The sequence below is a fragment of the Odontesthes bonariensis genome, chromosome 24 (genome assembly GCF_027942865.1).
Source record: "Odontesthes bonariensis isolate fOdoBon6 chromosome 24, fOdoBon6.hap1, whole genome shotgun sequence".
In the NCBI taxonomy this organism is placed as follows: Eukaryota; Metazoa; Chordata; class Actinopteri; order Atheriniformes; family Atherinopsidae; genus Odontesthes; species Odontesthes bonariensis.
In genome coordinates, this window is record NC_134529.1 from 14580206 (window position 1) to 14646966 (window position 66761).

The 66761-nt window shown below is 41.2% G+C and overlaps 5 protein-coding genes across 7 annotated transcripts in view; all 5 read right to left on the reverse strand.

Moving 5' to 3' along the window:
• Positions 1-7383: 7383 nt before the first annotated feature.
• On the reverse strand, positions 7384-20049 carry prkg3 (protein kinase cGMP-dependent 3). The gene is made up of 22 exons (XM_075458825.1): positions 19687-20049; positions 17663-17752; positions 16922-16984; positions 16665-16791; positions 16303-16469; positions 16076-16189; positions 14454-14559; positions 14193-14256; positions 13896-13973; positions 13711-13799; positions 13295-13360; positions 13096-13143; positions 12936-12977; positions 12725-12836; positions 12273-12409; positions 12080-12169; positions 11822-11963; positions 11520-11683; positions 11101-11217; positions 10744-10806; positions 10154-10229; positions 7384-8080 (listed from the first exon to the last, which is right to left on the reverse strand). The coding sequence occupies exons 2-22, from the start codon at positions 17748-17750 to the stop codon at positions 7994-7996; spliced, it is 2040 nt and encodes a 679-aa protein (XP_075314940.1). The 5' UTR covers positions 17751-17752; positions 19687-20049; the 3' UTR covers positions 7384-7993.
• A 1847-nt stretch (positions 20050-21896) lies between these two features.
• LOC142374944 (phospholipase ABHD3-like) lies at positions 21897-27502 on the reverse strand. Of its 2 annotated transcripts, none has more exons than XM_075458827.1 (9): positions 27288-27502; positions 26045-26205; positions 25752-25934; positions 25545-25590; positions 24813-24925; positions 24513-24686; positions 24378-24426; positions 24122-24287; positions 21897-23455 (listed from the first exon to the last, which is right to left on the reverse strand). In XM_075458827.1, the coding sequence occupies exons 1-9, from the start codon at positions 27300-27302 to the stop codon at positions 23259-23261; spliced, it is 1104 nt and encodes a 367-aa protein (XP_075314942.1). In that variant the 5' UTR covers positions 27303-27502; the 3' UTR covers positions 21897-23258. The 2 variants fall into 2 exon arrangements, with proteins under 2 accessions (XP_075314942.1, XP_075314941.1); XM_075458826.1 differs by having other exon boundaries at positions 27005-27502.
• A 3060-nt stretch (positions 27503-30562) lies between these two features.
• On the reverse strand, positions 30563-33347 carry ctsbb (cathepsin Bb). Its single transcript, XM_075458828.1, has 9 exons — positions 33225-33347; positions 33008-33093; positions 32778-32892; positions 32507-32622; positions 32003-32088; positions 31775-31918; positions 31577-31693; positions 30755-30883; positions 30563-30639 (listed from the first exon to the last, which is right to left on the reverse strand). Exons 1-9 carry the CDS (start codon positions 33345-33347, stop codon positions 30563-30565), a joined length of 993 nt encoding a protein of 330 aa, XP_075314943.1.
• Positions 33348-34246: 899 nt separating this feature from the next.
• fdft1 (farnesyl-diphosphate farnesyltransferase 1) lies at positions 34247-40057 on the reverse strand. Of its 2 annotated transcripts, XM_075459410.1 has the most exons (8): positions 39848-40057; positions 38096-38193; positions 37272-37455; positions 37012-37140; positions 36408-36599; positions 36054-36230; positions 35291-35443; positions 34247-35210 (listed from the first exon to the last, which is right to left on the reverse strand). In XM_075459410.1, the coding sequence occupies exons 1-8, from the start codon at positions 39944-39946 to the stop codon at positions 34983-34985; spliced, it is 1260 nt and encodes a 419-aa protein (XP_075315525.1). In that variant the 5' UTR covers positions 39947-40057; the 3' UTR covers positions 34247-34982. The 2 variants fall into 2 exon arrangements, with proteins under 2 accessions (XP_075315525.1, XP_075315524.1); XM_075459409.1 differs by lacking the exon at positions 39848-40057 and having other exon boundaries at positions 38096-39834.
• Positions 40058-59904: 19847 nt separating this feature from the next.
• The window catches only part of gata4 (GATA binding protein 4), a 9661-nt gene continuing 2804 nt past the window's right edge, over positions 59905-66761 (reverse strand). The window contains exons 2-6 of the mRNA XM_075459486.1: positions 64088-64254; positions 63821-63946; positions 62386-62467; positions 62052-62200; positions 59905-61688 (exon numbers count right to left, since the gene is read on the reverse strand). Coding sequence (XP_075315601.1) covers positions 61563-61688; positions 62052-62200; positions 62386-62467; positions 63821-63946; positions 64088-64254 — 650 coding nt within the window. The 3' untranslated portion in view covers positions 59905-61562. The remainder of the gene's footprint in view (positions 61689-62051; positions 62201-62385; positions 62468-63820; positions 63947-64087; positions 64255-66761) is intronic.

Sequence of the window (66761 nt, forward strand, 5' to 3'; positions counted from 1 at the left end):
AACAAATTGATTTAAACTTTAAGTTAGTTTTGGAAAAAGATCCACTTTGTGCATGTAGCTATTATCTAAGATAGATACGTTTAGAGTTGTAGCTTTTAGCTCAGTCTGTCACAGAAGAAGAGAGCTGTCAAAGCTGATGAGGAGGTTGGTGTGGACTCAAAACACTTAAATGATTTTCTTCCTTCTGACATAACTACCTTTGCAAGTCAAATGGATTTTTTTTGTCTGAACCTTGTTACACTAACAACTGCATGCTGCTTTGGATGCTGTCTGAGAAAAGACCTTTGCATCTGTACTAGTCCTTAGGGTTGACAACGAGGAGAAATAAGATAAATGGCATTTCCCCCGAAAGAATAGAATACACTGAAGAGTAAGCTTTACACACAACCATTTTGAGCAGTATTGTTTCATTTTCCACCTTCACCCCAAGGACGTGCAAACTCAAAATTATCAGCAGTCCAACATATGCTGGGATAGGCTCCAACTCCCCTTGAGTCTTAACTCGATAAACAAGAGGAGAAAATAGATGGAAATTGGTTCCTCTGCTTTTGATTAAATTTAAGTTTGCGCTTGATTGGTTGCTTAGCAACCTCACCATGATGAGAGGACACCAAGACACCACTTTACCTGGCTGCTATTTGCCACAGACCAGTTCCTACACGCAATTCAATAAATAAGACACAATGTGCTTCCAGTCTTGTTTTTTAGCGAAGCAAGACAATGCACTTACACACAAATACACACAGAGTTGTTGTTACTGTGAGATATATTCTAAAAATAAACATGTAAGAGTGTTCATGGCTTACAAACAACAACAGCAAAAACAATGCTGAGAAATTGTTGTTCTGCTGGCAAACTTCCTCCCTGAGTGGTCATTGTCTCTCTGTAACATCCCCTGATTTCTATTTGCATCCACAATAATTACACTGGCAAACGTGAGGGATTCTTTTTACATGAATTTATCTCCATTGGAGCATTTGCTTTAACAACTGATTTGCTTTATGGAATGGCAGTCTCTTTTTCACACTGTCCATCTTTCGGTTACTTACAAAGAGTGTGGTTTATTTAGTGTCAGAAAGTTCACCCACTCTGGACCCGCATGGCAGAGCTTAAAAAATGCACTTCAGCCATATCAGCTGCAACAACACACAATGCATAAGCATGGATTATGACACACACACACACACACACACACACACAGAAAGAGACCCTAATCTGGTTCAAAATATCAAATATTGAACATTTAAAGCAATACTATGTAACATTTCTACCTTAAAATAACAGCTTGAAAAAATTGTGCGGCTAGAATGAGTTTTAAAGGGGAACTCCGGGGCATTTGAAGCGCATTTCCATTGCTAGAGGTTGTCAAATACTGATAGTAGGACACAGACAGGTGCAAATCTGCGCTCCCTGTGTGGAGATCGCGCTGTTCGCTCAGCCTGTCATGCGAGCCTAATACGTGGTGGCTAGGGGCAAGCGCTAACCCTTCCACGTAAAACAACAACTTGCACACTGCAGAAACGTCACACCACTTTATAAACCATCCGACAATAAAGTCACAAGCCTTACCATCAAAACCATATGCATGGTTCTCACATTACTGGCATGGGGACGTTACAAAACAACTTTATAAACAGCATGTCACTCACCGGTTGGTTGTACGCTCGCGCATGTGAAAGCCCAAAAGGGTCGATGGACGATAATCCCATATACAAAGCAATTATCTTCTCTAGAAAAACTGCGTTCAAGTATTTAAAACATTACAACAATATTACTGGGCATGTAGTCGACATAGCTTGCACCTTCTGACTCCTCGCCTGTTCGTCAACAAACGTGAAACGTGAAAGCGAAAGGGTGTTGTATTTACGACAGTGTAACCGTACACTACCTCCAAGCCTGTAGGGGGAGCTCCATAATGGGCTTTTTGAGAAGTTACATTGTATTGCTTTAAGTGGTTAGTCTAAATGAGTCTTAGTCCTATACTTACGTGAGACTGGCATTGTCTCTTTTTTTCCATATAACTCATGGAAAAAGCTAATCTGGTCACTAACTGTGTAATGTATGGATTGTTTTTTTTTTGTACATTCAAACTCCAGTACATACAATACAGATGATACGATGTAACCAACAGTTATGTGCTTTAAGCATGCTGCATTTTCAACCATATTTCTGTGTAACTGGAGATGGGAGGTGAAGGATGGAAGGACATGTAAAAAGCCTTGATATAATCTGTTCCACAACTCAAACCGTGAAGGTGTTTTTTTTTTCTTAACACGTGGACAATCGTAGTGCTTATTGCAGGCTCTCAGACTAAAGGACAAAGACGATGATGGAGAAGGGCAAGAAAATCATAAAAGGAAACTCAATTATCATGATTGATGTCTGGGGTGCTTTGATAAGCCATTTGGTCAAAGGACCGGTGTAAAATCAATTATAGACATTTAAGATTGCATATGATTAAAGGTTGATTTCCTCATTTAAATATGTTATATAACTAAGGTTACACAATTGTTGCTGGCAGGAAATCAACGCGTGTTGAGGTGCAACGCCCTGCTCTTAACGCATGTATGCACTCTCATGTGTTATACTCACGTGACACAAGCAGCTACATAACTTGAAGACAGTCGGCATTGTTCCATATTTCTGATGAAAATCTCTCAGTTTCATAACTCAGACAAGTGGTAACACGGTAAAGATACACAGCATACCACACCCACAGGTGTCAGTTCTTTCAGCTGCGTCACTTTAAGCATCCAGCGGAGAGGCCACTGACATGTAAGGAAAAATAAACAGAAGGAAGGAAATCTCACGTGAGCTAACATAAAATGAGTCTAAGTAGAAAGGAATATAAAAATATCGGAAAATTTTGTGTCCGGGCACAGTGAAACAAAGGAAAGAAGTAAACACTGAGGAAGAGCTTCTGTAGATGGCATCCCATTGAACATTAGCTTTCAAGTTCTATTTCAGTTTTATTACTTTCCTTCACGTGTCCACATGCTGAGAACAAAAACACTAGTAAGGGAAGTGGGGTTTGCTGTGCTCTCAATTATTTCCATATATTTCCATGCAGGGATTTAAAAGAAACTGTGCAACTTTTGTCAGTTTGCAGGAGTATTGTGATTGGGAAACCAACCAGTCAATTATGCAAAACACTTGAGGGACCCTTTTGCTAACATACTGTATTTAAAGCTGCTTGTTAATATGAACTGAATACTGTGCAGCTATACAGACTGAAAAACAAAACAAAATGTTACAAACAAGCAAAGGTTCAGACAGTTTTTATTCAACTAGCTTTTACAATAATCCGAGATTTAAAACGGAAAACATTTGTTAGGGAGATGTGATGAAAGCTTGTGTATGCAAAGTCAAAGATGGGCGTAGCCATTGTGACATCACACGTACATTTTTGGATTCGTGTTTTAAAACTGAGCCTTTACTGTCAGCGTCTTGTGATTTAAAAAAATGGAAATTATGAGGAACAGTGATTCCCTATGCTATAGACTTACACTGCCATCCCTTTTTGAGAAATTATTGTGTAAGTTGTGCAACACCAGCATCCTGAGTTCAGACTGCTGATTTAAGTGGTTACATAAGAACTCTTATGAGAAATGCAGTATATAACAAACTCAACCTCCCTTCAGCCCTTCAGGTTATAAAATGCCAGTCAATAAGCTATGTGATCCAAACCTGAATAAAAACTAAATTGTACCTTCGAGTAAAATGACAACTTTCAGAAAAATGGAAAAAAAAAAATTTGAATAAAGAATAAATGGAAGTTGGTGCAAAAGACTGTGGCACAGAAACACTGAATGATTGGTAAGCATTACAGCCTTTCTGACAAAAACTGAGGCGATGGATGAAAACAGTAGCAGTGAAAAATTAATTCAGTCAATCATTTGTCAGGGCAATAAAATGAAAAGGGAGAGAAAAAAATGAAAAAAAAATGGAAAAAAAAAACCACTCAGACCCCTCAACAAAAGTGACCAGACAAAGCAAACAAAGTGCCGAGCAAGCAGAGGAGCTTAAGTAGCTCAAACACAGGTGCAAACAATAATTAATCAGTCAAGGTGCTAACACTGAGTCTAATCAATTCAACACTGCTCAGCAGAGAAAACAGACATGAAGAACATCTAGCGTTAAAAATCCCTTCTGTCACACGAGTGATTACATTTCCTTGATGTTTCATGCTAAACCCTAAGCTAAATCGATGTTTCCAACTGAGAGAACAACTCAAATTAGAGTTAATCAAAGACCAAAGCCAGGATAGAACAGCACCAAGCTCTTGATTGAACTGTCTCTCTCCGCAAACATTTGCTTCAGTCTCTCTGTTAGCTCTGTCTAAATAATTGGCCCATTGTAACATTTGGTTGGTTTAATGACCAAGATAATTTAGACAAAAGGTATACATGACAAAAGCTAACATGATACATATGATGAAAAACAACTTGATAATAAATGTGGTATAGAGTGCAACACATTGTACGGTATATGTGTAATGTGTTGCACTCTCATTCACATATATTCACAACAAGGACTGGGTTAAACAAAACCTACACAGCTTTCAATTTTCCTATGAAGTTTATTGCAATGAGTGAAATTATTGTAACAGATACAGTAAATTCTATAAACTACTATTTGAATGATAATAAAAAAGAAAAATATCGGATATTTTCTAATTCTTTTCCTATGAAAAGATCAAAACCAGTGACAATTGAGTTTGGTTTGTTTGTCCTGAAATGTACGTATCTGCTACCCTTTATTGTTGTCCAAAAAGAAAAGCAACCTGACACATGTTATCACAAGCTTTCCTGCTGTGAAGAACAATTACAGGAGCATCAAATGCGTCGTAACGTGTGGGTGAAAACAATTCCTGGAAACTCTCCCTGAAACTCTAATAAGATCTTTATGTTTTAATGAAACCTTTTCCTTTGAGCTGAAGTGCAGGACTGTCACATTAGAGCTCTTTTCGTCAAGTGTGTATACACGATACAGGTTAATACAGAAATATCTTTCAGTGTTCTGAAATTTGCATCTGTGGCGCACTCCTGTGCTTGTGCACTGGCAGCAACAGAAATATTTCTGTTTCAACAGAGCTGAAGAGAGGAGCATCAGTAGCCACAGAGACGGAGTAATCTACCTGCTCGTTCCATCCCACGCTCACTCGTCTGCTTGACTTTGTCCTCTCATCATGCTGCTTTCCTGATTTCTTCAAATATCAAAAGAAAAAAGTCCGTCAGCCCATATCCAGACTGCTTTTAACATCTTAGGGAGTTCCTTTTTCTATCTATGTGCAAGTAACTGTTTCCAATATATATAAACATACCAATTAAGGCTTTCACCAAAAACACAACACTAGACAGCTCTCATTCTCATTCACCTAGATCATGGCGAAATTTCTTCTTTTTTTTTTGTTCTTCTGTGTGGGACCTCTGTTTTGGTTTGATTCCATCCAATAATTTCTGTACCTCCTTAATCCAATTCAGGGTCACAGGGAGGCTGGAGCCTATCCCAGCTGCCACTGAGCAAAAGATGGAGTACACCCTGGTTAGGCTACCCTATATGAGTTGTTAACCCAAGTATGTCCAATGCAGTAGCGCTGTGGACTGTGTGAGAAAATGTTCACCACATTCAGCTGCTACTTATTTTCTCTGTGGGAGATCATTATATCCATAAGTGCAGCTGAATTCACAGCACAGACGTTGTCTTTCTATTACTTTTATAGTGATTTTGGCGGATGACGCCGTGATTATAAGATCAGCAATTTATTAGAGCAGAACAAAAGTTGAGAATCCGGCTGTCTCAATATTCACTTACAATTTACTGTTTTAACAAAAAGATTTTTAAAAAATGAAGATGGAACTTTGGCCCGTTTGAGTCTGGCTGAGAGAATGCCGCTCCCAACCACATTATCTGGTTGTGTTAGCGCACTCTTGAGAAGCTTGATGTTGTGCCATTTTGATTGAACAAACATATTTCGATGCCTTTTAAAAGTCCCTCATTATGGGTTAGGTTAATAATTTGTTTTCTTTCCTGTGTCTTAAATCCCCACAAGACCCCTCAGGTCTAATTTAAAAGCCATCTCTTTTCAAAGGGTGTTTGTGCTAGACCTACCAGGTTAAGTGTTCTCTTATAAGTTGTTTTATCTTTCTTGTCATGTTTTTCCTTGTTTCCTTTTACCCCATATAATCTGGATTTTAAAAAGATGATTTATAAAATTAAATTTCATTGACTTAACTGCTTAATTACAGCGACTGGGAGGATGGTGGGACTGCGGCAGTAAGTTGTATAGGAAAAGCCTCCAATGCTTCAGATAAAAAAAAAAAATCAACACAGCATTCAGAAGAAGGATTAAAGAGGGAGAAGGCAAACATTCATCCCTGCAGGGTTTAAGATTTAAACCTTCAGTAGAAAAAAGCAGCTTGGGCCTGAATACCAACAATACATAATGCAAGTCAATGGGAAGTCTGGTATGAAGCCATGGATAAATGCAGTGTTGGTTTTTGGTTTGTTCGTGGGATTTGTTTACAGCAAGAAAGATAAACACATATACAAGTTTATCTGAAATTATCCCATAATCCAGTTTCCTGTTACTTTCCTGTCATACGGTTCCCAGGTAAAACAAGGCTGTCAACAAACAAACCTCAATTCTGCTTACAGTAGGGAAGAACGGGAAACCGAAGTTCACGGCACAGACAACATCTGTACCATACCGTGCATCCTCTGGGCCTCTTCTGTTGTCGCTCTTGATGTATTAAACTGTAGTCTTCAGTGTGTGTTTTCTGTTTTGTCTCTGTAGGAAGGAAACATCTGGTAGCGTGTCTTTTCCCACTGGAAGATATGTTTACTTTAATGTGATGCTGTGCTCTCTAATGTGGAAAACTGCTCTCAACAAGCACAGAACATGCATTAACAGGAGGGAACAGGATGACTCTTTCCTACTACCTTAAAACCTACTGCCATGCCAGCCAGCTGTACACCTCCAGAGCCAAACAATCAGCTACAACCATTGTCGAGTACATCAGGTAAAGCCCTTGTTTGGTCACAGGATATTTTCCTCCCTGATAACATCTGATAACATCAGGCTTTTTTGCCCCCTGATAACAACCCCATTATTCCCCCTAATGTGCTGATCACTATCACACGTCTAATCTCCAAATACTTTCACTGCTTCCAGCGGGTAATGTGAGGGATTTGGCCACAACAGCAAACAAAAAAAATGTGCTCAGTTTCACACTTTGGATTTGATGGTGGGTGAATAGAGGAAATAAGTACAGTCGATTCAAGTGTAAACAGAAAAAAATCACTTTTGTCTGTTACATCACAAAGAATGTATGAAGTGTTTATCAAAAAATGAAAGAATATCTCCACAAAAAAAAGAAAGTGGCGGTTCATAGTAAACAACTTCATGAATATCAAAGCATCAGAAATAGTAATAAGATAATAGTAAGCAGAAAAGCATGTTTCATCTAAAACTACATGGATCCAAAGAACAGCAAACATTAAAGTACTCTACAGGTATGAAATCAGTAGGGATTTTATTGTATTGGATAATGATTTGTAAAAAGCTGGCTTTTTGTACTAATTGTGCTGCAGTCTGCTCTCAGCCAGACACTTGGATGAGTGTTCTTGTCATAATAAATGAAGGGTGTTATATGGATGACGTTATTAACACTTGTTCATCGGGCAATAAATCTCCTTGCACTAAATATGGAAACAGAATCTCTGAACATCTTGTGTTCACACTTTCAGATGACTTTGTCTCTTGTCCACCTCGACGGATGTTTCAGTATACTGTAGCAACAGAGGAACTTCAGAACATATTCTTGTTGTGATGCCCTGCAGTTTCACAATGATTTGTGCGTAATATTGGTATGAAATGGGTGTTGTTGTTTTTATTTTTTCAGTAAGAAATCTATGGTTGCATTGGAGGGTGGACAAAGTAAGGCCAGCTACTCTGGACTAATTGGTTGGCTGTTGATCCTATACATGAGAATCAGAAGTCGCGGTCCCAACCAGAGAACTCCTCCTCTGCCTTCGTCTCATCCAGAGGGAATCGATCAAAGTTGATGTAGCAGGGACCCTGAAGTAGCAAAAAGTTTGGTTGAATTAAGAATTGCAGATTCATTTTAAGTATAAGATTAAACACTCTATGTCTAACATGAATACGTCTGTATTATGCCCATATTATCCCAGTAAAGCACAGAAACAAAGGCTTTATATTTTCAACATACTTATTATCAGGTATCAAACCTTGACTTTTTGAAAATTTGTGGTAGATAGAAATTTGGAACAAAACATTTTAAAATTGGCAAAGGCTTTGCATAAATAAATAAATAAATAAATAAATAAACAGCTAAAGTTAAAAAGAATTTGAAAAAGTATCTTAACATTAAAAAGTTGGTTCCAAACCGTAACCAGTAGGGGAAAACCTTGTATATGACTGGACTGCATATAATCATTATAACCTACTGTCTTGCCATGGAATAGTTCTTGAAATAGTTTTAGAAGGTCCCATGTCATCGTGACAGCAAGTTGGAACAGCTCTGATCATATTTTGTATATATACACATATGATTGTGGACTTCGGGAGGACCAGGAATAAGTCAAACACTATTTTTATCCTGGGAGAGGAGGTGGCTGACAGATACTTGAGTGTTCACCTAGATAGAAGACTGAACTGGAAATGTAACACTGAGGCTGTCTACAAGTAGGGACAGAGCAGACTCTACTGGTAGAGAAAGCTTGTGTTCTTTAACGTTTGCACCAAGATGTTGCATGTCTTCTTTAAGTCTCAGATGTCAAAGGCAATCTTTTTTGCAGCCATCTGGTGAGGCAGCAGCTTCAGAGACCAGAGACTCAACGACAACTGAACAAACTGATAAAGAAAGCTGGCACTGTGCCAGAGGCTGCTCTGAAGTCATTTGGAGCTGCTCATGCAAATAGGAATATTGCAGAAGCTTTACACCAGAATGGATTTCCGCACACCTTCTACAAACAATGAAGGGTGTTAAGTCAGTTTTTCTGCTCGTCTGCAGCTAAGAACGTTACAGGAGGTCATTTCTGTCAGAAGCAATAACTTCTTTTTTTTTTAAATCGCGAACGGCCAATGACTAACAAGTCTTTATGTTTCAAAAACGATTTCCTATTTTGGAATTGATAAAGTATCAGTAATACAATTCAATTAACTTCAGGTCATTTATGCTAATATTTTGGCTCTTTTCTCACACTGAAATCCTGACATTTCATGGCCTGGTTTTCCCACAAAGTTCTGCTGACTTGCAATCTAAAATTACAAATTTATTGCAGGATTTTTTTTCTGCTCCAACCAGTACTGTTTACATTGTGATCCAGTGTTTCAATGTCACTCTTATGAGTTTTATTTTCTAAAGAGATAAAACTTGCAAATTAAAACTATAATTGGCATTTTATCTTTACCCAAAATGCACAATAACAATAAAATGCGCTCATAATGAAGTATAAATGAACATTTAACTGCAACTTTAACTAAATTTAGAGTATTCAATTGTACAAAAAGATAATTTCACTAAGGAGAATTTATCTAAATCTTCCTGCTTTGAGATGATGCTCTGGTCATTTCAGAAGAAATTCATAAACACACCTATTTGTGCACTTTGAGTTCACGTGTGGGCTTCATGTTGCTTGCATCAATATCATTAACAGGGAAATACTGTGGTCAGTCCAGTAAGGAGCTGTACATTGCTCTGTCTATCCAGCTGTGGATCTTCACTTTATCACTCAGTATTTATAGAGCTGGTCCCGGTTTTGACGTCCAGCCCAAAAAACAACGGGTTTTCAAGAATAACAGCAGTTTCAGAAGGTACGTCGTTTTCTACAGATTGGAAATAGAGGAACTGCAGAGTCATCCATTGATGACTCATTCTTGATATCAGTGGTTCTGCTCAAAACAGGGGACAGTGTAGACTGGTTTACAAGAAAGCACCAAGGTTCCAAGAATCCTGAACAGAACTGGTTCAGGAGATCAAATTTGATCAAAAAGCAGTCTAAGCCTCAGCATTTACCCAAAACAATCCTCTCTACCGGTAAACCTACTGTCTTCTTTTTGCATTCTGAAAAAGGGCTGCACTTCTCACGTGAACATGGAAACAATGGAAAACCTGTGGGGTGGACTTGCCTTGCGAACGAGTCGTATTGTCGGAGCATCGAGCTGACACATACGTAGCTTGTGCCAGTTCATACTGCTGAACCACCTGAAGAGGGAATAAGAGAGAAAAATAAGTTAAAAAAGAGAATATGGCAGTAAAAAAATACTTATACTTTCAAGAACAGAATAAAACATCAGCTAGGTACTGGCTCATTTGCCTTCTCATTCAAAAAGACTGACTAATATTTGTAAATCCTTAAAATTCTGATGCTGTATAAGATATATCTAATACATGTAATAAGATATATCTGTAATAAGCTGTAATAAGATATATCTAATACATATTATATACATTTACTGTACAAATTCCAAGTGGGTAAATGTAACTATTGTACATGTATAGTGGTGAGAACACTATGCATAGACATTATGGCATGTACAGTGCACTCACAGTCAACATGCAAAACCGCACTTACTCAATTCAACATCTGTCAGCGATGAAGTGACACGTTTGAAATCTCAGCTTACTGTCCATTAACAGTGTAGGCTGTGCTGAATGATTTAACAACAGAGTAATTTTTGGACTCGACCTCATATGGATGGCATGTTGCCATGGTTACCTGTGGTGCCGGACATCTTTTATTCCATTCTTAGTGTTTCCTAACCTCTGACCCGGCCGAGGTCTGCAAACAAAGATAATTGTGAGAAACGAAATTCACCTAAATTCTTCCTGAGCTTCATTTTTCAAGATTTTCGTTAAAAATGATCATGTGGGTGTATCTTCCAGTGCAGCGTTTTGATTTGAAGATGTTCCATAATTCATGCTCTACCCTCAGACAACTGAAAGAACGTCTAAAACTCAACTTTACACACAATCCACTTCCAGTCCTGAGAAAATATGTCTGCCAAGACACTGAGTTCATTTTGAAAGCAAGTTGCAATATTGTTCTTATCCCTTTATTGGGTTATGTTCTTACCTGCACAGTTTACTGATGATAGACTTGGCCGCTTCACTCAGGTAAGGTGGGTACTTCAGCACCCCGTCCAAAATTTTGGAATAAATCTTCTGGGGTTCTGAGCTTGAAAAGGGAGGGCTGTCAATTTGAAAAAGGAGAAGAGCGTTATTAAATCTTCTGTTCAGTGACATCAAGAAAGATTCACAAATCAACAGCCATGCTCCTGGATAGCCCAGTTGTGTGACTGCAGGCTCTGAGCTCTGCAGACATCAGCGATGCTTCCCTGCTGCCATCTGCTGGCAACCATTAAATCTGTTTGTATGTTACAAAATCCTATTTGGTACATGAAATCATTTCTAAGCCTTTGTCATATATAAGGGGTTGATAAGTGGTGATTTGTAATGAGTTTGTTAGACATGAATCTTTCAAGACATTGCTACCTTCCCACCAGCAGTTCAAAGATCAAGATGCCGAGGGACCAAAAATCCACTGCAAAGTCATGTCCCTGGTTCTTGATGATCTCTGGGGCCATATACTCAGGAGTGCCCACAAAAGAGTAGGTTTTCTCACCACGCACCAGCTCCTTTGCAAAACCAAAGTCAACCTGTACAAAGACATATAAATACATATAATACAGTGAGAAATAACTGCTAACACCGTAATAAATACATTAAACACGCTATTTGATTTTTCTATTTCAAGAGCAGAAAAAAATGACAGTTTTTCACATATAAGGGCCCACCAGTTTGATGTAGCCCTTTATGTCCAGCATCAGGTTCTCGGGCTTCAGGTCTCTGTACATGATGCTCTTCTTGTGGAGGTAGGCATAGGCCTCCACCACGCAGGCAGTGCAGAACATGGCAATGGGCTCATCAAAACGCCCCCTGGAAGACACAGAGATTAGGATGTTGTTCTTCAAAAACTTCCAACTCTGCAACTTTGATATTTTCTTATACAGAAGTATCATGTTGCATGCGTTTATTGCTGTGTTTCTCCTCACACTTCTTTGAGTTTGGTCCAGATCTCTCCACCACCACAGAACTCCATCACCATGTAGATATATCGTGTGTCTTTGAAGGCAGCATAAAGTCTAGAAAGAGTGAAAAAAGAAAAGATTTTCAGGTCTTGTGTGCATTAAACTCCCGTATGCAGTTATTAAGAGATTGGAGGCCAGTGTCTTTGATGGCGGATACCTGACAATGAAGTCACACTGGATCGCTTTTAGGATCTTTTTCTCAAACATCATATGCTCCTCTTGTCTCTTGGCAACAATTTGTTTCTTGCTGACTCGTTTCATGGCATAATATATCCCATGATTCACTGTGGTCATCTGAGAATAACAGAAACAATTGTCACTGTTTGAGCTCATTTAGTTGTTTTCTTTTTTAAATGTATTTATTTATTGTTGTTTTTCTAAAAATGTGTTTGGCATTGTCGTTTGGTCAGAAATCCTAGAAAAAAAATGTGTTTATGTTGCAATAACAAATAGAGCCGCTCCAAGAAGGGTGAAGATATTTTGTATTTTAACCAGGAAAAATCAGATTTCGCTTTAGACTTCAATTCTAAATGTTTATATGTAAATAACAAAAATTTTGAATCCACCCAAATACCAAAGCAGTAAAGACAAACAAAGCACACAACTCACAAGCTCTACACGACCAAATCCTCCAACTCCAAGTGTGACAGGATCTCCTTGATGACGGCCCTCCTGATATAGCACATTAACCAGATCTTTGAACCTCAGAGTGGAGGTGGGGCTGAGAAAGGCATACATATTTAAGTGGTTTGTTTATGATATGTGCAATCGATTGTGTTACATTTTCAGCAGACTTTGATTATCCTCAACAGCCGCTCACCTTGACTTTTCTGGAGCTTTAGCCTCCTGCATCACTTTGGAGCTGAAAGTTAAAAACAAACAAAACGGGATGTGCGCAAGAAGCTAACTGAGACAGTGGAATGGAAATATGAAGAACAATATTCATGGTTTTGGGATGAGCTATGTTTAGTAATACATACTCATCAAACAGCTCCAGGTGCTCTACAGGAATAGTCTCCTCAAAGACCCTTAAAAAAACAGCATTGTTATTCAACCTGTGCATCAGTGCAGCAAAGAGCAAACACAGAGACAAGCAACAGCGACTGGGAGCAAAACCTTGACCGAAGCAGAGGATCATCTTCATTTTCAGTAAAAACTTTAGTGTTTGCTGAAACTCACTCCTTGTCAATGGAGAAGCAAGTAACAGGCCCGTCAGCAGTGCAGGTGGCTGTTCTCAAGATCTCGCTGAAAGAGGAAAAAAATGTGGAAATTCTGCACGTTTTGTTGGACAAATTTTAAGCAGAACTTTTTGTAGGCTCTCAAAGTAAATGACGTATGGCAATGGAAGTGCAGTCTTTTAAGGTATATACAACATAAGCATACATATGTTGAAGGGCGGCATTAATTTGTTGATTGTGAGGCTTCACAAAGCAAAGGAAGTCCCTTGCTAACACCAATACAAAGCTGCCTCGCCTCCAATTATTTAGAAGCAGAACACACAAGTTAGAGATGATGGCAGCTAATAAAGTGTACAGAGCTGTGGATGTTACACTCTCAGAAATATCCGCAAGCGTTAGTTGTGTTTCCATGGTTACCGTATGAGGGCCTGCTCCCCGAAGTGCTCCCCTTTTGCCATCCTGCGAATCTGCTTCTGTTGTCCATTCACGTTCTTGGTCACCAAGACCTAAGAGGGACACGTATGAGGAAGAGGAGAATAAATAGATAAATAAACAGTCACATTCAAATGTAGGTTTGCAGGCACATTTTGACCCAAAATTACCTCTCCTTTGAGGATGATGTAGAATGTGTCTCCTTCCGTTCCCTCACGCACTATAACATCTTTGTCTAAGTACTTCACCTGGAAGAGACAAAATAAAAAAGACAAAAAACAGAGTATTAGGTCAGTTCCAAAATTTCTTTCTTTTAACTATATCTATTTTTTTTAAAATATACTGTATATAGATAATGAAAAAATAAAGAAAGAAATAACAGAGATATCTTTGAAAGTGCCTTTTATCCTTGCTTATTTGACAAAATGCAAGTTTGAGTTCACAGGAAGAAGTTACGAGGTACTCACCTCCTCCATGGAGTCGATGATTTTGGACAACTGCACATCACTGAGGTCCTTCAGAGTACGAGACCTTGAAGAGTAAATTGAAGGAGCAGAGAAAGTTTGGGGAAAAAATGGGCCATGTGGTTTGTTGAAGCAGGAAAAAACACAGTTATGTGGTTTTACATGAAATGAATGATGATACAATCATGATGGCCAAGATCCAGGAACACATCAACAGTTCAAGATAACAACTTTCATAATGAGCTGGAGAATGTATAAACTCACGTCTTCAGGAAGCCCATGAGCTGCTCCCGTTTCTTCTTGGACTTGTTGGTTATGATGGTTCTGTAGGTCTGTCGCTCCATGCACCACAGATGCACAGGTGTCTTTGCTGCAATGTGAGTGTAACATGCAGCGTTATTAGCAATGAATATACTGAATATTTTAACGTTCTTGATCATTAGGATGCATTGCTGCTCACAACTATTGAACTTCTTTACCTTCTCAATGAAAACTTATTTACTTAAACAGCAGCAGGCCTTCAGAACGGGAACGTTTGAATTAATTTCATTCAATTCATTCATCTCAACATTTTCTTTGTTCTTCCTCCCATGGAGCATTTATAAGCCCATAGATATACACTGTTAGTGTGAGTTGTGAAATTCAGTAAATTGGGTGGAGCCTACTTATCCCAGCTACCATGGAGCAAAGGGCATCGTGCATCCTGGACAGGTTGCCTGTCCGTAACAGGGCCAAAACAGAGACAAATAACCATACACACTCACACTCACTACAAAGGTCAATTTCAAATCACCTATTAATCTAACAGGCATGTTTTTAGAGTTTGGGAGGATATCGGAGTACCCAGAGTAGTCTAGCCCACACATGCAGGAGAGGTACATGCAAACCACACTAATAGGTCGAGCTTTGATTTGTACCATGAACCTCCGAGCTGTAAAACAACAGTTCCAACCACCACACAAGTATGGACGGATGGATGGATGGATGAAAAAAACTGGCACAGATAATCCGAGGCCGGACAAAAGCAGTTTTAGATTGCCAAAACTGTCTGTCTCAGCCAAGAGAAATCAACAACAAAGCTGGCAAAAAGCGAAGTGAGGTCAATGCTATGATATAACAAAAGCAAAATTTGCCACATAGATTAAGAAGAAACAAAAAAGAAAAAACAACAACTACAATAAACTATGATTAATTGGATATCAAAAATAAATTAATGAAAAAAAATACATTTATGCTCGATAAGGGGATAGTAAAAAAAAAAAGCTTTTTCTGTTTTTGACTTAAACAGAACTGATGCAGTCACCACATTTGATTCTATAGCCAGGTTTGACAATGCTATATAGGCCACAAAATATATATATACGTATATGTAATTTTTTAAAATCTTTTTATCTTAATCCACAGCAAAGCTGATAAACAGAAAGTGAACTTAAATCTCAACAACTGTTTAATGTACTGCCACATAAGTTTGTGCTTGAAGCTGGATGTCCCACTTAAGGTTTAAAAAATTACCTACCCAATAGGCAGTAACTACAACAGGCAAAAATAGATTTTTCCAGTTTAGTGCTTACAGCAAGCTTTTAGTGGGATCGGATCAAGTTGCCATGGAAACTGTGTCCTGGTGAACTTTTTGGCCCCCTGATTGCTGCTTGCAACTGCATTTACTTTTGTTTTTATTGAATATTTTTAGTTTCTTGGACAGAAAGAAACAAGAGAGACCAATATGATGTCTATGTATGCAAATACATGTTTGGTGGAGACAGAAGCCCTGAAGTTACCATATGAATGTCACATTTAAGAGCTATTCATATCCATAGTGTGGGAAAATGAATAACTTTCTATTCATGTACCTCAAAAAAGGCATTTTATAGATTATAAAGTCTGACCTTTGACTGTTGCTGTCCTTTTGCAGTTATACAGGATGGCCAACTCTCCGAAAACATCACCAGTATTTAGAGATCGGAGTTCACGGCCTGCCTGGGTGACAATGAGCTCACCAGCTAAAAGAGGAAGCAAATAGCTTTTAAAAAAGAACAACTTTCCAAATGTAAATATTGTTGGCATATATGTTTTACATCAATGTTCATTACCAATCCACATACTCTGTCCCCACCTGCCACTATGTACATGCTGTCTCCTTCACTGCCCTCTTTAATGACGTCTTCCCCAGGTTTGAAATTAGAAGCCATTAAAAGGTCGACCATCATGGCTATTTGTTCATCATCGAGGCGACTCAGGAAGTCATTCTTCTGGATGGCTTTGACGATGAGATTCGTCTCGCTGGTGAAGAGAGATCACAAAAGAAAAAATGATAACTTTGATTAGAGGTCACTGAAATTCTAAGGAGCCACCATCATCCAGCATACAAACTCACCATGCCTATTTTTGAGATTAGATCAGGCAATTAGTTCATATTTGCCACACTGGTAAATGGAAAATGCAGAGATTCTCTTGTCAGCAGTATTATTTACAAACCTGACAGTTTTTTTGACCCTGGCACTTGTAATCTCCAGGGTCTCAGGAATTGGTTCGGGGGCTATAACTGCCGCACGACTCTTCCTGAACTCGGGTTCAGTGTCATTACCACTTTGGGAAGGAAACTCTGCAAAGGTCAAAACAGAGAAAAACAATCTTAGTGTTAAAGATCCATTTGAAATACCACTTTAACCATGTGTTTACATGCAGCAGATGTGTGTGAATCCCTGTCCATGGCGCCCATGTTGGCCTCATACCAAGATCGTGATATTGACTGTGCAGGTCTTGCAAAAGTTTTTCTTTCTCCTGCAGTCGTTTCTCTGTGAAGGTAAACACATAAAAAAACATATTCAGTGCATAAAACATTACAAACAAATTGTGATAATGTGTGTCTGTATGATTTAGTATGTCCTACCAGTGGTGTGAACCTAATAAAGCCCTCAAAAGGTTAGTTCTATGAGGTGCTCCCCAGTCCCCAAAAACACCTAATGTTACAAAAAAAACCAAATTTTTTTCTTTCTCTTTATTGCTCATGTCTGAAATGCTTCATATTAGATCTCGTCTCTTTCAGGACCTCCTTCTCAAAGGAAGTATTGAGTAGTCTCCACACATTTAGTCAAACAGAGCCACTCTCACTGACACATTAATCTGTTTTATATTCAGCATATTATTTTAAATGTTTGTCCATTGAGTTTAACTCTCTACTACTTACTATTTTCAATGAAGTATAATGGGTATACTTTTTAGTGTCACCTGTTGCTTCTTTGACTATTTGCTAATAAAATATTATTTTAGTAGTATACATTGGCCTAGGATAATATGTTACTGATTATTTCACTTCAAGTTGTAATTTCTATTTTATCAAATTAGCTGAGATACCACATTCACTTGTGCTGGCAAGGATCCTCATGGATGTGAGGATTCAACAGACTCTTTTACTGGATTGAGCCCATGATATATGCCACCTGGACTTTTGGTATGATCATTTTTGTACTCACCTAAGTCCTTATTGTGCCTCTGCAGCTCTTGGTTGATCAGACATTGCTTTTCCAGCTGCTGCTTCAGCTTCTCTAGCTGCTTCTCCATAGCTGCAAGGAAAATAAAATTCATTAAAAAAAACACAGGGATCTGGTAGAATAAGAGAATACATTGAAGCCCTTAATATGATATTTGAATATCATGTGTTTATGCCTTTTTCACAAAGCACTGAACTCGACGCCACTGCCTGTGCACAGCACGATTGCCGCTGAATAATGCAGATGATCCTGTTGATGGACAGTCAACAGGGTGCTCTCTGAATGCTGGCACACCCTCCTGGCTTTTGCTAAAGATCTATTACAGTTTCTATTACTGATAATGGGAAAAAACCCTATCAGAGTTGTATAAAAACGCCTTCACTAGGAGCGTCCTGTTTGCTGTGTACTTGTGTCTATTTCTTTTATTCCCACTACTTGTGTGCTGCTGCAGTGATGTAAGAGCTTGTCAACCTCTGCGATATAAGCTCAGAACTAACTGAACAACGTGTGTGCATCCTAACAAACTGGCTGGCACATTCATCAGCTCTGCTGGATGTATTTGCGTGGTTTATGTGATTGACCATAGTAACCACAGTAGATCCAATATCTCTCTCAATTGAGGTCATCTGTTTACACAGCCTCTGTAAACAAGGCTTCTTCGGGTTTTCAATATGCTGTTATTGGGAAAATTTTGACAGGCTCAACATGAGGATTACTACAAGACTCTGCCATTGGCTACCTGATCACCATAGTAAACACATATCTGCCTCAGTAAAACCCAAGCAGACGAGCTGTTTGCTCATGATCATTGTGCACTTCACGTGACCCCAAATTACTGCTGCTGCACCCTGAACATTGGACGGTTCTGAGATTAGAACGGATGTTAAAGCAAATCATAAAGTCACAGAGCAATAGAGTGGCAAACTCTGACAGAGACATAGAAAGTGTCAATTTGATGAAGGTCTGGACTGAAAGCAACAAAGAGGTGGATACGAAGCTTTACAGCATTCAAAGCCACCGAAATTACAAATTTTGCACTGATTCACCACCTAAAGAGGCTCTGCTGGGAAAACAAAGCACAGAATGCCATGCAACTGCCAAGCCAAGCGTTAACAGACCTGTGTGAAACAAATATGGCCCTTCATGTTCCAGCTTACTTGGATTTGCCTGGGGTCTGTTATTAACTTTTTATAGCACAGACAACAAGAGCTTTGCATAATTTGTGCGCTTTCTAGGAACTTGCTGCCATAAAAAAAAAATAAGGGCCTGGGAAGATCGGGGTGGTAACCTTTAGTTCACGCAGGTCAAGTTTAACGGGAAAACCTATCAGCCTGGGGCAACAGCATCTGAAACAGAGATCCCATGAACAGGTGCAGTGTGCTGCTTGTGCATTCAAAGATTTAGTCATTCAGTGTATGACGCAATGTCGACACTGACTGAGCTCATCTGTTTTAGATGAATTTAAGAAAATGCTAAAAGTCAGCGCGACACAGCAACATTCATATAAGCAATGATCCATGTAGCAAATGATTCTGGGAGAGGCAGAAATGGGAAATTAGCAGAGAAACCTGTCTGCTTTTCACCTGCACAGCAGGAACATGATGCTATCTACCATTATACTGATACAGCCAGCATACTGTACGCTTCCTGCTGATTTATTAATAATTCATGGCAATGTGTAACTACAGCCGAATTCTCATAAGACATACAATAATAGAACTCATTCAGACTGGTCTGTTTAAGAGGCTCTGCCTCCATGGATAATGTCGCTTTCTTGGCATAAGCAAATCCTCATCTTTACACTTACTGTGATGGCGTTTTAATGTGATAGTTTTGGTGTAATCTTATTAATTAAAGAAAATCAAAAATGACTAAGGTAAAAGAACTCAAGTTGTACATTAAACACAGTAGACCATGTCATGAAATATACATACTGAGCACAGATATTTTACAATCAAAACCTTTTTTTAAAAACGCTGTAAATATATAGAAACAGACAATCTCACCTGCAGGCAATGTGCGATCAGAAGAGAAGATGAGCAAATGTCCAGCCTATACAGGCCACATGGAGCAAAGAAGCTAAACAATCACCCAGAACTGCTGACGATGTCCACGTTCATTCCCTGAGACGTGTTCGCCTCTCTGACCTGCTTGACCCCCGGACAGTTTACAGACTGGACACACCTGAGCAAAACGTTCAATCCGCAGACCCTCTAGCAATGAACAACTCCCTCTTCTTCTTTTTGTACCGCTGCTCACTTTCTCAGCTTACACTGAGGGGCTCTGGTTTTAGCTTTCCTATGTTTTATTTCTCTCCAGCTCTCTGAGTTTTTCCTTTTCCCTTCTCGTTCTCTAACAGTCAATCTCAGCAGCTCTCTGGTTGAATCATTAACCGTGACATGATGCTCCACCCATCATACCAGGTAGGCACAGCAAGGAGGAGAAGGAGGAGGATGGAGTCAAGAGAAACTCAAGTAGGGGTTTAAAAGTCATGCCGGCAGCCTATAAAATGCACATTTTTATTGTGATGAAATGCCATGAGAGTTATTCAGCCATACTTTTTTTTTTGTTGTTATTCTTAAAGACACAACAGTGATTTATGATTTCTGGGACATTTAGTCATGATATATAATTTCATAATGATGTAGATAGCAAATCCATTACATTGATAAATTACAAAAGTGGCCAACAAGCAGTGCGAAAATGACTATAAAAGTTGACATAAAGGGGAAGTGAAGTGAGGACAATATGAGTTGCATGCAACACGTAAAATTGTCAACTTCGACTTTCAAACTTTCCGACAACTACAGTCTTTTCGCAGTGTGTTCACATACATCCTGAGAGAAACATTCACATACAGTAACAACGGGAGCTGTGGGAAATAATTCAATGCGAGGTTCAGCTCCCTGATTACATCAACCGGTGATGGAAAGTGCCCCTCTGTTTCTATTTTTACACCATTTTAAATGTTACCGTTTTCCAGACCACAAATTAAGCTAAAGGAGGTTGGAGGGTTTGAATTCTGACCGAGGGTGGGGGCCTTTATTGTTCTTTGTTAATTATTTATATTGTTCAGGTTAATCAGCAACATTAATGACTCCACGCTCAAGAGATAAAAGGCCTCGGATTTAAAAGGTGGAACCAGAGGGGACTCGCTGGCAGGTGGTGCGTGTGTTATCAAGTTTTTCCATTAGAACCAACCTGGTGATATGCATTAATCAAAACAAGCCTAAAACTAAATTATGCATTGCCTCTAATCACAGTCAGTGAGGAGAATATGAAGATCTTATAAATGAATTAAGCTTTCAGCAACTTTATCTTATCCAAGACGTACAATTACAAGCTGGAATTAAAATCAGGTTGATGTCATTCTTTAATTCTAGAGTTGGCGGTGGGTGTCTATGGAAGCAGACACTGAGTCCCGACTGACAACAGTCCAAGGAACGGACACAGAGACAGTGAACTCTCAAATGTACTCGGGTGTTTGTCTGAAAATCAAACTGCACTGAACACCCAACACTGATGCATTTGACAGGAAAGGCCAGAGCAAACTCCACCTGCTGAGACTCAGGTCTTTAATTCAGTTCAATTCAATTTCCTCTATATAGTACCAAATCACGACAAATATTGTGTACTTCTCAAGGTACTTTAAAGATACAGTCCAATTCCAACCAGTTATAATCCTTTAGAAGTTCACTATTGAACACCCTTTGTTGTTACATGAGCCATGTCCCATGCAGTGGTCCGCTTCTCGACTGCGAGACCCGGTAAGATGTTTGGGAAGATCGGCTCTGTCCTGGGATGCTCCCCGAGATAGGAGGATAGAAGTCAAACTGTCATCACTTTTTGACAGTGTTTCTCAACCCATGAAAATCACAGTGAGGGCATTAGAAAGCACCTTCCGTGAGAGTTTGCTGCAGCCTGAATGTGCGATATCGCGAGTCATTCATTTTTGCAGCTGTCAGATTTTACAACCAACCATAAAAACAGTGGAAGAGGACTGCTCCAAAATGCAAAAAATATATATTATTTTGCTAAATTACACTTTTCATTTTGTCACACTGTTCTTGTATGTTGCTATATTCATTATTCTTGATCTTGTTTCATATCTAAATGTAACTTTTATGTTGCTGTTTAGTTTTTACTGCTGTAAAAAGGGTCATTTCCACAATATTATTTTCATGAAACACACAAACAAGAACATAATGCATAGTGTCATAATATCGCAACTTTAATAGATACAGCTATAAGACTGTGATTGCGTTTACAGCTCATACACAAGTAAAATTGAAGGCATGAATGTCAATTAAAAATATATTTTACAATGCGTAATGCCACAAATTAAATTTGTGAAAAGACACATTTCCTCTGGAAAAATCATCCTCATTCTGCAAGCTAAAGGTCAACAATGAGCAACATCTGCTGCTCCGATACCTTCAGGATCACGAGTCACAGCTGAAATCCAACTGTGGCTTCTGGTTAAAGTGGCATGAATCATAAATCAATACATCTGGTATTAACACGATAAAGTGTGGTGCAAATTTAGTAAGTGCTCTTTCAATACAAACATTAAATTCACCTGTATTGCCACTGTAATTACATTCAAGACACATTCAAGAATCATCAAGTAGACTCGAAGTTGCTACAACCTAGGCATGTTAAACATTCCTTCATCTGTGACAATCTGAAACAATGTGCGCAAAATGACAAACAAAAGGCAGATTGCACCACGAAATTTTAGACAAATCTGACAGCAGACACAAATATCTTCAGGGTATTTTCTTGTTTTTTTTCTCCATTTTTTTCTTTGCTAACTCATCATTCTCCGAGGTGCTGCATCTTTTTTCATTTGCAAACAAGCACACCGCAAACACATGCAGGGCCAATCCTTAAAGGCATGTCACACACCTCAGAAAACGAAGAAGTGGAATCAGAGGAAAAGAAAGAAATAGAATAGAACTTCACACACTCGTTTACCTGAACTCTTTTTTTTCTACACACAATACTAGGGTCTGGAGCTGGGATTGGCGCTTTGTGTCAAAAACAATACGAAGCAAACGAATAATTTAAAAAAGAAAAATACTGTTTACCTCCTACTATGCAAAGCAGAAACTTTTTCATGCTCAGAGTTTCTTTAATACCTGAAAAATGAGTTCAGCTACTTAATCCTTCTGTGTTTTGATCCTATGACTGATTATTGTGATATAACCTGAGATGGTGAGGAGGTAGATTAACAGAGCTGCAAGTGAGGTCAAATAATCGCACAATACAGTCACCTTTCAGCCAATATAACACAGAGCATTTGTGTAGTTGGGAATGGCATGCAGCCTTAGGAAATACTTTCCTAAGATATCAGCGGCTTCATCACATATGCCAAGGACGTTATGTTCTGGGTTTGTTTGCCCAGTGGATTATTTCTATAAAGTTATGGTTGGATGTGCAGGGTAATTTGAGCAGAGATGGGACATAGCCCATCTTAGAATTCATTATCTTTTATCATTGATCTAGAGCTGGATCCAGGACTTTTCTTTTTTTCGTCAGAGCTGGCAGAGGTACACAGCCTTGGACTCTCTCTCATCTAGTCCTCTTTGATACCACAGGCTTTCTTGACGTCCCTCGGGTGTTCAAAGACTGCTTGGACGAACTGGCCAAACAGGCGCTCCATGTAGCTCTCACCTCGTGGAAACAAACCCTGCAAGAAGGCGATGTGTCCGCCATGAGCTGTCAGCAGCAGAGCAACGTTGGGCAGGGACTGGACCACCGACACTGGGAAGGCTACAAGGAAAAACAGTCAAATTTAGGATATCGCATCAGACAAAAACTCCACTCGACAACCAAGATAAGCAAAACATAGATGATAAATCTGCATACACGTGTAAAGGATACCCCAAGACTGTTGCTACACGTCCTTCTTTTCAAGATCAGGTGTCACTGACCTCTAATAGGACTTTAGATCCAAATCTATGTCAATTCAACTTAATTTAGCCCTCAGCAAACCTAACTGGGGCCGAGTAAAGGTTGTTGCCTGTCGTATATCACACCCCGTTAGATAAAACATGGTATGAAATCAAATCAAATTTATTTGTATAGCACATTTCATGTACAAAACAATTCAAAGTGCTTTACATACAATAAAAGCATTGCAGCAGGGAGTGGAAGAAGCATTACAAATACATAAAAGAATATAAAGAGAAACAAATTTGAAAACAAGCAACAGTCCAGATAAATGAAAAGATACCGTGCAGATTTCATGCATAGACACATGAGAAAAGAAATGTTTTTAACCAGGATTTAAAAATGTTATAAAGTGCAAAAGAATAAAGTGAATGGGCTATCTGATGCTCAGTCTATTATGACATCAGTTCTCGTCATTTAGTGCGAATGAATGCGTCTCGTTGATTTCGTGCATACTGTTCCACGACCATCCTGTCATCTACTCACCGGTCTCGGGAGAAAAGGGGTCGTCTGCTGCATTGAGACACATGATAGGTACTGCGGTGTCAGGGAGTTTTTTGTCTGGGCTGGCATCACGGTAATATTCCGTGCAGGACTTATAGCCAAACACCAGCGACGTGAAGCGTTCGTCAAACTCACGGATTGTTCGCGCCTAGAGGCGAGGGTAACACGAAGTCTCAGTGGAGGAAACACAATGATACACGTAAGGAAATGTTGAGCTGTGGGTCACATTGTGCCAAACCTTCAGGACGTTGTCCACATCCACCACTTTCTCCAGAATATTCCTGTGCCTGTGAGAGACACATATTCAAAAATAAAACAAAGTCTACGAACCTAATTTGGTCAACTAACTTCAAAGCACAACAATCTGTCCGACCTGGTGACAGCCCGACATAGACCGCGCGTCAGGTATTTGTTGAAGAGCAGGCAGTTGAGAGGTTCCTCCATTGAGTTAGAGGACTTCAGTGCATCCCAGGCGACGGAGATGGTGATCCCTGCAACCATCCCAGACTCTGTGCGCTTACGGGCCAGATAGTTTAACAATATCATGCTGCAGAGGAGGAGAGATGCCAAAACAACAAAGATGTCAAAGAGGGGGGATAGTTAAAGGAAAGAGAAGTAGAGGTCAAATTGACATGTGGATCACAGGCAAGTGATCACATCTTTAAAACCTCACCCTCCTAAAGACACACCAGCACCAAGCACCGGGGCATGAGGGTAGAGTCCTTTGACATGTTGCATCACGCGCTCCAGATCTGAGGTATTGGCAGCACAGTAAGTAACCGGTGTCTGAAAGAAGCAGAGACAGAGGGGAAGCATTACAATCCCTTCTAGAAGGCAAGGGACAAAGGTGACGCCCAGCATGCCACGACTGTGATCTTCAGGCCTTCAGGTGTAACAGAACTGAAAACAGACATAATTCCGTTCAGTCTACAGGTAAATACTGAGTTTAAATGATTTGACTTTAACTGGGTTCTCTATTGATTTGCATTCTGCACAAAATCCCAACTTTTTGGGTGTATACTTCCCAAGCAGGACCCGTTTTTCATTGTTTTGGCGTTTTAACAGGATTTGTTGACGATAAGAAAAATATAGCAAACTTTTTTTTTCCCGAAACAATGCAACCAGTCTAAAAAAAGTAGTTTTCACCACATTTCTTTCATAAGAATTTTCTTTTCTCCGTCCCTGTCTGTTTGAATAGGCATCAGAAACGAGTGAAAACCATGCCAGTAACAACCAGGAGAGCCTTTATTTCTAATAAAAGTTACAATCCAATACCACCTTTTCCTTTATATCAGGAGACATATCAGGAAAGAAAAATGTCTAATCTGCAGCAACAAGCTAAAGTGTGAGCTTACAACACTGAGTCTGTTGCAATAAGCGATGCAAAGAAAGCTGTTGTACTTACCAACAATTCTTCCCCTCCAAACCCTCTGTTGTTGAACACCACACATCTGGAAAACAAAGCATCAGAGAAATCACAAGTTAAAACGCTCCTGCGAGTGCCTAAAGACACGTTCAGATTGGATTGCTCAAGAGGAAACTGTGTTTGTGCTTTCTGACTTTGGCGTCTATTTTGTTTTTTTTCCTTCTGAAGGCGAGGAGCACCGCTGACCTGTAACCGTGGCGTGAGGCCTGTCTCACGGCATGAAGCACATAGGACTGCTGGCTGTTCCCTGTCAGGCCTGGGAGGATCAGCACCGTAGGGCGGGTGGAGGATTCTGGGTAGGTCCCACTGGCCTGATTGTCCACCCAGTCCAGAGAGATCTGACCTCCATCAACCGTACGGATCAGCTCACTGAGACATGACACAACATTAGTAAATCAACAAAGCTAAAACTGTCATTTTATTACAGGTTTAAAGTCACAGCTGTACACATCAAATCAAGAGCAAGGGTTTCCTCCTACTTGCGATATGTGACATGCGGTCTGGATTTTAAGAGGGCACAGACTAGGGTTTGAAGCCGGCCACCCCAGCACCAGGGAGTGGGACTGAAGCGCTCTGCTACCACTGGACAGTGTTTGCGGAGGAATACGCTGAAAGCCTCGCCACATACCAGGGCAGGTGGCTGAGGAAAAAAAAAAGAAAAAAAGAGCCCAAATAAAAACTTTGGAAAGCACAGGAACTTTCAGATTAACAGTACCCCAGAGACAAGACTGTGTGCGATATAGGCTGGGTGACAGTATGAATGAATCAATTGAAAAGCTGTTTGTGCCGCAGTTGCACGAGTGAGCAAAGTCTCTGGAAAGTGAGATATTTCTCGATTTAGACCATTTTTGCACTTTGTTCGACACACTTTGAAAATAAAAGCCATGAGTAACTTTACAGTAAACCGAAAGTTTCAGCTTAAAAACGAGTGAGCAATTATTCATTAGTTAAATTAGTTGCAGTCAAGTTTTGGGTATTAGAGAGGCTTTAAATTGCATAAACGCATAAAGCACTGCAACACCTCATATGCAGCCCAAACATTATTTGTACCAACTTAATGTAAGGATTGTTCTTCTATTTAGGATAAAGAAGGTAGAAATTAATCAAAATCAGTAATCTTACGGTTAGGGAACTTTAATACCGTATAAACTCACCCCAATCCAAATAACAATGAGTTAGCATCCTAAATAAATTTGAGAAATGAATTCAAAAGTCGAATACAAAATTTTTTGCCGAAAATGAATAAATAAATGTAAAATAAAGCGTTATATCAAATATAATAGAAAGTTGTTTTTTTTAATAGAGAGAAAACAAGGTTAAATAGAGCAAAAATAATTGGGATAAGGAGAAAAATAGATAGTCAAATGAGGGGAGGGGGGGTAGAGAATAAAGCGGATATAGAGCGGTAACTACGGCTAACCTTGACCGCTGTCACTGACCTGAGACTTGCGGCCCCACAGATAGTACAGTGCGGCTGTGAGGGAGCAGATGAACACCGTGTACGGCTTGGAAGCACACTCGCAGTATGTTCTCCACAGCTCCACATTGGCTAAATACATGGCAATAATCAGTCTATCCTCCAACACAGAGATAACTTGGACACCGGTGGCAACCGACACAGCGGAACAGAGAACAGACAAGACAGACTTTAAAGTAATGCCCGACAACCTGCCCTCATCCCCACCAGCTAACGTTCAAGGTGTTTTACGGCCTCTCCTTTACCCCGACACGTCTCATCAGCGCTCGCGGTGCCGGTCAGAAGCCGGCGTCCACAGGCGGCCTTTTATTGACCGCTGTTTATCTCCGGGAGCCGCCGCTTCCTGGGTTTCAAGTAAGCAGAGCAAAGGTCCTTTTCGAAGATCGTGCTTGTGCAGAGGATGTCACGCCAAAGTCCGCCTCCATAGTATGTAGTGCGCCTTCTTTCTTCCGGCCTTTCGTTTCTTATCCACCAGCGCTACAGTGTGCGATACCGCCACCTTCTGCCACTGCAGGTACTGCATGCAGGCGGTCACTGCAGGGTGCGACGCGTTTGAAGCTTACCACGCTTGTGTTTGTGTATGTGGATGAATTACCATACTAAAGCTTAAAGCATAGGTAAGCACCTAAATGCCTAAAGCATTGAAGTGTGACAGCAAGTGGTGCTGATGCATGGGTGTTGTGGATGTTACTAATATTACTTTGAATGAGTGATTGTTCTTAAAGTAAGTGAGTCCTGATAACATGCGTAAGACTAAGACGGGTAAAGTACCTGGAAATCAGATAGATTGCCTGGAACAGTGAGTCGCATATATAGTCGGTTAAGGCACCTGGAAATTTCACCCAAACTTGGTTTGTTGACAATTTGCAACTTCGCCCCAAGATGTAACTCAATCTTAAACACGGCTTATTTGAATAACAATAACATTTAGGGCAAGTCAAAGATTACCCCACGAGAAATGGCCTTTAATAAGGGTGTGACTGGGGTGAGTTAGTGTTCTTTACCTTAATGGTGAGGTGCATGGATGAGCTCCTCCACTTTTGACTTGTACAAGTGAACAAGTAATACAGTAATAAGGCCCAGTATATAAAGTTTGTTGTTATTGGTGCATTTATATACTGTGAGATTGCGTGTCTAAGATCATACACAGTATCAAATGCATTCCATCAGGTTGTCAGTTCAGTTTGCACCAAACAAATCTTAAAGTGAGGGAGATGAAAAGTATATTTTCCAACCCTAACCCTATAAAATCCCTCATAATTACATATATATTCCATTTCACATAGGGATCAGCAATAGATTTTCTTCAATTTAATGAAATTTAAAACCACTTTTTTTGTTACAATTATAATGATAATTGTGCCAAGTTTGTGTATGGGTGTCTGAATTTTATTTTTTATTTTTTTTAAAGGCACTTAAAAAAATAGGTTCAATTATTACATTTAAAGACAAATCACAGGACAAATATAAGTTATTGGCAAAGTTTATTATTCAAACATGGATTACTTATTACTAAACAAAATATGTAGTCCTTTTTATTATGTCCTACACAGCATGTAAACTGTAGAGCAACATCTGGGCCAACAATTACACAAAAAGTCATCTTGTCATGGTCTCTTAGCATTTTTAATTTCCTAGTCAATCATTTAAGAATATATCAGACTCATCCTACTCATCAGCCAATTTCATCTATCTGGGATTTCCGTGAGGGAGAGCAGCCTCCCTTCTTTCTGCTGTCACAGGAAACACACAACCCTCATGCAGATCTGTACCGTGTGTTCGTGGTCATATTCAAACTTGTGTACAGATGACATTTTATTTTACCTCCAGTCCACATCCAATTCACTGCAAGAAGTCATAAAGCTCATTCATCAGTTCTCAAAAATATGAGATTACTCAATAAATTGGACTAAATTAACCATCCTCCCATTGAGTGGGGGGGATTGGATGGCTGCATCCCCACATGCCCCCCCCCCCCCCCACACACACCACCAACACCACCCCTTACCTGTTGGCAACATTAAATACTTAGGAATAAACATTTCCCCCAAGCTGTCAGAGTTGTTCAAATTAAATTTCAAAAGAACTGCCCTGCTGCTGCAATGGTGGAACAGTTATAAATCTGAGCATTACCTATTGGATAAGTTAATAATTTGCTTCCATGCATATTTAAAATATATCTATACTGAATCCAAGTTCATTGTGTGTACACGTTGAAGAGATTTAACATGAAGACTTCTTGAAAGTTGTGAAATGGGATATTTAAAGTGATTTAATAATTAAAAATAAATAAATCATATAAAGTAAACACACACAGCTCAGATTATTGTGGAATGAAATTACTGAACTCAAGCTATTTTTATTAATATGGCACATGCAAAAAAAAAACAGGTACTGTCACATAAATAAGAAGTGGAGTGAAAATCAGTGGCAAGTTCAACAGGTCTGATGGAGGGATGAATCCTCCCCAGAGCCCGGACCTCAACATCATTGAAGCAGTGTGGGATCATCTTGACAGAGAACAGAACAAAAGGCAGCCCACATCCAAAGAAGAGCTTTGGGATGTCTTTAAATAAGCCTGGAGAGTTCTCCTGAAGACTACTTAAAGAAATGACAGAAAGCTTGTCTAAGAGGGTTCAGGCTGTGTTGGAGAATAAAAGAGCTCAAAAACTGAGCAACACTGACAGATGAATGAGTTTCTGCAGCTGCTGCCTTCCTCTGCAGATCTAATAGCACCCAAGTTATCACATATCTTCACTCATACCTCCCCAAGTCACACTTTCCCAAAATGTTAAGTGTTATGTCTCGTATTATATATGTTCCAGCAACAATAACATCAGCAGTGACATCCTAGCGGCCAGTTTGGGAAATATCCGGAAACTTATCGAGCATATGTTGTTTCTCTTGACCCAGAAGCCGGCTGCACTGGTCAACCTCTCAGTTTAGTTTCAATGATTTATGAAACCAGGGAGTGAGCTTTTTAAATGTACATTACAGTGTGAAAGTATTCAGACACCCGGCATTTCTTTTTAAATGATTTAGTGATTTATTGACACATGTACAAACATATAACAGGATACGAGAAAAAAAAAAACTGAATTTGTACCATTCTGAGGCGCTTTATAGTCAATGTTTGGTCTGAGGAAGCTCCAACTCACATTTGTCAGTGACTGTTTGGTTCTTTGGGTGACAAAATTACTGTCGCACATTATGGTTTGTGGAAATGGATGCTGAGTGAGAGCTCTTCCCAAACTTAACTCAGGGTCTTTATTGCAGGAAGTGTTGCCTGTGCATGTATGATCAATACTGTTCCCCTAATCCCCTTATATAATGAAGTCCTTCACACATATTATTCAAAAACACAGACATCTTTTATGTTATGAAGTTTCACATAAAGCCTCCTGGACTATAATTACCTCACGAAGATGTAAGAATATCGTGTAGCTCATTGAAAAACAAAACATGATAAACGATTTATTTATAGCGAATCACCATTGTCTGCACCCAGGACTCATTTTATTTAGTTGAGTGGGATTCCTGCAACCACCTCGGACTCAATTCCACATTCATCATTCCCACGCTTGATCTTGAAGAAACCTGCAACAAGAAGACAAAATAGGAGGGCGTGTTTTAAGGATCTCCTCTGTACAAAGAATACAGGATATGACCAGGAGACATTCCTTCTCAGTCTTTACCCCTGGTTATATCCTACCTTTGTCTCCCCAGTCACTGTTCCATGAGTTTGCAGCCAGCCAGTAGGGGGTCCCATTCTCCTCCCCCCAGCCCAGGATCTTAATGGCATGACCTCCCAGCACGTCTCCTGTCACATGCTGATACACACCTAGTGCAGGAAGAAAGGGCTTGATAACTTAGAAGACAACAGTGACACTTTTTTATTTTAAGCTGATTTAAAGCAGCCAATGTAAAACATAAAGCGAGCTGGTAAAGTGCTGTTGTGTTAATCTGATACAGCTAATCCATCTATTATATCTATCTATGCAGAAGAAGCTGTTAGTAACTTAACATTTGCATCTTGTTGGGCATTGGATCTGAAACTTGGGCTCCAAAATCAATCTTTATAGGAAAAAAGATAACTACCAAGAATCGGTTGGACACCTTTATGTTCACTGACTTTCATAACTGGACACTTATCTTTTTCAGGCCTGACAAAATCTATCAAACTGATAAAGTACAAAGGCTAAGTACTAAGACCCGAGACAAGAGGTCACTTAATTCTGCATTGCAAAGGGTCACAGGGATCACTTATAGAAGGCAAACATGGATGGCATGAAAACAATGTAAGTCTGGCCAGAAATAAAAGCTCCAAATAAAGTTGGAAGCTTCAAAGGTGAGATGTAATCAAACAAACTAAAGACATTATCTAAAAGTAGGTCTGCAATAACGCATGTATAGTTAGTGTAAGCAGTTTGTAGTTTATTGACTTATGAAGACTGAGCATTACTAAACAATGTAGCTTCTTGTGTTTGTAGAGGGGAGTTTGGTGTGCATACAGTTTGCAAAGTAAAAGCCTCACCGGTCTTATACAGCAGAAAATCCCCATACACAGTAAAAGCTGCCTCCACAGGTCCGTTCTTATACAGCTCAGTCATGATCTGTTCCTGCTGGGATGGGACGCTGTAAGAGCGTCGTCCTGATGGAGGAGGCAAAGGAAACGTCATGGACAGACACAAGAAGAGGCCTGACATGTCTGCTGTTTTGAATCCGTCTGTACCAAAGCGTTTGTCCTTCGGATATGACAGCGAGTATCCACCCATACACTGCTCCACACACTTAGGAGTGTCCTGTTCACCCTGACATGGAGGTCGAGTTCCATTTACATGATGTTCACAGGGAGCGATGGTGTAGGGTCTGCAACCTGTAACGCACAGTCACCGTCTAACACTGTTGATGCTCGAAGAAACAGCTGGAACCGCATCCAGCTCGCGTGTGATGAACTTACCAACTTTGGAGTCGTACAAGCCTCCTGTTACAAGTCCTGTCTTTGTCCAGAATTCCCAAGCAGCAGAGGGGTAACCGCCAAAACAGCTACAACCACACGAACACAATTAATGTAGCATGATGTCATTTCACATTGCAACTCAGTAGTCTTGTCTTAGCGACAATTTACCATTGATCCCTGGCAGAGATGACGCCATCATCAGGATTAATTTTTGTAATCTTTGGACCATACAAGTACAGTGGGAAAGTTTGATGCCAAATTTTTGAGAATGTCTTGGCTTTTTTTGTGTTTAAAAAGTCACAGATCAAAGGATAAAACCTTTTAAGCTATTCTTAAGTCATGAGCATCACTCAAGCCTCAGACCTAGATTAGCCGGTTAAGACTATTGCTTCTTCTTTGCTTTTGGGCATTTTCTTTTATTGTTGTTTTGAAAAGGCAAAATTAAGAAAATTATAATGTATCCTTGCTTTTTTTGGAATTGTACTTTGTCACACTGATGCTCACCCCATGCCACACTCATCACAGCAGGTGAGTAGATCCTCAGCCGAGATCTCCAAAGAGATCTTACCGCCACTTTGGATACATAATCTGTCAGATATCGCTTCAGCTGCCCCAAAGGCCTGTGGGAAATCAGACAGAGCTCAGTAACTGGTTTGAAAAAGGAGTTGAGCAGTAAGTAGTTAAATCTGGTTCACCTTTGGCCACTTTTATATCATGACAACCGTGTTACGCTACAACCTGTACGCTCACTGTGGCTCTTCACTGTCTGCCTTACCCAGCAGGATCCACATGAGCCCTGATCTCTGATCTGTTGGAGTGTGGGACAGTTAGGCCACTGCTGACGTGGGTCAAAGCTGTCTGGAAGCTTTATGCCTTCAAAATTATGAACCCTAAACAAGAGAGGATGGCCAATGAAACACCACAGATAAGACAAACCTGCTGACGATCACCTGATCGGGCATGTGATGATCTGTGCACACTTCAACACAAACCGTTAACACTTACACCTCTGGCAGCTTGGGGCCATTCAGTATGGTCCCACACAGTCCTTTCACATAGCTGATATCAACATTATGGAAGTTCTGGCCGGCCTGCAGCAAAATGTATTGAATTAGAGCAGAGGAATCGCTGCCGTCATGACTACAGTCCATAGCAGAGAGATTTCTGTTAACAGTTGCCAGTGATGTGGATATGGCTTGAAAAACATACTGAATGGTCTCACCGTCCAGGTGGTGTTGACTTTATTGATAAAGTCAACCATCTCTGAGGAGAGGGAAGAGATGTGAGGGTGCGCCCAGGCGACAGAGAGCGTCACCGTGACACAGAGGACGAACAAAGGACTCATCCTGCCAAACAAAATAGGGCCTAGTGGAAAATCACAGCATTACAAGGCATCAGAAATGTGAGATGTGTAACAGTAATCAGACCGCTTGTAGAACTAAATTATTTCAGTCTAGTTTCATGTTGTGATATAATACTCCCCAAACCAAAGAAAAGAAACGCTTAGCTCTTGTGATTTTTCAAAACTGGCTTTTAGAAATAGATGTTAATAACAAGTACCTATTTAATATTGTGAAAATATAGTTAACGTGTCCTTACATTACCCAGATGTAAGTTAATGAATTCCATTGGAATTCTCTATATTAAGCAAGAAAAAAAAAAAAAGACACTTTGAGAACAAAAGTATCTAAATTTCAGATGAACATTATTTGATGTAATAATCTGCACCACTAAAGCATGAAGAGCTTCTCTCCTAATCACCAGTACAAACATATAAACATTAAACTAACAACAGAACTCTTTCCGAAATTTCACTCTTACCTGTGTTGCTGTTTTAACCAACCGTTTCTTCGAGGAGATTTCTTTTCTCTAACTGAGCAATAACTTCTCACCGCCCTTTATGAGACGCAAGTCATGGAATCACAGGTTTGTGTAATAAATGCGACTTCTCCGTAAGTCCCATGTGACCAGAATATAACCAAAGGTTGACCGTCGTTCCGAGACGTATGATGTGGCAATAAAAAAGGAAAGTACTTTTACCAGTGCCGTTACCTTTATAAAAAATTTTTTTTTTTTAATTCTGTTCTTTTTGCTTTATTCTGTTTGAACTTTAAACACCAAAGCACAGCACTTTATATGAACCTTGAACTTCCGTTGTTAAAAGATGTTGAACATGTGAAACCACTCACCGAAACATGACTTACTGCATGTTGATCTGAACACAAAAGTTCCAGACGCATTGCATCCTTTGACCCTTTTATTTGTTCATATATGTACAAGTAAAAAAAGTCACATTACATAGCAATGTTTGTAGCTCTCCTTTGGTTCTGTACAAGGTTACTCTGTGCTAGCCTTTCTACTCACCAAAGCTATAAGGACACTTTGCTAGCATCTTTCATAAAGGTCATTATATCTTTATATACTCCCATACCCATTTAAACAGTTCATGTTTGTTAAAACTAAAATGATATTGCACAGTTATTTTCCCACATATTTTAAAAAGACAGTTGAAATTGAGCTGGATGAGGAAATGTATTGATATGAACATCTACAGTGAGTGATCTATGCCAACAGTGCAAATAGTGTAAAGTGCACTGACGTAGCTTTCAAATGTTTCGCCTAATAGAAACAAAAGAAGAATATGGAGCTAGAGATGACTTGAGAAATAAGAAAACTAAAGTTTGAGACTAAATTAAACAAAACTAAACTTAATGAAAATCTGTGACCGTGTTCCCAAAAATTTTAAACCGCCATCATCGTGTTTTTGGGCCTGACGCAATTAAACAACATGATGAGACCAGGCTGTTAGAAGAACCCCATCATAGTTCAGTGTGTCCATGGTCCGGAAACAGCCACAATGAAAACCCAAAGAGGAGAGAAACGCCTCCGATTCCACAAGTCAGTGGAGGATTGAAAATCCAGTGAGGGCGACGGGTCTTCTGCAGTCTCTGAGCTCCAAGGAGGGTGAGCTTAAACGTGTTCATTGTCCCTGCATGTCACCAGTTCCCTGCGCCTGTGCCGCAGTAGTGCTGAGGTACTGCCAGCTGAGGGCAGCGAGCAGCATGGCAGCAGACAGATACATGGGAGACAGGTGGTGGGTCCTGGAGGGGAGGCTGGACTGTGACAGGGCGGACTTCTCTTGGATTACAGCCAGGATGTGCAGGGTCTTGTCCCGTGACGGGTCGGTGAGGGAGACCTTCTGTAAAATCTGCAGAGAGGCAGAGGAAGACCACTTAGCAAACCAATTTTATGCCAGCAGAGAGAGAGAGAGACAGAAAACAGGCCCACCTCGTGGCTGTACTGGGAGATGATGGTCTGCACGGCTCCCATGTTGGTGGCTTCCATCATGAGGGTGACGGCCTGTCCCTTTCTGATCTTCACCACCCCCTGAAACACCATGGGGTTGTTGTAGCACGTCGAAAGAGTAGCTATTGCCATCACCTGGTCAACAGAGGAATGGCATGTTGTCAAGCAAAAATAAATGAAAGCAGCTGCTCTAACAGTTTTGGAAAAAAAAAAAAAAAAAAGTTTATTCATGTACATGCAAATATACAAAAACTGTAAATCTTTAAGTGTTGAATGTAAGTTCAACAAAAAATTAATTAAATGACGTCTGTTTTGGTGCAGAATATCAGTGCTTTTCCACACCTGTTTGGTATGCACCAAAACTCTTAAACAAATGAGGTGCCTGGAGGCGCATTGGCACCAACAGTTTTGATCAGAGGGAGAAACAGGCGTGTTATATTTGCTCTTTCTAATTGTGGTATGTTACATTTGTCCAGACTCCCCAAACCTTGGTGAGTTATATCAAAATGAGCAAGATCAAATCAAGGATCTTCTTGATAACACAGTACAATTTAGACTAAATATTATTAAATTATTTATTATTAAAATTTAATTTTTAGGTCAGTAGCTGCCAACCAGCAAGCTTTCTCCCAATCAGTATCCCGGCCATGTCTCAGTACAATCTGCAGTGTCATTCAGCATATTAGTGGCTCTATCCTCCTGTGAAAAGACTCCAAAACCACGGTTTTCTTCCATTCGTCTTTACCTGTGGAATGGCACAGAAATTGAAGACGCTCTGATTGCGCAGGCGAGACAGGTAGGCGATGACATCAGGGACGTGCCGCAGGGCATCGGTGACCAGCAGGTTGAGACAGGACAGAGCCGACTCAAGCTTCTCAGGCTGGGCCAAGTCCTCCAGACGATCTGCAAACTGACTCCAAGCCTGCGCGGCAACACAGAGGACAGTTAAATGTTAGTTATTAAATATTATGCAGACCTCTACTTATTTGACATGGGGTTATAGTAGCACCTTTCATCAACAATACACACTGAAAGTCGAGTTCAACCATTGTGTCGCATAGCTTCAACCTCAGGTCAGGCACACAGACCGCGTTTGTACCTCTTGTGGCCAGAAGGCACGTCCCTCTTTCGTGTCCTCTAGATAGTCTCGGATGATGTTGGTCTTCTGGAGGAACAGGCCCATGGAGTTTGCCAACTCGGTGTCCTGCCCCACTTCAGGGTCCTCCAGCTGGGAGGCAGAGAAGAGCTGAGAGAGACCGATGCCAACCAGACCGGCAACGTAGTGGCAGTACTGCACAGGGGAAGGACGGATAAAATGGCGTTTGTGGCATGAAATATATGATAAAACGCTGGTTGATAATTAAACACTCCCTCTCTGATATCTAAAGAGGTATCACAACACACAGCGCTCCGAGATTATTAAGTAGAAGTAGACTTTCACTGATTAAACATTTACACAATATTATCGGAGACGTGCGTAATCTATGTGTGTGAGACTTGAAGGATTTTTTTTTCAAGTGCGTGGTAAGAGATGATAAACAGGAAGATATGTCGAAATAAAAACATGAGGTGACAGGTTCAGACTTTGAGCAGCTCTGCATAAGCTGACCATCCTGCTATCTCCATTCTGATAGCAAGTGCCAAGTTTTGGGTTGAAGGACCTTATTTTGTTGCCATGCTTCGAACATAATTGTAGCTTTTACCTGGTCCCACTCCTTCATGGATCCCACTTTCTTCTCCAGGAATTCAGCCATACCGACTCCCATACGGTGGCAGATATCCGAGATGACGTCTCTGTATTCCTGAGCAAGGTTTCTGAATTCAAGGGATATCTGGATTCAAAAGGACGCATGGAGATCATAGTTATTCAAATATCTCAGCCTTATTTATAGAAATCACACCAGAAGAGCCTCTTGTATCCACCCAGCATCCTCTCAGTGTACACGCATGCAGTGCTACTGACCGTAGGAAAATCCTGCAGAACCTGACGATCCTTCTCCTGGCTCTCTGTAAAGCACCACTCCTCCTGGTACAGGTAGGTGTGGAAATTGTTCAGCATAGGCACCTTCTTATCCAGGGGGATAGTCATGTCATCTTCCACTGTGTCCAGCGCACGCAGCACCAGGTAAAAGATGCAAACTGCATGCCTGGATGACAAAGAGTGAGGAGGAGATCAACAGCTGCAGGTTGTTCTGATGCAAGTGACTGAAACAGCAGCCTCCGTTTGCCCCAAAATGCAAACTGCCAGATTACATCAACTTGAACAAAAACAAAAACGTGCTCTCTTTCATAGTGCAGACACTTTACTCTATTTTCTATCATCCATTACAATTTTTTTTATTATTATTATTATTATTATTGAGGCTGCAGACGAGCTTTGAAGGGGCTGAAGTATATTAGTGCCATATTGGGTTTAAATAAATGTCCCTGGGGACTCATTTGGGGCACGTGACCCACCTGCACACGTGGTATTTTATTTTCGCAAGCATGCGGCTATTTGCATCAGTTGTTGCTCTTTTCTGGAGGCGTGAGACTACTGCAACACCCAAAAACACAATATGGATCCAGTGCATAGAAACATATAACCATAGTGGATCCAGTCTACTATATATATATATTAATATATATATATTTTTTTAACTTCTCTTTTGCATCGTATAAATGATTCTCGACGAATAAATACAAATGACGGCATGGGAGTACTCCTGCCACCGCCCCCTGTTCTCTGGCCAAACAAACCTGCGGGCACACCTCTCATCATCAGCCCTCTGCCGAGCCCTGACTCACCTTAACTCCCCGTCCAGCGCTTGAATCACGGCTGCAAAGCTCCGGCTGGTCTGGTTCAGATAGACGTAACAGGTCCGCAGACTCTCGCTCATGGACTCCTGACAGGACAGACAAAGGAAGGCCGTTTGTCGGTAGAAGCCCGCGGGTCTGAGGGCGCTACAGGGGCGGGCGGCCTCTACCAGGCCGCGCTCCCCGAGCCTCCAGCCCTGCAGGAGGGTCCGGGGAGCGACCCCGCAGCCCCGCGGCGCCACCGAGAGAGAGCGCTTAAAGACGGACAGAGAAACTGGACACTTGCAGCAAGCACTGGCCATACGAAAAACCCGACAGGAAGACCCGACACCGCAGTTATGAGACGACACGGTCCATGTGGACGCCGAGCTACGTGGGGGAGTTTCAAACACTAAGTCCATGTAGAGGACAAGTGAGCAGAGGGGGTCGAGCGCGTTGAAAAATCTTGCAGAGGACGTTCAGGAGGGTTAAATCAGTCGCTCCGCCGATCTGTAAACAACCCAGCGGTGAATTTGAGTAAACAGAGTCGGTGCAGAGCGTTTATAGATCTGCTGTCATGCCGACGCACTCCTCCCACCTCAACCAAAACAATGGCAGCTGCAACTGTTTCCTAATCAACGTTCGGCAATAAAATGGAGTTCTTCAACCCCATTTCGGCCTGAGGCTATTAAGTAAACATTGCTGCACAGGAGGGTTATCATTAGACAGTTTTTCGGGGGTTAGCACACGCTAACAGTGCCATAGTTTTATCTGCGTTATGCAACCAGGTAATATGTACGCATGTAAAACGTGCCAAAAATGAGTTAAGTTCTGGGATTTTCGCCCGTCACGACTGAAATACTCGCAGTCAAAGACGAAAACATTGCATTGGAAACCCGTGTGTGCCCTTTTTTCTCTCTTTAGCGACAAATCTTCGCAACAAAACAAAGTAAAATAAGTTGCGTCTTACTGACGCCTGCTGGTAGACGGGAGGAATTACAACAGACTGGTATTTCCTGGAGGTGAAGTTGAAAACTATGCCAGACAATTTGTTCGCAATACCGTCAGTGGTGATGAGATAAAACTCAACAAAGGCCCAGTATCAAGAGCGTTGAAGGTGGAATTTCCTCGATAGTGCTCAGACATACCATGGGGGTAAAAAAATAAATAAATAAATAAAAATCACAAAATCTGTCAGACAACAGAAAAAAAGATGCAACGCTTCTTTAATTTTTTTTTTTTAAAAGGACTAATGCGGTGGCAGTTTATTTCTTTATTTTTTAATATAAGGTAATATCCTGTGTAAGACTCCATACTAAGAAACCATATTGCAGCCCGTGCACGTACTGTGTCGCCCCGGGTCACATTGGCGTTAAAACGAAGGGATTAGCCGTCAAACGCGAGCACAGCATCTCTCCTCGCCTGTGAACCCACCAAGCTCATTACGCAACGCAAATCCCACGTCAATGGTCATCTCCGCCTGTGTGTAGTAAACCAACAGAAGTGAGGGCACAGATCTAATTTGACAAAGTCCAATTAGCTGACTCTGCGTCCACTGTGAGCACCATGTAGGTCGATACAGATTGATAACTAAGTATGCAGAGACCTCGTCGAAAAGGTCTATGCGGTTTTCACGGCAACTTGACAGTGTTGATGCTCTGAAAAGGGGAACCTGATGTGCTGCATGATGTGCATGACAAATTCGGTCAGAAACATGGTTTCTAACTTACAACTGCGTGTTTTATGGAAATGTATTTTACTCACATAATCCAACTTTGGCATGACGGTTCTGCATCCTCCCATTTTAAACTTAAACAGGTTAAATATCTCCTCCGGATGTCCCAGCGACTTCAGGATGTCCATATTGTCTCTGATGTCCAGCTGCTACTCTGACAAACGGATGTGTGAACCTGTCGCGATGCTCTCCATCGAAGCTATGGGATGCAGCGGCACACCGACCACCATTAACTGAACACCGCTTTCGATGAGAAACTCGTCATATCGACTGATGTCTCTGATTGGCTAGGGCGTCATGGCTTTAGAGCTCAACGTCCAATGAGAGACTAGAGCGTCTGGCGTGATGCTCCGCCTCAATAAACTGTCCCCCGAGCGCGCCTTGTGATTGGTCCTTTGTTATCCTTGAATAAAAAGCATACCTGTTCATTGATATTATAAGAAATTCTCCAAGAGGTGGACTTATGTCTGTTGGCCGTGATCACCTGACTGCTTTATAGGATAGAGACAAATATGGAGAGGAATCTGAGCAATGATATTGTGACTTAAAACAATTTTAATTTGAAAGTTCAAATGGGAGGTCAATAAAATTTTCTAAAAGTTGTAAAGTAAATTATTATTATTATTCTAAAATGTATTCATGGCTAGTTAAATGACGCTGTGGTAGGTGTCTTAACTCACACACGGGTATGTGTGAGGTAAAGCTTGTTGAGTCTCCACTAAGCTGAGCTGCCTCATTACCAAGTAACATGTAAACAAGTCAACAGAGTACAGCCAGTTCCACAGTCTAAACGCACACTTAGATTCAGTTTTATAATTCCCATCACTTAGACATTCTGTTTAATACGCAGACATGCACAATGAAAGGGTCAAACAGGCTTTATTATGGTAATCAAACACACTTTTAGCTACTATATTAAAACTTAGAATATTGTATATAATATATAATGTGGTCTGCAAGAATGGGCTAAACTTAAAGATTAAGTAAGAGAAACTTAAATTTACAATTAGTTATTTAGAAGAAACTTTTAGTCGAAGCAGCTGACACATAAGGAAATCATATTCAAGCCCCAGGGCAGTAAGAAGCATTGAATGCTGAATCAGTTTGAATCTATCTATTTAAATCAATTTCAATGAAAGTACAAGAAGAGCAAGTACAAAAGTGCAAGTGACCGCAGATTTGGTGGGTTAAAGGTGTTAGGAGAGGAGGTGTTCTCAGAAGAGGGGAGTCTAAAAAAAATTGGCTGAAGGTAGAAAGAGATGCTCTGCTCAAACCACAGCAGTTTCTGACTCGTGGCACAACATTTTTTTGAGTTGAAATCAGTTCAGTTCGAGTGTAGATGTGAGACCATCAAATATGGAGTTTTATAGGAGTTGATTTATTTTAAGACTTGTGTTGTCCTTTGAGCAGCTTTTGCAACACGCGTCTCTGCATGAAAATCGGAGCTGCTTTAACTAGCTGCCACTATGGCACAGTGCATTTTAAGGTTATACATTTAAGCTGACACCCATTCGTTTTGATGTTTGAAGTGCAAATCTCAATTTGCTGTGTCTTGATTCCGAATTTACTGTTTTATGTGAAAATAACTTCACCAAACATCAGTCTGTTACTTACAGATTACTTGCTCTTACTAAACAAGTCCACACAGATTTAAAAGAGCAGTCAGGTGCATCCTGGGAATAACCAAGGAGAAGTTAGCTCATCATCTCTAGAAAGTGAAAGTGAAAACGTACTCTTTAACACACACACAGTGTATCAAAATCAAATCAAATCAAATCAAATTTATTTGTAAAGCACATTTCATGTACAAACAGTTCAAAGTGCTTTACATAAAATAAAAGCATTGCAGCAGGGAGTGCAAGAAGCATTAAAATACATAGAAGAATATAAAGAGAAACAAATAAAATAATTTAAATGAATTTAAAAACAGGCAACAGTCTAGATAAGTTAAAAGATATTTCATGCATAGACACATGAGAAAAGAAATGTCTTTAACCTGGATTTAAAAATGTCTACATTTGGTGAAAGTTTAATCTCCACTGGCAGTTTGTTCCACTTGTTGGCAGCATAACAGCTAAATGCTGCTTCTCCATGTTTAGTCTGGACTCTGGACTGGACCAGCTGACCTGAGTCCTTGGATCTGAGAGCTCTGCTGGGTTTATATTCTCTGAACATATCACAGATGTATTTTGAACCTAAACTGGGATTCTGGGATTCTGGGATTTGTAAACCATCAGCAGGCTTTTAAAATCTATTCTGTGACTGACTGGAAGCCAGTGTAAAGATTGTAAAACTGGTGTGATGTGTTCAGATCTCTTAGTCCGGGTTAAAACTCTAGCAGCAGCGTTCTGGATGAGCTGCAGATGTTTAATGCTCTTTTTGGGAAGTCCAGTTAAAAGAGCATTACAGTAATCTAGTCTACTGGAGATGAATGCATGGATGAGTTTCTCCTGGTCTTTTTGGGAGAGGAAACCTTTAATTCTGTTGATGTTTCTGAGGTGGTAAAAAGCTGCCTTGGTGACAGCTTTGATGTGGCTGCTGAAAGTCTGATCTGAGTCTATCAACACTCCGAGGTTACGAACTTGGTCAGTGATTGTAAGGTCACGAGTCTCAAGATATTTACCAACACTGACCCTCTTCTCTTTGCTACCAAACAGAATGATCTCAGTTTTGTCTTCATTTAATTGTAGAAAATTCTCTCTCATCCAGGTGTTTACTTCCTCCAGACACTGACACAGTACGTCTGCTGGGCTGCAGTCGTCCGGTGACAGAGACACGTAAAGTTGTGTATCGTCTGCATAACTGTGATAATTGATGTTAAAATTCTGCAATATCTGACCCAAAGGGAGCATATACAAGTTAAACAGAAGAGGTCCAAGAATTGACCCCTGGGGGACTCCACAAGTCATGGCCATTCGCTCAGATTCATAGCTGCCAATTGTAACAAAATAACTCCGGCCTTCTAAGTAGGACCTGAACCAGTTAAGGACCGCTCCAGAAAGTCCAACCCAGTTTTCCAACCTGTGCAACAGGATTCTGTGATCTACAGTATCAAACGCAGCGCTGAGGTCCAACAGAACCAGGACTGAAACATTACCCGAATCAGTATTCAACCTAATGTCGTTTAACACTTTGACCAGAGCTGTTTCAGTGCTGTGATGACATCTGAAGCCTGATTGAAAGTTATCAAGACTTCCACTTTCATTCAGAAAGTCGTTGAGCTGGTTAAATACAACTTTCTCAATAATCTTAGATATAAAAGAGAGGTTAGAGACAGGTCTGTAGTTGTTCATCATAGAGGCATCTAGAGTTTTCTTCTTTAGGAGTGGCTTAATGGCAGCTGTCTTTAGTGACTTGGGAAAAATGCCTGATGCCAGTGAGCTGTTAACTATTCGTAGGAGATCACTTTCTACTGAGGTAAAAACAGTTTTTAAAAAGTCAGATGGTGTTATGTCCAGAGAACAAGTTGTTGATTTCAGCTGCCTAACTGTTTCCTCTAGGATTTTTAAATTAACAATATTAAATTGTGACATAACGTCAGAGTTATTTCTAGATTGTGTTGCGTGAATGTTTTGTCTAATTGTTTTGATTGTTTGGCTAAAAAAGTTGGCAAATTCGTTGCATTTCTCAGTGTAGAGGAGGTCTGAGTTTGACTGTTTAGGAGGATTTGTGAGTTTTTCAACCATAGCAAACAGAGTTCGAGAATTGTTGACATTCTTATTAATCATTTCAGATAAATGCAACTGTCTGGCCTTGCACAGCTCATTGTTATAACTACGCAGGCTTTCTTTGTACAGCTCATAGTGAATCTGAAGCTTTGTTTTCCTCCATTTACGTTCAGCTTTCCTGCATTCTCTTTTCAGGTTTTTGACCGTAGTGGTGTTTCTCCATGGGGTTTTCTGTTTGATCAAGGTGCTCTTGATTCTTATCGGTGCAACAGGTTCCATTACATTAAAAATTTTCAAGTTAAAATGATCCAGCATTCCTTCAACCGACTCTGCTCATTGTTGGTAACATAGCTATGGCCTCTAGCCTGATAAACCAGCCTAAATGGATTGGATGTCTAATTTAGTCTGGCACCGATCAATGGATACAACGGAACATTGTTGATGAGCACAACCCGTTGTCTTTCAAACCGCGTCTGTGCCTATAGGCCAACGCTCTGACCAATCAGCGCAACTGACTGTGACGTAGTAAGCGCGACAGAAAGCTTTGGTGGGAGGGGACTCTTCCAAAACTGATGCCAAGCACAGATTCTATAATAGGACAGATACGCCACTCACGGTGCATTTCCGGTTTCCAACGAGGCGATTTTGGTTGCAGTTCCACCCTCTTTCCACGTGGGGCGCCCAATTTTGGAGACCAGAATGAATGGAGTCCTATGGAGCTATACGCCCTTTCGTGCCCTTATCTCAAGATATAATTTTTTCTCTAGTAATTCGAATGTTGTTTTCGAAAGAGGGTGTTTAGAAAATACCCATGGCTGAGTTTTAGATTTTTAGAGCCACTCATTTGCTTAAAAAAAGGATTTGAAGTGTATATGACGTCATACATAGCTGGTCGACCAGCTGTCATTAGCACAATGCTAGCGCGTTGTGGACAACAAGAAGCCAACCAGTAAGAAATCAAAGGGATATATGTACTCGTTCAGTTGATTTTTTACTTGAAACCCATGTTGAGCTCTCAGAAACTACATTCAAATCTGAGCGCTCTTGAGGAGACTTAGGTGAAACTGACCATTTGTAGCATCTAGCTCCATTGGGCCCCATTCATTCTGGTCTCCACCGACGCTCCCAGTGGAATTCTGGTGGAACTGCAGCCAAAAAGCCGGTACAATGGGGCTTAATAGAGAGTGGCAAGGCTGTTCGTTATAATGGCTGTGTGCCAAGGCTGAATCAAACGAGCACTGTTCCATTGCCGCCGCCATCTTTCTTGTTGTGCTTTCGCTTGTCTATGTTCGCTTCCACTGCCCAACGTCGCACTGCTCTGTCGTCACTCCCTCAGAACCCTCTGGCCCGCCCGCGTTGATTCAAAACACATCTCTGCGTTGTGATTGGTTTAGTTGCCATCTGCCAGATTCAGGGCAGTATTTTCAAAATGACAAGTGGATCGAGGCCAGACCCAACCGCAGGCAAAACATTTTGCCGTCCAGCAGTTGGCGCTGGTTTTCCAGGCTATATGGCCTCCCTAAACTGAGCACTTGTGTTCTCATTAATGTACCTCTTCTTAACTGAGAAGCTGGTTGTTTGAACATTCTGAGTAATATGTAAATCAAATAAAATACAAAAATGGTCAGACAAGGCCAAATCAATAACCACAAAAGAAGAAATATCAATACCTTTAGAAATGACCAGGTCCAGAATGTGACCTCGAAGGTGGGTTGGTTCTGTTACATGTTGCCACAAACCAAACATGTCCAGCACAGAAGAAAATTCTTTGGCATTACCATCCGTCATATTATCTATGTGAATGTTAAAATCCCCGGTCAAGATAAAATGGTTAAAATCAGTCGAAATAACAGACAATAATTCAGAAAAATCATCAATAAAACTTGCACAGTATCCTGGAGCTCTGTAAATGATTAAGAACAGGATTTTAGGAACACCCTTTAAAATAAAACTCAGATATTCAAAAGAAGTGAAATCACCAAATGAGATCTCTTTACACTGGAATGTATCTTTAAATAAGGCAGCTTCACCCCCACCTTTCTTACCATTTTGGCATTTATCTATAAAACTAAAGTTTGGGGGGGCTGCTTCATTAAGAACAGTAGCACTTGTGCTCTCTGTTAACCATGTTTCTGTCAGAAAAAGAAAATCTAAATTGTGTGAAATTATGAAGTCATTAACTAACAGTGACTTATTGGACAGAGAACTAATATTAAGTAAGGCTAGCTTTGTGGAGTTTACACTGGTCTCTGTTGTATTCTGAGTTGTACGTGGTACCGTTAACAGATTAGATAGATTCACCCAGCAGGTTGACTGTTTTCGATTCCTTCTTTTACTAACTAAAACAGGAATCCTATTGGGTCCCAGCTTGTTCTCAGAACAGCTGTCAGTAGTCGGACTACTGTAGCAGGGACCCTGAACGCTCATGGCATGGTATCTTTGTTTTGAACAGTACTATCTTTGTTTTGAACTCTGGATGTTCTGCTGCTCCTTGAACATCCTGCACATCCCCTTGTGTCCTGCTCTGCCAGTATGTGACGTAGATTAAGCGACCTTCCTGTAGGAAGGACGGCAAAAACATCTTTTCTATCGATAAAAGCCTTTATCGCGTTCCTCTGTTCGTCTTTCAAAATGAATGCAATGTGGAGATCCTGTAGAACAGACTCGATGGCAGAATCTACACACCCTAGCTCTCCAGCGGCAGCCATGTTTGTTTCAAACGAATTCAAACCAAGCGCTCTTTAGTGACGTAGTCGATAATCTCCCTGTTGATCATCTGTCCATCATCGTATAAAGCCCGCCCTGGCAATCTGATTGGGTCGACTGTTTTGATGTCGAGCATAGAGATTTCCCAACTGAGCAGAGCCAGACCGAATTTTATGGGCGGGGCTAAGTTCGGCTGGCACCCAGGCTACCGTTCCACCATTGCAAAACCACAAATGAGAAAAGTCTGGATTGACGTTGACTTGTGTGTTGGGATCAAGGTACCAGACAGAACATAGTGGTCAAAAAAGAGCATTAGCCTGTATGACTGAGTTATGGCAGGATTTTTCATATGTTCCATCCATCCATCCATCCATCCATTATCTTCCGCTGGTCCGGGGATCGGGTCGCGGGGGCAGCAGCTTAAGCAAAGAGACCCAGACGTCCCTGTCCCCGGCCACTTCCTCCAGCTCTTCTGGGGGGACCCCGAGGCGTTCCCAGGCCAGCCGAGAAACATAGTCTCTCCAACGTGTCCTGGGTCTTCCCCGGGGCCTCCTCCCAGTGGGACGGGCCCGGAACACCTTACCAGGGAGGCGTCCAGGAGGCATTCTCACCAGATGCCCGAGCCACCTCATCTGACTCCTCTCGATGCGGAGGAGCACCGGTTCTACTCCGAGCCCCTCCCGGATGACCGAGCTTCTCACCCTATCTCTAAGGGAGAGCCCAGACACCCTGCGGAGGAAACTCATTTCGGCCGCTTGTATTCGCGATCTCGTTCTTTCGGTCACTACCCACAGCTCGTGACCATAGGTGAGGGTAGGAACATAGATTGACCGGTAAATCGAGAGCTTCGCCTTCTGGCTCAGCTCCTTCTTCACCACGACGGGCCGTTGCAGAGCCCGCATCACTGCAGACGCCACACCGATCCGTCTGTCAATCTCCTGTTCCATTCGTCCCTCACTCGTGAACAAGACCCCGAGATACTTGAACTCTTCCACTTGGGGAAGGATCTCATTCCCGACCCGGAGAGAGCATTCCACCCTTTTCCGGCCGAAGACCATGGTCTCAGACTTGGAGGTGCTGATGGTCATCCCAGCTGCTTCACACTCGGCTGCGAACCGCTCCAGTGATAGCTGGAGGTCACGGCCTGACGACGCCAACAGAACCACATCGTCCGCAAAAAGCAGAGACCCGATTTTGAGTTCGCCAAACCGGACCCCCTCAACGCCCTGGCTGCGCCTAGAAATTCTGTCCATAAAAATTATGAACAGAATCGGTGACAAAGGGCAGCCCTGACGGAGTCCAACCCTCACAGGAAACATGTCCGACTTACTGCCGGCAATGCGGACCAAACTCTGACACCGGTCATACAGAGACCGGACAGCCCATATCAAGGAGTCCGGCACTCCATACTCCCGGAGCACCCCCCACAAGAGTCCCCGAGGGACACGGTCGAACGCCTTCTCCAAGTCCACAAAACACATGTAGCATGCAAATGATATGACTGAGAAGAGGATACAATGTGATTATGGTATCATCCATCATGACACCCAGGTTTCCCACATCTTTTGTTGGAGAGATAGCTGAAGAGGCTTTTTTTTTTTAAGTTCAGTTGAAGGTAGCCTTCCTTTTCCCCTGTAGATATATGTCAGAGAGACAAGCTAAGATTCATGCAAAAACCATGGAGTCATCTGGTGAGATTGGGTATCATCTATGTTGGAAAACTGTAAATAGATTTTCATTTTGAGTAAACAACATTTTATAGACAGACATGTAATGTGTGAACTTTGCTTAGTGTGATACAAAGTAATTAAAGGGAACTGTGAGAAACAGGGTGCTCTGGTCTTCCCATGTAGGAGAATGTGCAAACACTCAACACATGAGGAACTAGATTTCCCAGTGAAACATTTGTTGCATCTTGCTCAAAAGAACTTCAGGTCACAAGAAATAATAAGTGCATTTCCTTCCAAAACCAAACAGCTAAGAGCAAAACTAGTGCTAGAGTAAGTGCGATAAGTTAGGTACCTAGACAAATGGGAAGACAATTTAGAAAACAAAGACAATTTAGGAAACAAATAAGTGCGTAAGGAACTAGGACGAAGCAGGTGATGTCCTAAGAGGGAGGATCAGGGTAGTGTTTCCTGAAGAGATGGGTTTTCAGCCTGCAGCGAAAGATGGGCAGCGACTCAGCTGTCCTGACATCAGTCGGGAGATCGTTCAACCATCGGGGTGCCAGAACAGAGAAAAGCCGTGACCGTGTTGATCGTGTACAGGGAACACGCCAGCCAGGCGCCTGGAGGCCGCAGAGCGAAGTGGTCGGGCGGGGGTGTAGGGCTTGACCACAGCCTGGAGGTATGAAGGAGCTGTTCCTTCCACTGCCCTGTAGGCTAGCACCAGAGTCTTAAACTGGATGCGAGCAGCTACAGGGAGCCAGTGTAGAGAGCGGAGAAGGGGAGTGGTGTGGGAGAACTTGGGGAGATTGAACACCAGACGAGCAGCAGCTTTCTGAACAAGCTCCAAAGGTCTGATGGCAGAAGCCGGGGCGCTAGCAAGGAGTGAGTTGCAGTAGTCCAGGCGGGAAATGACAAGAGCCTGGATGAGTACCTGTGCTGCCTTGTCGGTGAGGTAGGGGCGAATTCTCCGGATGTTGTAGAGGAGGAATCGGCAGGAACGGGTCACTGATGCGATGTTTGGCGAAAACGACAGTTGGTCGTCCAGGGTCACACCCAGATTCCTTGCGGTCCGAGTTGACGTCACCACGGAGTCATCCATGGTGATGGCCAGATCTCGGAACGGGCAGCCCTTCCCCGGGAGAAACACCAGCTCAGTCTTGTCCAGGTTGAGCTCAAGGTGGTGTATCGACATCCAACCCGAGATGTCTGCCAGGGTGTCCACTTGGGTGTCAGAAGGGGGAAAAGACAGAATCAGCTGGGTGTCATCTGCATAGCAGTGGTAGGAAAAGTTATGGGAGTGGATGACAGAACCAAGAGATGATGTGTAGAGGGAGAAAAGAAGAGGACCCAAGACCGAACCTTGCGGAACCCCAGTGGTGAGCCTACGTGGCTTCAACACAGACCATCTCAGTGTTACCTGGTAGGAGCGATCTGTGAGGTAGGATGAGAACATGGAGAGTGCAGAGCCAGAAACACCCATTCCCTCCAGGGTAGAGAGAAGGATGAGGTGGTTCACTGTGTCAAATGCTGCAGACAGGTCCAGGAGAATCAAGACAGAGGAGAGAGAGTTAGCTCGAGCAGTTGGGAGTGACTCAGTTACTGCTAGGAGGGCCGTCTCAGTTGAGTGGCCCACCTTGAACCCGGACTGGTGGGGATCCAAGAGGTTGTTCTGATGGAGGTAAGAGGACAGTTGTTTAAAGACAGCACGTTCAAGAGTTTTGGACAGGAAGGGTACCGGTCTGATCTCTAAAGGGTCAAGAGCTGGTTTCTTTAGAAGAGGAGTGACTCTGGCAGTCTTGAAAGCTGAAGGAAAAGAGCCTGATGTCAAAGATGTGTTAATAAGGTGGGTCAGGTAAGGAAGAAGATTAGGTGCAGCAGAATGAAGGAGAGGGGAAGGGACTGGGTCAAGGGAACATGTGGTGGGGCGGCTGGATGTTACAAGGTGAAGGACCTCATTTGCAGAGAGGGGAGAGAAGTGGGACAGAGAGGGAGGTGAGGGAGAAGGTGGTAGAGAGGGAGGAGTGGGAGAGTGACAAGTGTGGGTGGTGTGGACAGCTGGGGGGTGAGGGAAGGAAGATCGGATATCCCTAACCTTCTTGTCAAAGAAGTCGGCGAAATCGTCAGGGAGGAGGGAGGAGGAGGGAAGAGGGGGTGGGGGTTGGAGGAGGGGCGAGAAAGTTTGGAAGAGTTTTTTGGGGTTGGAAGCAGAAGTTTGAATTTTGTTACAGAATAAGACAGTTTTTGCAGCAGAGAGAGAGGAGAAAAAAGTGGAAAGCATAGACTGGAAGGCAAGAAGGTCTTCAGGGAGTTTAGTTTTCCTCCATTTGCGCTCAGCCGCCCTCAAGCTCCGTCTCTCAGTACGCACTGAGTCCGACTGCCAAGGGGCAGGTGGAGCTGAGCGTGCAGGCCTGGAGGTGAGGGGACAGAGTTTGTCCAGAGAGGAGGACAGGGTGGAGAGAAGAAGATCAGTAGAAGTGTCAGGGGATAGAAGAGAAAAAGATTCAGTGGCAGGGAGAGCAGAGAGAACAGAAGAGGAGAAGTCAGTGGGGGAGAGAGAGCGTAGATTGGGACGAGAAGATACCATGTGGGTGGGGGGAGGTCGGGAGGGAGGAGAGGAGAGGGAGAGGGTGTAGGACATGAAGTAGTGGTCAGAGAGATGAAGAGGAGTGACAGAGAGGTTGGCGCTAGAACAGTGCCTGGTGAAGATAAGGTCCAGTGTGTTTCCAGCCTTGTGGGTAGGAGGAGATGGGGAGAGAGCTAGGTCGAAGGAGGAGAGAAAAGAAACAAGAGGGTGAAGCTTCTCTGTCTGTGAAGCTTCTCTGTCTGTCTGCATACAGCTGTACAGGGGCACAGGCCCCCAGCCAGAACCCCACCACCAACACTGCCATACTGTATACAGAAAATGAGCTTGTACTGGATGTATAAGAATATTTTTTTCAAATCTGCATGAACCTCAACATGTTTAACAGAGCTAGGCTATCTCAGTAAATAAAAACAATTTTGAGTTCAGCCATTTAGCTTTTCAATTCCTCCTTCTGTAGCCTTTAACAAGAGGCAATATTACTAAAATCCATATATTACAATTTTCAACAGATACAAGATAATGAACAATATTTCAGTCCAGGTACTGAACATTTTTTATCTTACTATAGCACAGTTAATACATATTTCTACAAGAGGGAATATTGCAAAATAAAAAGTCTAAATATTAAATTAAGAGTACCTGATATGGTGTGATAAGTTATTCCCCTGATTGAGTAGCCTTTTAAACTAGCCTACCCATATTTCACCCATTTATAATGCCTAAGATAGTTTAGTAAATAGGTTATAATAGGCAGAATAGGATATTGTCTCGCGTTTTTTCATATGCCATGGTCCCAGACACTGTTTAAGCCTAAATGCAAACGTTGTGTATTTGGCGTAAGAAATTATAGTGGCCTATAGGTAGGCATGGGCGTTGACACAACAGAGAAAGCAAATCTCTTAGTTCCCTCAGCTTCATTCTCAGTTCTCCTGGTTGCTTCTCTGTCCCTGTCTCTCGTCTGTGAGAACTTCCTTATGTCTATGACCACGATGACGGCAATCCATCAATGTGTAGTGGTTCATATAGCCTACTACGCTTCGACTGACAAAATGTGTGGGCTACTTTCCTCTGATAAAAGACGTGGGGGGCTGCAGGATCTTGCCTTCCAACTCTGATTTTTCGCACAATGCACACAATGCACACAATGCCTGCGAATAAAACCTCTACACTTCACTCTTTGGTAGACCTATGCAGACTAAAGTAGGTTACATGGTTGAAATAGGCAACATCATGTCAATGTTATTCTTCCTTGGCACATCAGTCTTAGCGTAGTCTGAAGGATGTAGGCCTATATGCAGTGGCGATTCTAGAGTCTGTGGGGGCCCCAAGCAAAAAAATCAAATGGTTTTTATTTTCCACTAGCCTTGAATTTCTTTGACTAAATCATTTAAATTTAACTTTTCAAAGAAAACATGTTCACCACGAACGTTCGCCACTGTTTGAGACAGTTTATAAGGTAACTAGACAATCTTTGATTGAATGCACCTCAGCTCTCGGGGGCCACCTAGTGTCTCGGGGCTCCAAGCAGTTGCCTGCCTTGCCTGTTGACAAGGTGCGCCTCTGCCTATATGGGAATTTTTACAGGGGCACGTGCTCCGGTAAAAAGTGACTGGTGACGTGCCTGCTTAGATCCCCATCTCAGATAGTAGCATGGCATGATCTACCATGTCAAAAGCCACATGTAGGTTTCGCTAAATTGGTACCAGCTCTTGCTGCCCTTATTACAGGAAGCAGAGCCATCTCAGTGGAATCAGTTAAAGCCAGTTTGATTTTGAAGTTCATTCTGTAAGAGAAAGACTGAGACTTGAAAATGTCTCTTTTCATCCCTTGGATAGGAATACCGAAACCGAAAAGTTTTTGACTTGACCATTATTTATATTGATATTAATATATGTATATTTTTTAACTATTTAATGATTGTTCAGTTTTATTCAGGGACACCATAAACCATGAAAGTGACCATAAATCTTTCATATTGCTGAAATGGAATTCAGCCACAATTCCTGTTGGATCAAACAGTTTTCCTGCTGTGACATGTAAAGCAGCATAAACGGCTCATGCCTGCAGGTCTTCAATATCACCCATAAATTTTATTCATTGTAGCACGAGAACCAAAATCTGATTACCTACCAATGGTAGCATTATGATTAGCGCATACAGGTGTTGTAATCAATGACACTTCATGTCTCAATAAGCGCTGTTTTCTTTGTTTTTTTGTTGATGTGTGATTTTTTTTAGCTTGGTCACGCAATCTCAGCTCAGCTTGGCTAACCCTGCAGTGGAGGGATAAGCTTAGACTGTGTTAAAAAAAATCTGTGCATCAATACAAATGACAGCTCTACCGTGACCATTTCAAAACAACCATGCGATTACGGTAAATGTCAGCCAAGCCCTGTCCTAATGCACTCAAATTGTTTAGAATAGTGTTCCAATCAAGCAGTAAATGTGATAGTTTGTTGCTCTTGCTTCCTTGCTACCAAATGTGCACAGAGAAGAATCAGACAATCTGCAGCCATTACAGGCTGTCTAATCGGTGAGATATTTTTAAATGAGAAAAATGCTTTTGGGGGGTTTGAAAGTGAAGTTAGTCATACTTTGTAGATGAATGCAGACAGAGCTGCAGCCTGCACCACTGACCCGCTGCATCCTCAGGACCGAGTCAGCTGAGCTAATGTGGCCACTGGCTACATCAGAAATGTCTAAATATCTAAATATTCTGCTTTTCTCTTTGACAGCTCCTGTAACAAATAAAAAAATGTGTCAAATGCTTGGGGAAAACTACACACCCACACGAGGTCCAACATGTTTTTCAGCATATTTCTTTGCAGCAAAAGTTGTTTGTTCTAGCCTTTGCACCTTCTAATTTTACAGAGACGACAAACTACCACAAACGAGATGAATAACAGCTGTCAAATTAATGGATACAAATCATTTTAATACAACCACTCTGACATCCTTTTTTTTTTTTCGCTCCCTATGCAGGTTTTGACAGATTTAGATTTTTGCGCTCATACAGAACAGCTGTTTTTGCCCATTAAATAGTACCTATGTAAAAAAAGAAGAAAAAAACACACACACATAGGTAAAGCCATACGTTTTTTGCCCTGTGAAATATGGGTAGGAGACCAGGCCTACTTGTACAGTCTTGATGCAACGCATTCTGCTCAAGGGCTTTCAGCTGAACTACAGCCAAATGCTACAAGCACTGTGACATTCCAAGTCATCCAAAAGCAACACTTAATGTTTGTCTTATATGTACATTTGAACTTGATCTTTAGCCCTGCCCTTTATGAGGTACTGTCAAATCTTAAGAAGAGGGGACTCATTGATTTATTTCCTCTGCATACTTTTCAGGACTTTACGGTCCTGAAAAACAGGGGTAATATGATTACAGCTGATAAAACACAGGTGCAAACTTCATTAAAAGAAAAAAAAATCAGTACAGCAACAGCACTGCAGGTTAGGTATCAATGGGGGCCGGGTGTGCAATTTGGAGGTGGAGCTCAGTTACAGAATTTTTAGTGTAAGAGTGAGACTGGTCCACTGACGTTTAGTTTGTCAGAAGTGTTGGAAGTCACTCAGCTGAGACAGCCTGCACTCAAAGAAAGCAGGACTCACCATTTTGCATTTCTTGAGATAACAGTGGTGATTGACGGATTTTCCCATGTGAGTATGCTCAATTTTTATATTGACAGAAACTATCAGAGACTGGAAAACAAAGGAAAGCTGTGTCACGCAAGTGTCCAACTTTGTTTGTCTTTGCCATTTTAGACAGAAAAAACCCTTACTCAGGCTCAGCACTATATTATTACCTATGTCAGCCCTTCAGGCCTGTTGCTGTTATGCCTGCACTGTATTTTAACATGTTCTGTGCATATCCCACCCACAGGTTCTACATATAAATAAAGTCTGTCTGTTTTCATGCAGGTTTAGCCGTAAGCGCCCTTTGCTTGATGAACATGGAGATCAGCCTCCGATCTATGGGAAGAAATGGATACTGTAGGTACACTGTATGGTGTTGAATGGTTTATTCATGTGTTGCAACAAGGTCACATACAATACTTGTACCTGGTTTTAAGACAGAAAATGTGTTTCTGGTTAGCTCAGTTCCACTTTGTTGTACTTGTGCCCTCAAACTGCCAGGGAAACATTATTACAGTCACACTAAATTTTTATCCTCTCTGCTATATAAGAAAACAAATTGAAGTTACAGCTGTACTAATGAACATGGGCTCAAAATCAGAAGGGTTGAATAATTTCAGCCCCCTTCATGCAGAAACCATATATTTTAGGGTCCTCTATATAATTATAGACAAATCAACATAAATGTAGATAATATGTATTCTTTTAATCTAGTTCTTGGGGGATCCTTTGCAGGCAACAACCGTCTGAACTTATGGACAAATCAACAAAAAAACTAAAAGTTTCCTGGTTGGAGACATTTTGCCAGATGCTTACTGCACCCTGCTTTAGGTGTTGGTTGTTTGTGGGTCTTTCTGCCTTTCGTTTTGTCTTCAGGAAGTGAAGACAAAACTTTCTGAAATGACTTGGCCACCACAGACAATTCTAGTTCTTTCTATTTAAACAATCCTCTAAAGTGAAAGTTCCTATTAGCTTAGTTTTGTTTATGGTTTGGGTTCAGCTTTGACCTTCACTGGGTCACTGACTAGTAGTTATGAGTGATCAGCTTTGTCGCATTATGGAATTTTTCTGTCCTGATGCGGGTGGTCTCTTTCAGAATGGCAGAGGCACCATTTGTGTTCAAGCCTTTACACCTTCACAACATTTTACAGAGACAACAAACTACCACAAACGAGATGAATAACAGGTGTCAAATTAATGGAGAGCAGACTTTTTTTTTAATACAATGACTCAATGAATACAATGAATCTTTTCTATTTTTATTTTTTATTTTTTTGCTGCTCCATATGCAGGTTTTGACAGACAGACAGAACTTTGAGTTTTCAACAGATTAACTGATATGAGGCATAAACGGTTTCGTTTGAACACAGCTTAGATTTTTATAGTGGTAAGATTGATGCCTTTCATGTGAGTTGACCCGAGTTCAAATCCTGGTCCCCCCACATGAAAGGTACTACCTCCAGGTGGGGTCCTTAGGCACCTGCCAACAGGGCATATGAGTGTAAATTGCTTTGGATTGAAGTGTCTGCCAAAGGCATAAGCATATAAAGGTTTTATTTTGTTGCCCTGTGAAATATTAGTAGGAGACCAGGGGCCTGTTGCACAAAAGTAGGATTTAGACATCCAGGATGAGTTACTTAGCCAGGTTCAAGGAATCCAAAACATGGGCGCCCGGGCTTAGTTGGTTGCACAAAGGCCAATCCAGGATGAGCAGACACGGATTCATTAAGCCAGGTGAAACCGATCCTGGATAAGTGCTGCACACGGCTTTCTTAAATAGACCCCACGATCGATCACAGATTCACTGATTCACCATGGCAACAAGGGCGGCGTATTTCTCCCCAGCGGAGCAATAATTATTAATGGAAGCATATGAAGAAGTGACGGAGAAAATAAAACAAAAAGGAAATACTGCCACAGTTAAAAAACAAAGGGAGCAAGCGTGGCAAACCATTGCTGACCGCCTGAATGCGTAAGTAGTGCACAAATACACACTCACCACTCCACTGAAATTATCACAATTAGGCAGTGTTCGAACTACGGGGGACTCGGGGGATCCGAGACCCCCTGGAACTGACACGAGACCCCCCCGAAAACATGATTTGGGAAATGTTGGGGGGTCTCTAAAATATTGGCAAAATGGGATTTCCCCTGATGAGTTATGATTGCAGACGCGATGCGTGTGGAGGTGTGGAGCCTGTGTGCGTAATTGGCATAAAGCTGTGCTGTCCGCCGCGTATGATTCTGTATAGCTTCTCATGTGTTTTCGAGATCCGCGCTCTGAGTCAAGCGCAAGCAAGCAAGCAAAATGGACATGGCAGCAACTTTTTATTAAGAATGTGCCTGCCCACACATTGCCTGTACTGTTTTAGCAGTGAAAAAAAAAAACGCAATTAAAGGACTTGCAAGTATCTTCATCTCCTTCCCTGGGCATAGAAGACTCTGTGACATCAAGGAGGAGTTCTATAGGATTGCAGGTAAGAATTTTTTTAAAAAAAAATTATAGTTACAATTACAATGTTAACATTCAGAGTAAGATACTCATTGCATCATATTACAGGTTTCCCCAATGTCATTGGTGCAGTGGACTGCACACACATCAAAATAAAATCCCCCTCAGGTGGCCATGAGGGGGATTTTGCGAACAGGAAAAACTTCCACAGCATCAATGTACAGGTGAACATGACTTTTGATAAAGTTCATTAATGAACACTGTACATTGCCTGTGATGTGCATTAATTGGTTTAACATCTTATCATTTCAGATGGTCTGCAATGCTAACTATTTGATCAGTACTGTTGTGGCAAAGTGGCCCGGCTCGGTCTCTTTCGGAACTCGGAGATCTATCGGCGCCTATCACAAGGTGCGCCACAGAACCTCTATTGATAACCACTTTTAACATCATGGCTGTGTTAAGAATGTCACTACTTATGAGGTTGTGATGGTAACATTTTGTATTCACAGGTGAATTCCTGGGTGTATTGCTGGGTGACAGAGGGTATGCCTGCCAGCCTTTTCTGCTCACTCCATTTGCAGACCCTCTGGAGGCACAACTGGCATACAACCATGCCCATGCCAGAACAAGGGCCCGGATAGAAATGACATTTGGCCTACTGAAGGCATGTTTTCAGTGTCTGACCCACCTGAGAGTCAGCCCAGACAGGGCAGGTGATATCATTGTGGCCTGTGCTGTCCTCCACAATGTGGCCTGCCTGAGAAAGGAGAGGGCCCCCAGAGTGCCAGCTCTCATAGACTGGGACATTCCTGCCATCTTCCCGGATGACGACTGTGGTCGGCTGGTCAGAGACCAATATGTGTTAAATTATTTTAATTAATACTCATGTTTATTTAAGTTGGGCCTGCAATGGTAGATGATTTTTTGTTAGGTTTTTGTACTGTATAGGCAAGGCAATTTTATTTGTATAGGCCATTTTTACAAACCGTTTGTCTCAAACTGCAGGCTTTGATTCTGTGCTTTTTGTCTTGTAGAGCACTGTGTGACTTCAGTTTTTGAAAGGAGCTGATGGTTTACTTCCTTTGATTCATCCTTGTTCAATAAAGGAACATCGTGGTACTCTCTAATGTGTATTTATATTTATATGGTGATGTACTTTATGTGTAGTCTGTGGGAAACTAAATTATCTAGTGGTTCATCTAAAATCATCAGTTATCTAAAATGATTGTGATTAATGATCACAAATGTTTCAATAATGATAGTGGGTATAGTTAAATGTTTTAACAACATGTTCTAGGTAGTGGAATAAATATTGGTTTCCATATGTGGCGACCGCTGACTGAGATAAGGAATGAGATTAAATAGATCCTGGAACTTAGCCTGGTCTGGAGCAGGCTAGCTTCACAGAATAAATCTCCATGGTAACTTACGTCTGAACATATCCCACTTCCCTTATCCTACTTTTGTGCAACCGGATCACGGATAAGTTGATCCAGGATAGCCAACATATCCCCGCTTAATCCCTTATCCTACTTTTGTGCAACGGGCCCCAGGCCTACTTGTACAGTCTTGATGCAACGCATTCTGCTCAAGGGCTTACAGCTGAACTACAGCCAAATGCTACAAGCACTGTGACATTCCAAGTCATCCAAAAGCAACGCTTAATGTTTGTCTTATATGTAAATTTGAACTTGATCTTTAGCCCTGCCCTTTATGGAGGCTGTCAAATCTTAAGATGGGACTCATTGATTTATCTCCTCTGCATGCTTTTCAGGACTGGAAATTCCTGAAAAACGGGGGCAATATGATTACAGCTGATAAAACACAGGTGTAAACTTCACTAAAAGAAAAAAAATAATCAGTACAGCAACAGCACTGCAGGTTAGGTATCAATGGGGGCCGGGAGTGCAATTTGGAGGATGGAGCTCAGTTGGCAGTGGCCCCATTTATGGGGCACAAAGGCTCAGTGAATGGTTTAATGAGTGTGAAAATGATGAAAATAATATGATATACGGCCTAAAAGAAAATGTTCTTTTTTGCTTAAACTACAAAAATGTCTGTTGATTAAAATGAGGTTTTTTTTGTGTGTCAGGCCGAGCTGTGTTAAAACCTGCATATGTGAAGCTCGTGTGACCAGGAGAACCAACCACCCAACCAACGCCACAAGGCTGTCTGAGCAGACAGGATCCTGGGCTAACACACAAAACTCTGTGAAGAAAGTTTTAGAACACCTCAGGTCCAAACAAGCCACCGACAACATTTTCCTCGACAACTCAGTGAACAGTAAGTTTTTAGCATTTCACCGTGACATCAGTGATGAATGTGGTGCAGAGGAGAAACAGCATTCATGGGCGGTTATTGAGAAAAAAGAGGAGATCATCATGTATGGACCTTATTATCCCAACTACAACAAAGGAGAGCACAGCGAGGACATCATTATTAAACAAACCCAGGAACTTCTGGAGTCAGAGGATGTCTCTGAAGACTGGAAGGTGTATGTTTTCACAGTGAACAGCCCCTGTTTGGCAAGAAACACAGAACCGTGCATGATTAAACTGATTGACAAGGCTTTCGAATGGTGGAACATGTATGGAGTGAAGAGTCACATTGGCTTCATGAGATGCTGGGGCTTTAAAGGAACCAAAGAAAACTTATTTAGGGATATTCACTACAAACAAGTGAAATGTGTTAAGCAAAGTGTGGACTATGAGAGCTATGTTAAAGCAGCTGAAAAGAGCACCGAGCTCAATCCTTTATGTGAAGCTGTGTTCTGTGTTGCTAAACAGCTATTGAAATCTGGACAAGAAAACTTCCCCTTAGTAAAAGCGACGCAGAGGCAGGACTGGAAGAGTTATTTCAAAAGTATGAACGCTATTTACGAGTCCAAACCGGAGGAAGAGAAAAACCTCCTGACACAGGAGCTCGACACAATGCTTGAAGCTGCAGAGCTTCTGCTTTCAGAAGAAGCTGAAAGTTTCGAGGCACATTTAGAAAGAGGAAGGGCATTTACGCTCAGTTACACTTTCAGCTCACAGGTTTGTGATGCTCTCCAGGATGACCTGAGACTTGGATTGGAACAGTGCTGGAGGGAGATGGTACAGCACAAGTATGCAGAGTTTGTCAGGGAGAAGCTGACTGATGACTTCAATCAATGCACCGTCCAACTTTTTATCAAAGAGATTCTGAAGTTTGCAGATATCTATTTACAAATTGGAAAATTACAGTTTTAAGATAAAAATTCCAGACCTGCTCAGTGGTCAAAAGGTGAGAAGATGATAAGGAGGTCAATGTTGAAATACATTTTTGTGAGTCTTTGTCATGCATGGCAGCAGGTTGAGTAATACCACCGTTTTATCTCATACACCATTTGCATTATGTCAAAATGCTTTCTCTTTATTACTCTCAGTCTTTACCTTCAATATATCACAAATGACATAGTACATAATTATACTGGAGTGGCTTTTTTTTTTTTTTTACATTGTAAGCTTATACATTTGTTATTTCTGTAATTACATGTGGCTGTATCCCACATTTACATTGGTTGCCTCCATGCTTGTCACAAGCAAATCAAAAGCATTGCTTAGATACTGTACAGTTTGAATCCTTTATTCAGTGTATCAAACAGACCCTCGTTTAACAGATGAATATTAGATGATAATGGGATTTAGGGTTGAGCCTATCATAATAAATACTGGTTGGATTGTTTGGAAAGGCCCCATTATTATCAAAAAACGTGCCTTGTAGATGCACATTGGAGCTAAAGCCAGCAGAGGGAGCTATGTGAGCACTAATCACATCACATTCCTCATGCACAGCATTCAAGCTGCATAGGTAGTTTATCATGTATTGCACTTTGTAAGTGTTGTCAATGGCGGCAGGCCTTTTTTTAGACTTAGATATAAAAGGATAAATCTGCAGATTGATGAGAAATGATAAGCCACGACAGAGTCATTTTTATTGCAGATTGCAGGGTGGTAGATCGGGTTCGCTGAGGTATTAGAGGTGGTGAGGAGTGATGGGTGTCTTTATCCAGATGGGGAAATGTTTAACTGTTGCATTGGAGAAATTTTTATACTATCCAGTCTACAAGTTAAACCGTTAACAGTTTACTGTTAAAGATAAAGCCCTAAAATGTGCTGTTTTTTTTTAAAGACACTGCTGGTACGCAGTTGTTATTCTTGATATACTTATCTGCTGTGTGTTCCAGGTCTATTAGATTGCTTCTGCAGTTTTTGTTTTTTTTTTTCAAATTAAAATCCTCAGTTTTAACTATGTGTTTTTGTTTGTTTGTTTGTCTGTATGCAGATACAAACTGTTCAACCCTCTGCTGCCACCTCATTACAACTGAGGTTCTCGAATAATTACTGAAATACTGCGGTTACTGGACTCAGGGTGTTCTTTTTCAAGAAAATTTCTAGTGAAAAGAAACGTTTTGAAGCACCATAAACGGAAAAGAAGAAAAAAAATCCATTTGCCCTTTTTGCATTGTGATGGTGTATATATATTGTTGTAGATGTCACTAAGATTTAATGAAAAATGTGTATTCTGTGAGCTTATCCTTCACATACACTTGGTGTAACCCCTGTGTTGTAGACCATATGACATAAAGCTGTCCAGTTACAATATTTCTCTGTTTTTTTATGTCCATCATTTAGGTATTTCTGTGGCAAAATGAACCACAATCATATGCTTTACATTAAGGAAAAGATACATATCTAGAAGTCTGACCATTGTTGTTTTTGTCATTGTGTTGCATTACAGTATTTGTCAGGCAGTTGATGTCTCCACTCTTTCAGTCCTCTGCTGCTCTGATTGTACACAGTGTCTGTGCAGTAATGTTGAATATCTCTTCTCATCTGTAGTGGCTCCCACGTCTCTGTTCCTGATCGTTATACTGACAGCACTGTACAGTCTGTAGGAAACGGTGGGTTCACCTGGACTGAGGACAGCCGTCACAGGAGGGTTTCATTAGTATACTGTACATAGGTAGCTTTTTAGGGATGCTGGGCTGTAGGTGTCCTAAGCAAGGATTAGGTTGTTCCAGGGCTCCGCTTTGGAGCTGGAGGACCCGTTGTGTCCCCCAGGGGACACCTTGAGAGGAATGGCACCTCCTTGCGCTGCCATATAGGCTGGTAGGGCTGAAATCTGGAGAGATACAGAAGAAAATGATGAGCTCAGGAAAAATTTTCGATGGACTGAGTCATACATGGTTTGTGAGATTGAGCAATGTAATCATTAACTTTTGTTGATCTTTTTGATTGCCTGTTTGTCATCAAGATTATGCCATCCAGCTGGACTTTATGAGACTTTGTGGAGACGTGAAGTGATTGACTTTTTGTGCAGGACTGTCTTCAGGCATGGGCCTTAGTGGAGGATGTGTTCTCTGAATACACATCTAGCTTGCGTACACGGTGGCCTCTTTGTATTTTCCCCCTCCTCTCACTCTTTCATAATTCATTGACACTTAGTCCCCACCAATTTTGCTAACACAACCCCAAAGAAGCTTACCTGTGTGTGTGCGTTGTGGTGTGTATACAAGCTGTGATTCTCTGGCTCCGTCTTTATCTGGCGAGACTCTTCTGTGGTATTGGTGGTGGAAGAGGAGGAGCGGGGAGTGCTGTTGGGTGTAACTGAAGTCCCCTCACTGCCTGGAGTCCCTGCAGGGTGCAGCAAAACTACATTTAATGTACACATATGTGAACTAACCTTGACTTTCAAAAACACTCATGAATCTATGAATGTTTGCTCATTTCTTGGAATGAGCTTCAGGTTTCAGACAGAATATTCCTGGTCATAAGTCTCAGTTTGGAGAGGTCAGCGCTTATGTGTGTTTGATCCGCACCAGTTTGGGACTTGTTGAGGTTCTTGGGTTTGCGTTTGCGGGTCTGGATCCCTTCTTTCTTCATAGCCAGTGGTCGGGGGACCTGTTAAGACATGAGGAGAAAAAAAAAAACATTAGTCCCACAACAGGCTGAATTTAAATATGTGGAGCATCTATAAAAATCAGACAATAAATACTCTTGAGGTCAGTTTATAGTTAGATCACAATCAAAATTATGTATTACTTTGATCTTATAACTTTACAACAAACTGTAAGAAATCATTTTACCTCATTTACATGTCAGCCTTCTGAAATTTCTTACCAATAATTCAGCCTATGTTTTCATATAATTTTAGTTAAGTACTAGAGCTGACATGAGATATTTAGATATTGATTTAAAAAAAAAAAAAAAAAAAAAAAAAGGTCAGCGTGCACTTAACTTGATTAATGACGCACTTATGAAATCGGAACATTTTAAATGTTAATAAACAGTTTGGATGATTTTTTTCTTTTCTATTTGTAAAGTATCTTATCAAAACATTTTCAGAGGTCAAGGTTTTTTGGTATTTTTCTTTTCCCTTTTCCCTCATTGTGTTTTATAGACTTTACAAACATATCAAACAGCTGAACAGTTACATAACCCAAAGTCCACACCAAGTCAGTTTTTCTCTCCCACACACACCACTGCCACAAAACTGTTTTAAATGACCGTAGTCCCGGGTTTTCCCTGTATTTTTACATCCTTCGCTTACCTATGCTTTAATATGAACAGTTTTTGTCATCAGTTAACATAAAATAGCGGATGACTGTAACTTATCAGCATGAAAAGTATGAAAAGGATTTTCTCATGAACCGACTCTCAGTCACTGAAACTCCGAGTGTGGCGGGTTGCTGCATTAATGACAGCTGCCTTTTGTGCTTTCCTGTGTTTTTAGGGCCATTATTTTATTGCTCTTCATTTATTCGATTGTAACTGTAAAGCACGTTGGTTCAGCTTGTGTTGGTTTGCATTTAAAGATTATCTGTTGTCAAGGACAGACAGAAAAAGCTGCTGAACAAACTTGGTTCATGGAGGAATTGTCTACCGCTACACGTTGACTTCAGTGATGATAAAGATGATGGCGAGTGGAAATCTACGCTTTAAATTCCTCATTAATACAAATGGCCGGAGGGGGATTTAAGAATCCATTAGTTATTTTTAACTTGAGAAACTGGTATTGGGTTTTCCACCTTTTTTTAATTGTACACTGTACAGAACGAGAAAACACACGTTGTCTTTATGTCGAAGTATATTCATATAAGAGCGTGAATCTCTGACGGTGGCTGACTCCAAATAAAAAACTAATTATGAACCTTTAGTAAAGCATCGTATTGGGTCTTTAGGATTTGTGTATCTGTTTGTATTTGCAAAAATTCCCCATGATCTCAGATGCAGTTTCTGCTTTCTTGCTCCTACCCCGTGGAGTTTCATGTAGAGCCCACAGGCATTGCAGACCGGCTCTCCCTCTGCGTTTCGTCGCCACAGGGTGGTTGTGGTGGTGTGACAGTTCGTGCAGGACAGGCCCACCCTCCTCGAGGCAGACTGCAGCCGATAAAACATGTCAGTCGTTAATAAAGAGGGAGAGAAAGGGCTTTTTCTTTATTATTGAAGGAGGCAGCAAAATCATCTTAAAGTAGCAAATGAAGGAGAAGATGAAATCCTGTGTGATCTGCTGTCACCTACCAGCCGTCTTTGGGGTTTGATGAGAGGTCTGTTGATGCCATTCATCTTGTGGTAGAGTCCGCAGGCATTGCACAGGTAGTGGCCAGTTCCATCCCGCCTCCAGAGGGGGGTTGACATTGCCCCACAATTCACGCATTCTCGCCCCTCAGCAAAGTCATCAAACAAATCTGATAAGGAATGAGAAATAGTATGTCATAAGTTAACAAACTATGACTCGAACTTGGAAAAACACTTTTAAACAGTTCGGTCATTCTCCTCTGAATTTGTCTTCCTGCTGAGCTTAAGCCTCAACCAAGCTTTTCACCCCAGATTCCTGCAGTCGAACCCTGACAAAGATACTGCAGTGCAGTCACACACCACCAGGAGATGCAGGCTGCAGCCAAGAGGGCCCACACAACAGCAGCCTGGAATCCCACCTTATCTCACAGCTCCCCGTGAGATAAAATCCGGCTGGAAATAGAGATGGTATAGAGCTCCATCAAATTCAAATGTCAATCACGTCTCTTTCTCCCTCTTTCTCTCAGATAGCATGACATCTGATAAATGTAATCTTCCCCCTCACAACAGAGTATCTCCGAAGAACCACTTAGCCATTCAGGATAGGAGACATCAATCTGTAGAGTGGAGGTGACAGCTTGGCTTTTCTCCCCTCTTATAGTTCCACCAGCAGTACAGGCTGCAGGCATACACGTTTTGTGCAACGGCTAGTCTGAGAACGCCTTGACAAACTGCAGAAAGCAGCAACACATAACCTGTACAATCGCATTTAAATCACATCATGAGGTTTTAATCACACACTTCACTGTGCAGAACTACTCCTCTTCAGATAGCATAAATCTGGCCCGCATCTGTTCCTCCCTCGCTGCACAGTGCAACTGGAGTCATGCGTGAGCAGGCCTCCTCAAGGTTGAGAGTCAAAAAGAGACGGCAGGGCGAGCTAACCTTGAGCCGGGCAGCAGTTGTAGCCAACACAACGCAGCAAACAAGACAATACACAAAAGAAATCCTGCAGTGTCCGCCTCTATCTAAATGGAGGTTTATGTTTTTTCCTCTGCGTAAGTGTCAGTGTGTGTCTTTATCGGAGCGCTGCTTCAAAACATCCACACAAACACTTTAGAAGGTCAAAGGTGAAAATGGAAATAAAAGGCTCATTCGAATGTGACATGCGAGGACTACTGTCTGCCCACAGGAGAGGAGTTAATGGTAATTCGAAGATAAATGTATCTCAGTGGAAATCTCACGTGTGAAATTCAGGCACATATTTCTTCTTTTTTTGGGGGGAAATAGAAAATGTCAAATTTTATTATCTCACATTTCATAGCTCGATGATAGATGTTGCAGATCTCATTTCACCTCATCAGTTTAATGGCTAACTGGATATTTGGGATAAGGACAGCTGATGGTCACATTTTCATTCACATAAAAAACAATGACAATATTCAGCAAAGAAACTGTACTACAAACTGAAATAAAGTTCAAACATATTTCTGTTGAAGTGTAAACACGTGCTCCACATTTAACAGTGGATACTTTCCATGTTTCACTTTGCTTTTCCCAGAAAATGAGAGAGATCAGTATTTCAGATATGAAGCACTGATCCAAAGCACCCAACAATAAACATTACAGAGCGGTTTATTCATCTCCAGCTTCCAGACTGAATCACTTCATACGAGTGAAAATAACCTGCTGTCAATAATATAATGTTTACTCTTGAACTGTAACCTCATCATAAAATATATCCCCAAATCACTGGTCATATTTTCTAGTGAAGATTTTTTATTTAATTTTATTTTGTTTCAGAGTTTTAGTCGATTTTTGAATTTCTGATATTTTGATCTACTAAAATACTGACCTTCCCTCACCACCACTGACATCTACAAGGCAAGCAAACTTCATATTGATTTGTAATGGCTTGCAGCGTTTCACTCCATGTTTTTAAAAAATCTTTATTTATCTATTCTTTTTTCTTCTTCTTCTTTTTACTTTTCTGACTTGCCGATACATAGCACAGTCATAACACCGGCAGTGTGTATTTAGAAAACAAAATAATTCCATCTATCTAGTAGATTATGCCAAAAAGTATTCTTATAGCGTTGGAGGAATGATCTCGGATCATATTTTTTCAAACTAACCGAAGCTAATCTGAGAGTGAGCAAATTAAAACAAAAAACAATGCTTTAACTGCACCCCATAAATAACTTATTTTTCTAATCAAAATGCCAATTTAAAGTTATTTACCATTGTCTCTGAAAAAAACGAGACATTCGCGTTTTGTTGTTGCTGTTGTTGTTTCCGAATTAAAACCAGGGGTCTTGCAAAAATAGCCCCCCAGATTCCAACTTTATTTCAACCATTACCCGACAGATATCAGAGTTTTCTTTCTCCTCCTGACCCACAGAACAATGGGCTCCACATTGAGAGCCACTTCATCAAAATACTGAGATTGGATTTAATTCCTTGTGAATGTCAAAACAATGACACGTGACTGAAAGCACTCGTAAACAAAAGCAGTGAATGAATAAGATACATTTTTGGGGGGTGAATGCGACTGTAATGAGATCAGTGACAATGACAGATTGGATCAATTACATTATCTCTCTGAGTTGATTTCTCTTTCAGCTGGGGGTGGCGGGGCTTTTATTAACTTTAAATAATCACTCATTGCTTCATCTAT

Bases quoted from the DNA above. Each gene is read 5' to 3' on its own strand.
- prkg3 (XM_075458825.1), bottom strand. From the start codon at position 17,750: ATGGAGAAGCAGCTAGAGAAGCTGAAGCAGCAGCTGGAAAAGCAATGT. The intron at 16,190-16,302 runs GTGGGGACAGAG...TTCCTCTTTTAG, and splicing joins CAGCATGTACATAGTGGCAG to CTGGTGAGCTCATTGTCACC. The intron at 13,144-13,294 runs GTGAGTTTCAGC...TGTTTTTTTAAG, and splicing joins TGCTTCTCCATTGACAAGGA to GGTCTTTGAGGAGACTATTC.
- LOC142374944 (XM_075458826.1), bottom strand. From the start codon at position 27,124: ATGTATTTAGCCAATGTGGAGCTGTGGAGAACATACTGCGAGTGTGCT. The intron at 25,935-26,044 runs GTAGGAGGAAAC...GTCATGTCTCAG, and splicing joins CCGCATGTCACATATCGCAA to TGAGCTGATCCGTACGGTTG. The intron at 24,427-24,512 runs GTCGGACAGATT...TGTCTCTCACAG, and splicing joins CTATGTCGGGCTGTCACCAG to GCACAGGAATATTCTGGAGA.
- ctsbb (XM_075458828.1), bottom strand. From the start codon at position 33,347: ATGAGTCCTTTGTTCGTCCTCTGTGTCACGGTGACGCTCTCTGTCGCC. The intron at 32,089-32,506 runs GTGAGCATCAGT...GTGTGGTTGTAG, and splicing joins TGTGATGAGTGTGGCATGGG to CTGTTTTGGCGGTTACCCCT. The intron at 31,694-31,774 runs GTACAGACGGAT...CTCCTCCATCAG, and splicing joins TCCGAAGGACAAACGCTTTG to GACGACGCTCTTACAGCGTC.
- fdft1 (XM_075459409.1), bottom strand. From the start codon at position 38,505: ATGGACTTAGTGTTTGAAACTCCCCCACGTAGCTCGGCGTCCACATGG. The intron at 37,141-37,271 runs GTCAGTAGCACT...TTTTGAATCCAG, and splicing joins TTCTGCAGGATTTTCCTACG to ATATCCCTTGAATTCAGAAA. The intron at 35,211-35,290 runs GTGGGCCTGTTT...GCCTCTCTGCAG, and splicing joins TCTCCCAGTACAGCCACGAG to ATTTTACAGAAGGTCTCCCT.